Below are 72,089 nucleotides of genomic sequence, written 5' to 3'. Positions count from 1 at the left end.
GAATTTGAGTTTTGAGAGTCGATTTAGACTCGAATTTTGGAAAAAATACATATACTGACGCACCGACTGTGTCCATGAAATACTGTTAAATTATTATCAAAAACATCTGAATCTTAACCCACCGACTGTGTCCATGAAGCCTTTACTGATAAACTGACGCACTGCTCAGGACATGAGATTTCCTGGCCAGTTCTCTAAGTGAACAAAGAAATAGCTAAATAAAGATGACTCTAAGGAGTACTCCACGAACAAAAGCGGAGCTCACCAATAGCACTGGAAGTGAGGGAAGTCCTAACCCGTAGCCTGCTCGCCTGCAAAACCGGTTCCTACGTTGTACCACAGACCAACGTAGGTTCTCAAAAGAGAATGTCAGTACCATCCATTGTACTCAGTGAGTCTCAACGACAGGGGACGAAACTTTAATAACATATACATTACAGGCAAAGATTCTAAATGCATGTAAAACATAAAGCTTATAAGAACATTTCTAAAATAATTGCATAATAGCAGTTTATGAATATTCTAAAAGAAATTCTTTTCCTTTTCTTTTTAAAAAAAATACATCACTTTATACTTTGGGAGTTTTAACTATCCTGACTTAATTATGTCTCAGTCACCATGTGATCGGCACGGGTTCGATCCCAACCTGGTCGAATAGGCCCAATCCACAAGGTGCCACTCGCTTCATGGTTCTCAACGCTCATGTGCTATACCTTAGCTTGGCTAGGCCAATTCTCAGCAACTAGACCCTCGGCTCGTGTGCTCCCTACTTTGGCACAAGTAGTTTCAGGAAGTCAACGCCTTGGTCAGGACCCTCGGCCTGGACGATGACCCCTTCTCAGAATAGCGGATACTCCCAAAAATCTTTTCTTTCTAAAACTTCTTCTTGTGACTTTTCAAGTCTAAATATTTTCTGAAACATCCTATGCATACTCATACCGGTATCCTTAATTGTAAAGCATAGCATAAGAATAAAATAAATATTTAAAAGTATTTCTAAAGATCCTTGCTTTTTCATGAATTTTCAACATGAAAATGGCATATAAGAATAACACAAAAATCTGAAAATTTATGCACATATATCATAATAAATCATCTAAACTTTAGCTAGAACAATTCTAAGTTAATAGGTACTCAATAGCTCCAATTAAGTACATATTAACTCTTTTAAGCAATTCATCAAACATCTTGTACGCGTTCTTTTGTGAGTTAAACCACTTTAGTAAAGGGTTATATCAACTCATCTCAAAACTTCTCGAGCCAATACGTAGGCCCCAGTCCAATTGACATCAGTCAAACAATCGATTCTACAACAACTAGTACATTTTAATCAATTTTAAAGTTTCTCACCTAAACATGAAATTTACTGTTGATACAGAGAAAGAAGAGAATTAACTATTCAATTCTTACTTATTACTACTATAGGATAATTAACAATAGGGAATTTATATACCTGAGTTCAAAAATTAGTGGTTTGTAAAGAACCCTAGAATTTTCGTGTTGTCTGCGTGAAATAATTCGCTGGATTTGCTGCCTCCGTTTCTGGGTTCTCTGTTCATGAGAATGAATAAAAGGCTCTTCTGTTTTCGTATAAAGGATTTTTCAATCCTTTTTGGTTCCAACAGCCCTTTATGGGCTTGTAGGTTTGTCCCCCTATTGTTTTGTTTTATTTCTTTTATTTATTTATTTTTGTTTTATTTTGTTTTCACTTAACTAATAATTAATGATACCCACTTTTAATAATTAATAATATTAAAATTATTAATATTCCTCTAATTGTATATTCAATTATTTATAAATAGAAAAATAACTTAAAAATCAATCACAAGGGTTTAAATCCGTAATAGAAGTATAATTTAATATTATGAAAAAATAAAATAAATTCTATATTTAGCGTATCTTGAAACTTTTATAGATTTGAGGTGTGTTACAGTCTTCCTTCCTTAAAAACATTCGTCCTCGAATGTTGCTAGGGCCTTATGCTTAAGCTAACAATCATTCCTTAGGTCCTTAAACCTTTCTTAGCACTACTCACTCTTCCAAGGGATTCAAAATTTTGGCTAACTCCCTAAATTTTTAAACATTTCGGCAGAGTTTCCCATGTAAATTGGACTATCCAAAAAAAAAAAGATATCTATGTTACCAATACTACAACTACACCAACAACAATCAAATATACCATAACAGGCCATTCATAGGCACCATACACAACTCATAAACTAATTACTCACACTCCGGCAAGGAGGTACCACAATAACCAACCAAAACCTAAACATAACACTTCAGCAAAAAGTAAATAACTTTAATGAATTAAATATACTCTGGCATGGCACTAAATTATTAAATAACTAAATATACTCTGATAGAAACTAAATTACTTCAACAACTAAGTGTAATCTAGCAAGGACATAAACACATGCTAACTTATATTTAATAAATAAAATATATATGCCAAGCCAAACTTAGGTTCACATACCTTTTTCCTCAAATAAATATGGATATTTCTTCCTCATATCTTCCTCGACCTCCCACGTAGCCTCTTTTGAATCATGATTACTCCACAAAACTTTTACCGATGCTATATCTTTTGTTCTCAACTTTCTTACTTGCCTATCGAGAATTTCTATAGGTACCTCTTCATAAGTCAAGCCTTCTTTAATTTCTATGGTATCGGCATGTATTATATGCGACTCATCATGAATGTACTTTCTAAGCATAGACACATGAAAAACAGGATGAACAGAGGACAACTCAACGGGCAACGCTAGCTCATAAGCCACGTTTCCCTTCTTTTCTATAATCTCATAAGGTCCAATAAATCTAGGACTAAGTTTTCCCTTCTTACCAAACCTCATAACTCCTTTCATTGGTGAAACTTTCAAAAATACCTTGTCACCAACCATGAACTCTAAGTCACGATGCCTCTTGTCAGAATAGGACTTTTGACAATTCTGAGCCGCTTTCAGTCTTTGTCTGATTAGCTGGACTTTCTCTAAGGCCTCACAAACAAACTTTGGACCAATCAATGGAACCTCTGCTGGTTCAAACCAACCCACTGGAGACCTACATCTTCGCCCATACAATGCTTCATAAGGAGCCATACCAATGCTGGCCTGATAGCTGTTATTGTAAGCAAATTCTATAAGTGGCAAGTGATCATCCCAATTACCTCCAAAATCTATAACACATGCCCGCAATATATCTTCGAGTGTCTGAATGGTCTTTTCTTCCTGGCCATCGGTCTGTGGATGGAAAGGGGTGCTCAAATTGACCTTGGTACCTAATCTTTTCTGAAATGCCTTCTAAAAATGCGTCGTGAACTGAGGGCCTCTGTCAGATATGATTGAAACTGGAGTACCATGCAATCGGACTATTTCTTTGACGTACAACTGTGCATACTGCTCTGCGAAATCTGTCGTCTTTACTGGTAGGAAATGCGCGAACTTTGTCAGTCGGTCTACAATAACCCAAATTGAATTATGCTTACGGTATGTGCGAGGTAGACCTATATGAAATCCATATTAATCATCTCCCATTTCCAGAGTGGTATTTCTATATCTTGAGCTAGGCCACCAGGCCTCTGATGCTCGGCTTTGACTTGCTGGCAATTCAAACATTTAGCCACTTGATCTGCTACTTGCTTCTTCATGCCTTTCCACCAATACAACCCTTTCAAGTCCAGATACATTTTGGTAGCACCTGGGTGGATAGAGTACCTCGAGCTGTGAGCTTCTTCCATTATGGACTTTCTAAGACCATCTACATCAGGCACACATAACCGATCATTCAACTTTAAAACTCCGTCACTTCCTAGAGTGAAAACAGTGATTTCTTTGTTTCTGACTCCTTCTTTTAACTTCCCTAAGTACGGATCTTCGTCTTGCTTAGCCTTAACATGTGCAACAAGGGAGGATTGCGCTAAGGCATAAGCAGTTATACATCCTTCTTCAGTCTCATCCAACCTAATCCCATCATTTTCTAGTTTTTGAATTTCTCGACCCAAAGATCACCTTTGTACTGCAGGATGGGCCAAGACACCCATTGACTTCCTGCTAAGTGCATCTGCTACCACATTAGCTTTGCTCGGGTGATAAAGGATATTGATGTCATAATCTTTCAATAGCTCGAGCCACCTTCTTTGTCTAAAATTTAATTCTTTTTGCTTGAAAATGTACTGGAGGCTTTTGTGATCTGTAAACACTTCAGAATGCTCGCCATAAAGGTAGTGTCGCCATATCTTTAATGCAAAAACCACTATTGTAAGTTCCAAGTCATGAGTGGGGTAGTTATTTTCATGATTCTTTAACTGCCTGGAAGCATAATCAATAACTTTTCCATCTTGCATATGAACATAACCAAGACCCACTCTAGAGGCATCACAATACACTATGAATCCACCCGAACTTGTCGGCAAGTTTAACACAGGTGCAGTGGTCAACCTCTTCTTTAACTCTTGAAAACTCTGCTCATAAGCGTCTGACCACTGGAACTTAACTGTTTCTGAGTCAACTTAGTTAATGGAGCTGCAAGTGAGGAAAATCCCTCTACAAACCTTCTATAGTATCCAGCTAACCCCAAGAAACTCCTGATTTCGTTTGGCGTTGTCAGCCTAGGCCAGTTCTTGACTGCTTCTGTCTTCTGAGGATCTACTTTTATGCCTTTACTAGATACCACATGGCCTAAGAATGCTACGGACTGCAACCAGAACTCACATTTTGAAAACTTGGCATAAAGCTCATTCTCTTTCAAGGTCTGCAAGGCTATCCTGAAGTGTTCGGCATGTTCATCCTTGCTCTTAGTGTATACCAAAATATCGTCTATAAACACGATAATAAAGGTATCAAGGAATGGCTTGAAAACTATGTTCATGAGGTCCATGAATGCAGCTGGAGCATTTGTCAACCCGAAGGACATTACTAGAAATTCATAGTGCCCGTAGCGAGTTCTAAAAGCTGATTTAGACATATCCTCTTCTCTGATTCTCAACTGGTGGTACCCCGACCTCAAGTCTATCTTTGAAAAGTACTTTGCACCCTGAAGTTGATCAAATAAATCATCAATTCTTGGAAGTGGGTACTTGTTCTTAATGGTAACTTTATTCAACTACCGATAGTCAATGCACATTCTGAAATACCCATCTTTCTTCTTGACAAAGAGGACCGGGGCACCCCACGGTGAAACACTGGGCCTGATGAAGCCCTTGTCAAGAAGGTCTTTCAACTGTTTTCTCAACTCATTAAGTTCTGCTGGAGCCATCCTATAAGGAGGTATAGATATGGGTTGAGTGCCTGGCATGAGATCAATGCCAAAGTCTATGATTCTTTCAAGAGGAAGTCCGGGAAGGTCATCTAGGAAAACTTCTGGAAATTCTCTAACAACTGGCACAGAGTGAAGAGCTGGTGGTTCTGATTCTGGATTAATGATGTGAGACAAATAGGCGAGACACCCCTTACCGATCATTCATTGTGCCTTAAGGTAAGAAATAAACTTACCTACCAGCGATGCTGAACTACCCTTCCACTCTAAGACTTCTTCATTTGGAAATTGGAACCTGATTATCTTGGCACGACAATCTAACATGGCATAACAAGAAGACAACCAATCCATACCCATGATCACATCGAAATCCACCATTTCTAACTCTATGAGATCGGCCTCGGTGCTGCGACCATGGACTGAAACTATACAACTTCTATAATCTCTTGTGACTTTCACTGACTCGCCAACTGGAGTAGATACTAAGAATGGCTCACTAAGCTGTTCAGGTTCTAGCCCGAGGTTAATTGCAAAGTATGGAGTCACGTACAGAAACATTGAACCTGGATCAATTATGGCATAAGCATTATGTGATCAGACTAGAAGTATACCTATAATAACCTCTGCACTCTGACGATCAAGTGTAGCAAAACAAACGGGGTTGTCCCGCTCCTTGAGTAACTCGATTTGCACCTCTGCCTGCTCCATGCCCTGCCTAATTATAAGAACCACGAGCCTGTGGTGGTGCAACAGTAGTAGCTGAGGAACTAGAAGGACGAGTTGATCCACTACTGAAATTACGTCGTAACTTTGGGAAGTTGGCCTTTATATGACCAATGTCTCAGCAATGATACCAACCATGAAACCCGAGCTTGCACTGACCTGAATGTTGACGCTTACATGTTCCACAAAGACCTTGTTGTTGTGAATGTTTCTCAGCATGACTCTAGCTCTGTGAGGATGTTGTCCTAAAATTCTGATTCTGGTGAGACTGATTTTCATAACTCTGAGTACGTCTGAAGGAAGACCCATCACCTGACTGATGATTGGACTGAGCTGGTGCTAATGACTCCTTATTAGAGGAACCACTTCCACCTCCGCTGGATGTACCATTAAACCTGCCCGCTATCCAGGCTTTCTTGTTTTTCTCTTTTTCTTCTCTCCTTTATTATCTGTCTTTTTCTAAGTGCTTGGCGAATCCCACAACAGAGGAGAATGTTGTCATTCCTACCGCTGCAGCTGATGTCGTATACTTAATGTGGTAAGCCAAACCGCCAACAAACCTGCGAATCTTTGCTTTTTCTGTCTTAAACATGTGAGGAGCATGCGTAACTAACCTTATGAATTCCATATAGTACTCTTGCACACTTTTATTCCCTTGCTTGAGCTGTTCGAACTCTGTATCCTTAGCTTCCCTATCCTCTTCCGGGATAAAGTTAGCCATGAAGGCCTCTTCAAATTCTTCCCAAGTAGGTGAACCATCATCTTCATCTCTTTCCTTTTCCCACATCTCAAACCAAGCGTCGGCCACATCTCTAAGCTGGTAAGCAGCTAGCTCCACAGCTTCATCATCAAATGCCTTCATCGCTCGGAGGGCTTTCTTGACACCCTCCAGCCACAACATTGGATCTTCATCAGCTATAGAACCATGTAACAATGGAGGACTCAACTTTAAAAATTCATTCACTCTTGAGGACTCGAAATTGTTCTGTGTATTTGATTGAGGTGGAATCTCATCTCTTCTCTCGTTCTGGTTAGCCATGAAGGCTTTAAGCATCTCCATAGCACTTTTGACAGCATTAAACATCTGACCCACCTCTGGAGATATAGCAGTCTGAGTCGGAGCTGCTATTGGGGGCGACACTGAATCCTGAGATACTAGATCATCATGCTCCACCCCTTCTTCATATTCAACCCGGGGTACTTGAACCCCCTTTGTGGATTTACCCTTTCTTTTTTGAGTTGAAGCCTTCTTAGTTCTACCTCGAACCTCAATAGTAGCAATAGTTTCTTGAGCAGCATCCTGAGTGTCGGTGTCAGAGTTGCGAGTACGAGCCATTTCTACAAGTTTTGGAGAAACGAATACATTAAATAATTTTTTAGAGGTAGGCTCTACTGCACGATCTAAAGTATGAAAAAAAAATGAGACTTTTCCTAAATATTTGTAGCCTCCTATTTATAAGTATGGCGCGCTTCATACCCATAAACAAGACTCTACTAACACGGCTTCATAGACCCCTAGGACTCCATAAACCTGAGGCTCTGAGACCAAGTTTGTTACGACCCATTTTCTAAACAAGCCGTGACCGGCACCCGATCACTAAACATTACCGAGCGAACCGTCCGTGCTTATCAAATCTATTATAACTTCAAACTTTATATGCAACAAGGCAATACTTTAACCAAATTCTTTTGATTAATTTAAATATTTAAAATAAATCAACTCCAAAACATTATTCGTAATAACTAATAAAATACTACTAAATTATTATCAAAAACATCTGAATCTTAACCCACCGACTGTGTCTATGAAGCCTCTAATGATAAACGGACGCACTGCTCAGGACATGAGATTTCCTGGCCAGTTCTCTAAGTGAACAAATAAATATCTAAATAAAGATGACTCTAAGGAGTACTCCACGAACAAAAGCAGAGCTCACCAATAGCACTGGAAGTGAGGGAAGTCCTAACCCGTAGCCTGCTCGCCTGCAAAATCGGTTCCTACGTTGTACCGCAGACCAACGTAGGTTCCCAAAAGAGAACGTCAGTACCATCCATTGTACTTAGTGAGTCTCAACGACAGGGGACAAAACTTTAATAACATATACATTATAAGCAAAGATTATAAATGCATGTAAAACATAAAACTTATAAGAAAAATTCTAAAATAATTGCATAATAGCAGTTTATGAATATTCTAAAAAAAAATTCTTTTCTTTTTCTTTAAAAAAAAATACATCACTTTATACTTTGGGAGTTCCAACTATCCTGACTTAATTCTGTCTCAGTCACCGTATGATCGGCACAGGTTCGATCCCAACCTAATCAAATAGGCCCAATCCACAAGGTGCCACTCGCTTCATAGTTCTCAGCGCTCAAGTGCTATACCTTAGCTTGGCTAGGCAAATTCTCAGCAACTAGACCCTCGGCTCGTGTACTCCCTACTTTGGCACAAGTAGTTTCAGAAAGTCAACGCCTTGGTTAGGACCCTCGGCCCGGACGATGACCCCTTCTTAGAATAGAGGATACTCCCAAAAATCTTTTCTTTCTAAAACTTTTTCTTGTGATTTTTCAAGTCTAAATCTTTTCTGAAACATCCTATGCATACTTATACCGGTATCCTTAATTGTAAAGCATGGCATAAGAATGAAATAAATATTTAAAAGTATTTCTAAAGATTCTTGCTTTTTCATGAATTTTCAACATGAAAATGGCATATAAGAATAACACAAAAATCTGAAAATTTATGCACATATATCATAATAAATCATCTAAACTTTAGCTAGAACAATTCTAAGTTAATAGGTACTCAATAGCTCCAATTAAGTACATATTAACTCTTTTAAGCAATTCATCAAATATTTTGTATGCATTCTTTTGTGAGTTAAACCACTTTAGTAAAGGGTTATATCAACTCACCTCAAAACTTCTCGAGCCAATACGTAGGCCCAAGTCCAATTGACACCAGTCAAACAATCGATTCTACAACAACCAGTGCATTTTAATCAATTTTAAAGTTTCTCACCTAAACATGAAATTTACTGTTGATACAGAGAAAGAAGATAATTAACTATTCAATTCTTACTTATTACCACTGTAGGATAATTAACAATAGGGAATTTATATACCTAAGTTCAAGAATTAGTGGTTTGTAAAGAACCCTAGAATTTTCGTGTTGTCTGCGTGAAATAATTCGCTAGATTTGCTGCCTCCATTTCTGGGTTCTCTATTTGTGAGAATGAACAGAAGGCTCTTCTGTTTTCGTATAAAAGATTTTTCAATCCTTTTTGGTTCCAACAGCCCTTTATGGGCTTGTAGGTTTGTCCCCCTATTGTTTTGTTTTATTGATTTTATTTATTTATTTTTGTTTTATTTTATTTTCACTTAACTAATAATTAATGATACCCACTTTTAATAATTAATAATATTAAAATTATTAATATTCCTCTAAGTGTATATTCAATTATTTATAAATAAAAAAGTAACTCAAAAATCAATCACAAGGGTTTAAATCCATAATAGAAGTATAATTTAATATTATGAAAAAATAAAATAAATTCTATATTTAGCGTATCTTGAAACTTTTATAGATTTGAGGTGTGTTACATATATCTTATTTGAAGTTGATTGATTCATGTTCTACCCTTGTTGCCAAATATACTCTTATATGATTGAAGTTGTTGCCTCTTTTACTACCATGTTATCTCTTTCGTAATTGCTTATCCTGAATTGAAGTTATTGTTATCTCTTCCATTGTTGACTTATACTTGTTTGAGGTCGTGGTACATGTTATCTCTCTTATTGTTGAGTTATTCTTATTTGAAATCATTGTTACATGTTATCTCTCCTATTATTGAATTACTCTTATTTGATATCGATGTTACACACTATCTCTCTTATTGTTGAGTTATTCTTATTTGAAATCAGTGTTACATGTTATCTCTCCAATTGTTGAGTTACTCTTATTTGATATCGTTGTTACACACTATCTCTCTCATTGTCGAGTTATTTTTATTTGAAACCAATAAAACTTGTTGTGTCTTTCATTGTGAACTCATTCTTCCATTCTTTGTGTTTAGAAATTCTTGTACTGATTTATTTGCCGTACTCCCGTGTTATTGTTGTTGTTGCACTTAGAGTTGTTGAGCCGAGGGCTATGTGTGGCTGTGGTATTGGAATTGTTTTGAGGGAATGTTGTGGCATATGGGCACATGTGGTGCGAGTTATTATATTGTGTTGTTATGTTCTTGGCACACGTGATATTGTTGAGAGGATTGTCGGGGTGTTCGCAGGTGACTTGTCCGTGCTATTATTATTACTCATATTTGCACATGTGACGTGACAAGGCGGGATATCTATCTCTCTCTCTCTCTCTCTCTCTCTCTCTCTCTATCTATCTATCTATCTATCTATATATATATATATATATATATATATATATATATATATATATATATATATATGTGTGTGTGTGTGTGTGTGTGTGTATATGTGTATATGTGCGTGTGTGTGTGTGTGCGCGTAGGGGGAGGGGGGTTTGCACATGTGACGAGATAAGACGGGAATACTATTATGCGCGTGCGGTGAGACAAGGCGCGCATTTACTTTATTGTTGCGCACGTGGCGAGACAAGGGGGGCTATGTCGGGGATGATTTGTGATGGCCGGGGGGCATTGTTATTGATGATATTTGTGTGGTGGTATGCCTACCTTGTGTGAGTCATGCATTTTACATTTTGTTGTGTTGTCCCTATGTGCCATTCGTTGTCTCTACTCTTACTTGTTGAATCGAGTTATGATAGAACACTTGCACAAGCATCCACGTAATTAGCCACTCATATAGGCTTAAGAAGATGAACCCTGATGTTTATTGATCATTTACATGTATTCTCGTATACTTGCCTTCTGTGTGAGAGTTGTACTATTGGCACGTGAGTTGTCCGTGCAGTTATGAGATATTTTTATTGCTGGCATCTGAATTGTCCGTGCGGATATGAGATATTGTCACTCCCTTAGCACGTGAGTTGTCCTTGTAGATATGAGGTATTAATGGTATTGGCACGTGAGTTGTCCATACCTACGTGAGTTGTTCGTGCGGCTATGATTTTTAATGTGGGCACAAGATGCCAAGTGATTAGGGTTCGTTATTTGTGACCCGTGATTTGTGATTATAAGGTGTGGTACCTCGGGAAAATTCTTGTATAAATCTTGTGTGAAAGTGGTTGTTTATTAGGTTGTTACCTATTTTTCCTTACTTGGTTTCACCAAACGTTAACTATATTTAGCTTACTCTACGGCGTTATTACCTATTTGTTCTTTATTGCTAATTGTTGCTTCTAGGTTTCTATTGTAAGTATTGTTTGTCGTTTCTACCTTACTTAGCTTTATATTGATATTGTTCCATGTTAGTTTCACATTCATACTTGTACAGGTTATTATGTTTTAGTAGGTGTCTTGACTGTTCCTCGTCACTACTCCACCGAGGTTAGCCTTGATACTTACTGGGTACCGATGTGGTGTACTCAAGCTACGCTTGCTGCACATTTTTTTGCAGATCCATGTACTTCGGAGCTTGTCGATCATTAGATAGTGGATCGGGTATTGCTGTGGATACTTCAAGGTATACCTACCATCGCATTCGCAGGCCTCGTAGTCACCCTTTGAAACATGCTTGTACTGTTTATTTCTATTTGTTGTATATCATGTTGGGATTGTTGGCTTTATATAGAGAAATCTAGTTCATGTTTAATAGTTGTTTGGTTAAAATCGATTATTAATTCAGTAAGTGTTAGGTTTACCTAGTCTTAGAGACTTGGTGCCATCACAACTCCTAAGGAGGGATTTTGGGCCGTGACGAGTTGGTATAAGAGCTATATGTTCATAGGTGCTACGAGTCATAAGCAAGTTTAGTAGAGTCTTGCAGCTCGGTATAGAGATGTTTGAACTTATCTTCAAGAGGCTACAGAACTATTAGGAAACTTCATTTCTTTCATTCCTATCGTGCGAATTTATTGATTTTGAAGTTTGAGCCTTTGTCATTCTATTCTCTCATAGATGGTGAGAACACGAGTTGCAGTTATTGATGACGCTACACCAGAATCGATATTGCTAGGGGTCGGGGCAGAGGCCGAGGAGGAGCACGTGCTACAGATAGAGATACTGCCAGGGCAGTAGCTTAGGAGCCACCAGTAGATCTGGTTAGCGGACAGGCACCGGAGGTGCCTATTGCTACCCCGAGACTTCAGGAGACATTAGCACAGTTCCTAAGCATGTTTGGTACATTGGCTCAGGTAGGATTGATTCCGGTTGCACCAGCTACTTCACAGACCGGGGGAGGAGCTCAAACTCCCACCGCCCGTACTTCATAGTAGTAGGTACGCATTGGTCAGGTTCTAGGTGTTATGCCAGCACAACCTGTTATTTTGGTTCAGCTTGAGATCGGGTCAGGGGCATCTAAGGAGGAGCAGCTGAGACTTGAGAGATTCAAGAAGTATCTCCCTCCTACTTTCAGTGGCTTAGCTTTAGAGGATGCGGATGATTTTCTAGAGAAATGCCATCGTATTCTCCGCACCATGGGTATTGTGGAGAGGCGGGGTTGCTTTTACTACATTTCAGTTGTCGGGAGCAACATATAAGTGGTGGCGGGCTTACGAGGTGGGTAGCCCAGCCGATGGAACTTAACTTTCATAGACTCGATTTTTAGAGATGTTCTTGAGAGAGTTTGTTCCTCAGACCCTTCGGGATGCATAGCGCGAAGAGTTCAAGCAGTTGCGCCAGGGTACTATGTGAATGTCAAAGTATGCTGTTAGATTCAGTGATTTGTCCGGGCATGCACATGCTTTGGTTTCTACAGTTAGAGAGCGAGTTCGAAGGTTCATTGAGGGACTCAATTATAGTATCTGATTTAGCATGGATCAGGAGTTGGAGATGGATGTTTCATTTCAGCAGGTGGTAGAAATCGCTCGCTGATTAGAGGGCATACGGGGCCAGGAGAGAGAGGGAAGGGAGGCTAAGAGGCCTCGGGGACCGGGAGGATCTACTAATCCCTATTTTAGAGGCAGGGCACATCATGGTAGAAGTTTTGTGGGTCAGCTAGTTCAGTTTGCACTTCATGCTTCACGTGGTTCTTCAGAAAACCATGGGTCCCAGAGTACCCGTACTGGACAGCTTTCACAAGCACGTCAGCAGAGAGGTTGCTTTGAGTGTGGGGATACCAGCCACATGGTGAGAGATTGTCTCAAACTCTGGATAGATGTGTCACAGTGGGGTATTCAGGCTATGAGTTCTTCTCCAGTTGCTGCTATACATGCACCGCCAGCTAGGGGTGGAGGTCAAGCGGGTAAAGGTCATCATAAAGGGGGAGGCCAGGCCCATTATTATGCTCTTCCTGGTTGGGCGGAGGCCGATGCACCAGATGATATCATTACAGGTATGATTTCGGTTGAGTATAGAGATTCATTTGTGTTGTTTCGATCCGGTCCCATTGATTGGTAAGATTCATCGTACTTTGCTTCATATATGGTTTTGTTTTGCGATTCTTGTGCTATGTTCATGTATCCATTCCATTTGGGGAATTCTATTGTGATAGCCCGTGTCTATCGTTCTGGTTTGGTTGCTATTGTAGGTCATGAGACTTGGGTGGATTCTCTGTTAGTTAATACAGTAGGATTTGATGTGATCTCCGGATGATTTGGCCCGACTTGTGGTTTGGGTGCTCTACAGGTATGGGAAGTTGTTACATGTTGTGGTTCTGGTTCTACGAGGTTGAGTTAGTAGAATGGTTTAGTTGCTGAGATGTTACCTTACTCCTGATTCTGAGTGGAGGATGGGGACCTGGTTTTCTTTATGAATAGGTGTGTTAGTGCCGAGCTATGCGTCGCAGTGAGGTCATATTAAGCTAAGACTTGTTGTTGTTGTTGCGTATGTCTTGCTTTTTCCTTGTGGATTTGATCCACAGTATGGTATCGATGGGGAGTTGTGTATGTTTGGCTTGTTTGACAGCCCTCTCATGTGTTCCTCTTTTCATATTCAGTCATATTTGAGTTGTGCTTGTTGGGTTTTGATTGCGATGTATGTGCCCAGGTGGCGTTTGAGGTGGCTTGTTGATTGGATGAGTAGTTATGAGCTTCGCATGTTTCTTGAATTATTTTTAGCTTTGTGAAGGTTTGGAACAAGGTTCTAGTCGATATGAGTCTTTTTTCCGGTACCCGGCTTAGTAATGGGCAACTATTATGGTCGAAGTTGTTACTATGTGGCATATGGATGATGTGTTAGGTCATGTGGTTATACCTTGTCGGTGTATATATGAGCTGTTGTAGCTAGTTGAGGATTTTACGGTGTGTTTGTGTGATAATAGGGCACTTGGTAGTTGTGAAAATTTGATTTTAAGGCTTTTTGGCATGAGTAGAAGGAATAATCTTCGGTTGAGATGATGTTGTCGATTTTATGTGCTTTTGGGGTAATGTGGGATCACTCGTGTGTATGTTCATGGTGAGTTCATATAGTGATTTGATTGTTAGGGAAAGACTTTTGGCATGTTCGAGGATGAGCGTTTGTTTAAGAGGGGGAGGATATAACGACCCGACCAGTCGTTTTGAGCTTTACTGATTCGTTCAGTGGTGTGGGGTCTTTAATGACTTCATATGGTGTATTATGACTTGCGTGCATGATCGTATTTGAATTTCGGATGTTTCGGGATGAATTTGGATAAGTGATTCTCACTTTAGAAGATTAAGTTAAAAATGTTGACAGAGGTTTGACTTTTGAGAAAAATGACCCCAGAACGGTGTTTTGATGGCTCCAATAGGTTCATATCGTTATTTTGGTCTTGAGCGTATGCCTAGAATCGATTTTGGATGTCTGTAGGTTGATTTGTGTTGTTTTGTCGAAAGTTGGCAATTTAAAGGCTTAGAATTTTTAAACGTTTGACCGTAGGTTGACTTCATTGGTATCGTGTTTGGATTTTTGTTTCGGGACTTGAAATAGGTCTGTTTCGTCATTTGGAACTTGTCCGCAAAATTTGGCGTCATTCTGAGTTGATTTGATAGGAATCAGACGCGCGGTTGTGTTTTTAGAAGTTTTTTGAGTTTCATGTTGATTTCATATGTTTTGGAGGTTCGATTCGTGCTTTCGGATGTTATTTTGATGATTTAATCGCATGAGCGAGTTTGTGTTATATTTTTAGACTTGTGTTTATGTTTTGTTTGGATCCCCGAGGGCTCGGGTGAGTTTCAGACGTGTTGCGTAGTGTTTGATAGACTTTAAGCATTACTGATTTTGCATCTATGCCTCAGATCTCGTATTTGCGAGATATGGATCACAATTGCAACATTAGCTGTAGTCTGCAAGGTTCGCATTTGCGAACCTAGAGTTTGCATTTGTGATGGTGGGGCTGGGTAAACTTTCTCGCATTTGTGAGGTGTCTATGGTTTGCATTTGCGAACATAATGTCTCATTTGCGACAGTAGCAAGGATATGAGGTTCTTCGCTTTTGCGATTGTTTCTTCGCATTTGCAAACCCCAGGTCACATTTGTGACTAGACAAAAAGCTGAGGAACACGATTTCTATTTTCATTTTCATATTTTGGAACACTTGACTCAGTAGGAGGCGATTTTGGAGAGAGATTTTCATCTACAACCATTGGGTAAGTGATTTTGTTCAATTTTCAACTATTTTACATGATTATATGTGAGTTTTAACATCAAAGTCTTGAGAATCAAAATGAAAATTTGGGAAACTTTGCTTATATTTTAAAAAATAAGAATTTGAGTTTTGAGAGTCGATTTGGACTCAGATTTTGGAACAAAACACATATATGAACTCGTGGGATTATGGGTAGTCGGAATCTACCCTTAGACCTGGGTTGGGTTTTGTTGACTTTTGAGGAATTATATAAAGATCATAGCTTTATTTATTGGAATTGATTTCTCTTGCATTATTTGATATTATTAAGTCGATTTTGGTTAGATTTGTGCAGAGCGGAGGTGAATTGTAAAGGAGAAGCTATTTTTGAGAATTGATTGAGGGCGTTTGAGGTAAGTATCTTGCCTAACGTTGTGTGGGGGTAACTACCCCATAGGGATTGGTTTGTTTGCACTATTTGAACTGCGTGAAAGACATGTACATAAAGTGACGGGTGTGTACACTGCTTATATGTGGAGATTTGACCGACTTAGACCCTTAGGTTCTCATGTACATTAAAAAATGAAGTTGTCTCATCATGTTATATCCTCCATTGCTAAGTTTACCCTTATATGTCTTATTTGAAGTTGGTTGGTTCATGTTCTACCCTTTTTGCCAAATATACTCTTATATGCCTTAATTGAAGTTGTTGCCTCTTTTACTGCCATGTTATCTCTTCCGTAATTGCTTATCCTTAATTGAAGTTATTATTATCTCTTCAATTGTTGACTTATCTTTATTTGAGGTTGATGTACATATTATCTCTCTTATTGTTGATTTATTCTTATTTGAAATCATTGTTACATGTTATCTATCCTATTGTTAAGTTACTCTTATTTGATATCGTTGTTACACACTATCTCTCTTATTGTTGAGTTATTCTTATTTGAAATTAGTGTTACATGTTATCTCTCCTATTGTTGAGTTACTCTTATTTGATATTGTTGTTACACACTATCTCTCTCATTGTTGAGTTATTCTTGTTTGAAATCATTATTACTTGTTATATCTTTCATTGTGATCTCGTTCTTCCTTTCTTTATGTTTAGAAATTCTTGTGTTGATTTACTTATCGTACTCCTATGTTATTATTATTGTTGCACTTAGTGTTGTTGAGCCTAGGGCTATGTGTGGTTTTGGTTGTGGTTGTGGTGCGAATTGTTATATTGTGTTGTTATGTTCTTCGCACATGTGATATTGTTGAGAGGATTGTCGGGGTATTCGCACGTGAGTTGTCCGTGCTATTATTATTATTATTCATATTTGCACATGCGGCGTGACAAGGCGGGATATTATATATATATATATATATATATATATATATATATATATATATATATATATATATATGAGGAGCGTTGCACATGTGATGAGACAAGGCGAAAATATTATTATGCGCATGTAGCGAGACAAGGTGGGCATTTACTTTATTGTTGCGCACGTGGCGGGACAAGGGGTGATATGTCAGGGATGATTTGTGATGACTTGTGATGGATAGAGAGCATTGTTATTGATGATATTTGTGTAGTGGTGTACCTACCTAATGTGAATCATGCATTTTACATTTTGTTGTGTTGTCCCTATGTGCCAATTCGTTGTCTCTGTTCTTACTTGTTGAATCGAGCTCTGATAGAACACTTGCACAAGCATACACATAATTAATCACTCATATAGGCTTAAGAAGATGAACCCTAATGTTTATTGATCATTTACATGTATTCTCGTATACTTGCCTTCTGTGTGAGAGTTGTACTATTGGCACGTGAGTTGTCCGTGCAGTTATGAGATATTTTTATTGCTGGCATCTGAATTGTCCGTGCGGATATGAGATATTGTCACTCCCTTAGCACGTGAGTTGTCCTTGCAGATATGAGGTATTAATGGTATTGGCATGCGAGTTGTCCATACATACATGAGTTGTCCGTGCAACTGTGATTTGTAATGTGGGCACAAGATGCCAAGTGATTAGGGTTCATGATTTGTGACCCGTGATTTGTGATTATGAGATGTGGTACCTCGGAAAATTTCTTGTATAAATCTTGTATGAAAGCATTTGTTTATTGGGTTGTTACCTATTTTTCCTTACTTGGTTTCACCCGACTTTAACTTTATTCAGCTTACTCTATGACGTTATTACATGTTTGTTCCTTGTTGCTAATTGTTGCTTCTAGTTTTCTATTGCAAGTATTGTTTGTCATTTCTACCTTGCTTAAATGTATATCGATATAGTTCCCTGTTAGTTTCACATTCATACTTATACAGGTTATTATGTCTAATTGGTGTCTTGACTATTCCTCGCTACTACTCCATCGAGGTTAGTCTTAATACTTACTGGTTATTATTGTTGTGTACTCATGCTACACTTGCTGCACATTTTTGGGCAGATCCAGGTACGTCGGAGCTTGTCGATAATTACATAGAGGATGGGGTATTGCTGTGGATACTTCAAGGTATACTTGTCGTCACGTTCGCAGGCCTCATAGTCGCCCTTTGAAACTTATTTGTACTGTTTATTTCTATTCCAGAGCAGCTGTACTTAGATATTTTCTAGCAAACTCAGCAGAGCTTATGAGTTGTACTATCTCCATGTGAAGACCCTATCAATTTTAAGTTTTATTTGGGTCATAGAAGGAGGGAACCATCTAGTTGGGACAGTTAGAGGTCTGTCTAGGTTGGTAGAAGTGATGCTACTACAGTGGAGGTATTCAAGACTTCTTATAATTACATGGTTACGATTAAATGGTTGGCAAAGTCGATGGAAAGTATTCATATTCCTATTCAACCACAAGTGCCAGATTGCAAAGGAAAATAGGCAGTCTTAGGTTATGGAGAAGTATGTTACTTGTGGGTTGCTTTGTGGACATTTTAGAGATTTAGTGACTGGTGTTAATACCCAACTCGTGCCATAAGGAAATGGCAATGGGGCAGAAGAGGAAGATATGTTGGGGTATTTCTTCTACTAGGTTGCAAATGGAACAAGAGATTGGTAAATCAATACCAGTGTGGTGTAGGTAACTCTTACAAAGCAAGCGGTTGTGATAGAATTGCCATAGGAAATATTTAATCTTATTCTAATTTTTAAGCTTCCAAATCCATTTGAACTCGCTATTGGAGGCCGTTTTGGTATAGGATGATATTAGGGGGTATACTGATTTGGTAGTAAATATACCATTTGTGGTATGAGACCACATTGGCAGATCAACATTGTTAAAACTATTGGTTAGGTGCATATAGAGAATTTGGTTGGAGATATGAGTTGGGAGTTAACAAAGGAGAGTTTTTACAAGTCCTAATTATCATTTTTCCGTACATTACAAACTTGGAGATGTAGATCATTATTAGAAAGGGGGCCTTGGATCATGCTACATGGGGACTTTGTGCATGGTAACCAATTTGTGTGCCAAAAGTTTATGTTCCTTCCATCCCCGATGTTCCAAATTATTTCTTTCTCACAAATGCACCAACCAATTAGAATGTTTCTCCAAATAAAAGAATTATTTTTACTAGAGTATCTACCTACATATTTTGTTGTTAGGACATTTGCCCAGAGTGTGGATGTGTGGGTAAATAGTCTCCATGTGAGGCCTGTAATGAGAGCGATATTTATTTTCTTGATTTTTCGTAGACCTAGGCCCCCTACATTCTTGGGCATGGTAATAGTGTCCCAATTTAGATAGTGGAGTTTTCTGGAATTTTGGTTACAGCCCCATAGGAAGTCCCTTTGTTTTTTATCAATTTGTTTATGAATCACTCTGGAAAGGAGAGTGTATTTCATTACATGGTTTGGGAGAGCATTGAGTGTAGTTTTAATAGGAGCTTCTCTTCCTGCAAGTGAGAGGAATTGGGTTTTCCAATTTGAGAGTCTTTTGTTCAAATTATCAACAATGAATTAAAAGTCAATTGGTCAATGTTTGTGATTAAGAATTAGAAAGCCTAGATATTTTTTAAAGGTGTCATTGACCTTGATATTAAGAATGCTTGAGATTGAATTTTTTAGAGTGATAGAGCAATCTTTTGAGAAGATGATCTTGAATTTTTTTATGTTGATATTTTGTCCTAAGAGGGTACTGAAATAATCTAAAAAACTATTAATTGTAATGGCTGATTTTTCATTTGCATTTTCCACTAGGGTTAAGTCATCCGCAAAAAATAAGTGGGAGAAGGGAGGTCCTCTTGGGGTTATTTTAATGGGGTCCCATAGTGTTAAATCCACTTGGTAGTTTATGAGGATAGATAGGCGTTCAATACGAAGAATAAAAATATACGAGGACAAATGACCACCTTGTCTTATACCTCTTGATGGATTAAAGAAGTCAGTTTAAGAGCCATTGACAATGAGGGCAATACGGAAGGTGGTAATGCATGCCATGATAAGCTTAGTGATACAGGGTAAAAATTTGAAATTGTTCAGGGCTCTAAGTATGAAGGACCATTCAAGTCGATTGAAAGCTTTTTCTAAATCAATTTTTAAAAGAAACTGTCCATTGGCTCCCTTTAATTTGTTGTAATGGTGAATAATTTTCTGGACTATAATAGCACTATTAGAAGCTCATCATCCTTTGAGGAAACTGGACTGAAATGGGACAATTAAGCTATCAAGGAATGGTTTGATTCGACTTACAATGATTTTTGTGATGGTTTTATAGACTGTGTTACAAAGTCTAATGGGGCGAAAATTTCTGAGGTTATTGGCATTTAGAAATTTGGGAATTAAACAAAGGTAATTAGTATTAAGATCATCTGCAATGGTGAGGGATTCAAATATGGAATGGCAATAGTCAAAATTGAGTTTTTAATGATGTGCCAATATATTTCATAAAAGAAAGGATGTAGACCATCTGGACCCGACGCTTTAAATGGTTTGAAAGAAAAAATGGTTCTAGTGATTTCATAATTTTGTAAGGGTATTTCCAGGGTTGCAAGGTCTGTATTGAATGAGGAACTAGGAAAGATTTTCATGTCAGCTCAATTAGAGGTTTCATGGTTTGTTTGGTAAATGTCGTGAAAGTACGTCAAAGTGTGTTCTAGAATTTTATTATGGTCATTAATCCAATTATTCTGGTCGTCTTTGAAGAAATATATATGGTTCTTACGTCGTCTATTGAGCACACTAATATAGAAGAATTTAGTTTTGGTATCACCCTCGCTTAGCCAAGGGACACGTGATCTAAGTTTCCAATAGTCTTTCTAAATTTTGAGAATGTTGTTATAGTCAGATGTAAGAGTGTGCTCTAATTCTTGTAAGAAATTACTAGTAGGGTAGTGGGGAAATTTTTGTGTGCCACTAAGTCTAGCTAGGATTTCTGTCACGACCCGAAATTTCCACCTGCGGACCGTGATGGCGCCTAACATTTCACTTGCTAGGCAAGCCAACGTTAGAATAACATTATCTATTTTTAAAATAATTTTAAATTTATTAATAACAAGAAAGCAAATGCGGAAGCAATTTTGAAATAATCCATAATAATAACGGTATCTAAATACCATCTCAGAATTGATGTCACAAGTGCACGAGCTTCTAGAATAAATACAAATAAGGTCTGAATAAAATAAAGCTGTCTGAAAATAAACACACAGCTAAAGTATAATAGACTAGGACTTCAGAACTGCGGACGCCATGCAGTTATACCTCAAGTCTCCTCTAATAGCTGAAACCCGAGCAAGTCTATGATACGCCGCTGGGACTAACTTCAAAATCTGCACAAGAAGTCCACAGTGTAGTATCAGTACAACCGACCCCATATACTGGTAAGTGCTGAGCCTAACCTCGACGAAGTAGTGACGAGGCTAAGGCGGTTCACTTACATTATCATGTACGCAATATTAGTGACAACAACAATAATAGAACTAAATCAGGTAATTCATTTATAATAATTGAAGGCAACTCAGCAGTCATAACCAATTATCATTTCCATTAATTCTGTTGCAGCGTGCAACCCGCTCTCACAATATATTCACATTCAATTCTGTTGCAGCGTGCAACTTGCTCTCACAATATATTCACCTTCTATTCTGTTGCGGCGTGCAACCCGCTCCTCCAATATATTCATTTTAATTAAGTCTGTTGTGCCGTGCAACCCGATTCTCCAATATTAACTTTTTAACAAGTATATTGCGGCGTGCAACCCGATCCTCCAATGCGGCGTGCAACCCGATCCTCCAATATTGACTTTTAATATGTTTGTTGCGGCATGCAACCCGATCCTCCAATATAGACTTTTAATAAGTCTGTTGCGGCGTGCAACCCGATCCTCCAATATAGACTTTTAATAAGTCTGTTGTGGCGTGCAACCCGATCCTCCAATATATTCATTATAATCAATAATGTTGCGGCGTGCAACCCGCTCCTCCAACATTTTTATTTACCAATTCTTATAGAAGAAATTTTCCCAATAAATATAACAATTAATATAAAATTACAAGACAACAAGCATACAATAATTATAGTTTAATTATGTAGCAAACAGTGACAAATAGAAAATTATTATGGCAATCAGGGAGCAAATAGGCAGTTTAATATTTAATATGCTAAATGTCAAATAACAATTAAGGCACATAATTCAAATAGCATGTACCAATTAATGCAGGAATTCAAGAATTTATATTTGCAAAGAATAAGAGAGAAACAATTATTATAATAACTAATTTATGAATAAAAATAATTTATAATTTTTTAAGTAAGCAGGCAAACAATTAATTTGACGACGTATAGACACTCGTCACCTCGCCTATACGTCGTTTACATGCAATTCACATAACAAACAATTTAAGGGTTCTATTCCTTCAAGTCAAGGTTAATCCCGACATTTAACTCGCTTTGCAAATTCCAATCAATTATTCAACTACAACTTTTCCTTTTAAATTTTCTTCCGAAAGTTTCAAATCTATTCACAAACAATTCAATATATTCAATACTAATCATAGGAATTAATTCCATATGAATTTACAAATTTTCCGGATAAAAATTCAAAATTCATTAAAATATTCGGCAGTGGAAACCACGTCTCAAATCCCCGAAAAAACTCGCGAAATCCTTACACCCATTCCAATACGAGATCAACCATACCAAATTTGTCCAATTTCGATATCAAATGGAAATTCAAATCTTAATTTTTTATTTTTGGAAGATTTTAGAAAAATCTAATTTTTCTTCCATAAATTCACGGATTCATGATATAAACGAGTATGCAATCATGAAGTATAATCAATATAGGATAAGGAACACTTACCCCAATATTTCCCGTGAAAATCGCCCAAATATTCGATATATACACCCAGTCATTTCCGACCAAAATGTAAAAATAATTTCGGACTCTTCGATATATACACTACCCAGTCATTTCCGCACCTGCGGTGCCTGGGCTCGCGCATGTGAGTTCGCATTTGCGAGAAACTCTCGCATCTGCAGAAAAGGGGCTGCCAGCATATGTACGCATCTGTGTGATTTGGTGCGCATCTGCGGCCACGCTTCTGCAAACGCGCGGGTGCGTGCAGACTTCCGCACCTGCGGACTTTTGCCCAGCCACGCCCGAGCGCATCTGCGATCGAAGGCTCGCTTCTGTGAGCTCGCACCTACGGTCAAAAATCCGCAGGTGCGATTATAATAGAAGGGAAAAATTCAGTTTTTGCTTAAGTCCAATTCTTTATCCGATTTCAATCTGTATCACTCTCGGGGTACTCGGGACCCCGTACGAATATACCAACAAGTCCAATAACATAATACGGACTTACTCGGGGTCTCGTATCACGTCAAACAATGCTGAAATTATAATTCACACCCTGATTCAAACTTTGAGTTTTAAACTTTCAATTTGCAAATCTCGTGCCAAAACATATTAAATGAATCCGGAATGACTTTAAATTTGGCACACAAGTCATAAATGACATAACGGAGCTGTTCAAATTTCCAGAATCGGATTCTGGCTCCGATATCATTAAGTCAACCCCGTGGTCAAACTTGAAATATTTAGCCTTTAAATTGCTAGTTCCGTTAAATGGTCATAACTTAAGTTAGGGACCTCCAAATTAAATTCCGGGCATACGCCCAACTCCCAAATCACGATACGGACCTACCGGAATTTTCAAAATACTGATCCGGATCCGATTGCTCAAAATGTTGACAAAAGTCAATTTAGTTGAGTTTCAAAGCTCTATTCCTCATTTTAATCAATTTTTCACATAAAAACTTTCCGAAAAAATGTACGGACTGTGCACGCAAGTCGAAGAATGATAAATGGTGCTTTTCGAGTCTTAGAACACAGAATTACTTATTAAATTTAAATATGACATTTTGGGTCATCATATTCTCCACCTCTAAAACAAACGTTCGTCCTCGAACGGAGTTAGAAAAAGTACCTGAGCTGGAGAAAAGGTGTGGATATTTACTCCGCATGTCCAACTCGGACTCCCAGGTAGATGCCTCTACTGGTTGACCTCTCCATTGCACCCGAACTGAAGGATAACTCTTAGACCTCAATTGTCGGACCTGCCGGGCTAGAATAGCCACCGGCTCTTCCTCGTAAGTCAAATATTTGTCCAATTGGACTGAGCTGAAATCTAACACATGGGACAGATCACCATGATATTTCCGGAGCATAGACACATGGAACACCGAATGAACCGCTGAAAAACTAGGTGGTAATGCAAGCCTGTAGGCTACTTCACCCACCCTTTCAAGAATTTCAAAGGGTCCGATATACCTAGGGCTCAATTTGCCCTTCTTTCCGAACCTCATTACACCTTTCATAGGTGAAACCCGGAGCAATATTCGTTCTCCAACCATGAATGCAATATCACAAACTTTACGGTCGGCATAACTCTTTTATCTAGACTGAGCTGTGCGAAGTCGATCCTGAATAATCTTGACCTTATCCAAGGTATCCTGTACCAAATCGGTACCCAACAACCGAGCCTCTCCCGGTTCAAACCAACCAACAGGCGATCGGCATCGCCTTCCGTATAATGCCTCATATGGAGCCATCTGAATGCTCGACTAGTAGCTATTATTATAAGAAAACTCCGCAAGTGGCAAGAAATGATCCCAAGAACCTCCAAAGTCTATAACAAAAGCGCGGAGCATATCTTCCAATATCTAAATAGTGCGCTCTGATTGTCCGTCTGTCTGTGGATGAAATGATGTACTCAACTCCACCCGTGTGCCTAACTTACGCTGTACAACCCTCCAAAAATATGAGGTAAACTGCGTACCTCGATCTGAAATAATAGACACGGGCACACCGTGAAGGCGGACAATCTCACGAATGTAAATTTCAGCTAACCTCTCTGAAGAATAGGTAACTTTTACTGGAATGAAATGGTCTGACTTGGTCAACCTGTCCACAGTGACCCAAACTGCATCAAATTTTCTGAGTCCGTGGGAGCCCAACAACAAAATCCATAGTGATACACTCCCACTTCCTCTCAGGAATTTCTAACTTCTGAAGCAAACCACTAGGTCTTTGATGCTCATACTTAACTTGCTAACAATTCAGACACCGAGCTATATGTGCAACTATATCCTTTTTCATTCTCCTCCACCAATAATGTTGCCGCAAATCTTGATACATTTTAGCAGTACCTGGATGAATACAATACCTGGAACTGTGTGCCTCTTCAAGAATTAATTCACGAAGCCCATCCACATTAGGCACACAAATACGGCCCTGTATTCGCAGAACCCCATCTTCTCCCCTAGCAACTTGTTTTGCCGCACCGTGTCCTTAAGGACTAGTAAATGAGGATCATCATACTGCCTCTCTCTGATGCACTCATATAAAGAAGAGCGAGCTACTGTGCAAGCTAGAACCCGACTGGGTTCTGAAATATTTAACCTCACGAACTGTTTAGCCAAAGTCTGAACATATGCAGCTAATGGCCTCTCACCAACCAGAATATACGCATGACTGCCCATACTCACAGCCTTTCTACTCAAGGCATCGGCCACCATATTGGCCTTTTTGGGGTGATACAAATGGTGATATCATAGTCTTTCAACAACTCCAACCATCTTCTCTGCCTCAAATTAAGATCTTTTTGTTTGAGTAGATACTGAAGGCTACGATGATTAGTATATACCTCACACGAGACACCGTAGAGGTAATGCCTCCAAATCTTCAGTGCATGAACGATGGCTGCCAATTCTAAGTCATGAACATGATAATTCTTCTCGTGAACTTTCAACTGCCGTGACGCATATGCAATTACCTTGCCATTTTGCATTAATACTGCACCAAGACCAATGTGAGATGCGTCACAATATACCGTATACGATCCTGCACCTGTGGGTAATACCAATACTGGCGCCGTAGTCAAAGCGGTCTTGAGCTTCTGAAAGCTTAACTCACACTCGTCTGACCATCTGAATGGAACACCCTTCTGGGTTAGTCTGGTCAATGTGCTTGCTATAGATGAAAACCCTTCCACGAACCGACGATAATAACCTGCAAAACCTAGGACACTCCAGATCTATGTAACCGAAGTAGGTCTAGGCCAATTCTAAATAGCCTTAATCCTCTTAGGATCCACCTTTATGCCTTCTGCTGATACAACATGTCCCAAAAAGGCAACTGAGTCTAACCAAAACTCACATTTTGAAAATTTGGCATATAACTGATTATTCTTCAAGGTGTGAAGCACACTTCGAAGATGCTGCTCATGCTCCTCTCGACTGCTGGAGTAAATCAAGATATCATCAATGAATACAATAACAAAAGAATCCAAATAAGGCTTGAACACCCCCCCACATCAGAGGTCCCCATGGACCGGGCATCCCGAAACTGCCCCTCATAGAACGTGGGGACGGGCGGCGAATCATCGATGTTAATTGCCCCGAGCGAGTCACTTGGGGCATTCTCTTCTCTTTGAAGGGCCTCAAAACTAGATCTATCGGGCACACCCACCGGTTGCTCATCACGGCAGGAGGCATCATCAACACCCGATGACTCGGGGACCCTACTCAAACATTCCCCTAAGACCACCTCGATCTACGGCTGAAACTCCTCGACCGTCACCGGCTCAGCAGTTCTCGAAGCTTTGGTGACTTCCCTCTTTCGAGCCACCAGCAGGCAGTCGATATCTTCTCCCTCCTCGTCTTTATCTCGTAGCGTTTGGACTATATCGGGAGATAGAACGGAGGAATCAGTCTTCGACTTTCGAGCCCTGCTTTTCTTGGGCTTTGGAGTATTTGGAATCGAGGCCCTTCTCCTTTTCTTATCTTTGGTCGGCTTCAGGGCTTCCCCTTCCCCGAGGGGAGGTGGCCTCATGACGACATTATCTCCAAGGCCTGTATGAGAAGAAATCAAGTTAAAAAGAAGTATTTCACAGGAAAGCATCAAACACGGACAGGGAAACTTACCATGATTTTTGGCCTCCCATCGACCCTTGGCCAAATCGCGCCACGAGCGCTCAGCATAGAAGAAGTTGAAACCAGTTTTCGAACCCATCCTGCAAGGTCTGGTACTGCACCAGGAAACCAGGGGGAAGCTACACCATAAAGAAGAATATAGATGAGAAGAGGTAAAGGAAACATAACAAGTAATCAAACGTTATCGGTGAGGTTCTACTTATGCTTCATTTTCCATTCTTCGGGGAATGGCATCTTCTCGGAGGGGATTAAGTCAGAGGTCCTGAATCAGACAAACCGGCCCATCCACCCTCGGTCCTTGTCCTCATCTATGCTTGAGAATAGCACCTTCGTGGCCCGACATTGAAGCCTTATCAGTTCGCCTCGATAAAGATGGTTGTATAGCCTAATGAGATGATCGAGGGTGAAAGACATACCCTTGACCTTGCTTGAGAAGAATTTGAGCAAAATGAAAATGCACCAAAAAAAAAAGGGGTAGATCTGGCCTAGGGTTACCCGGTATTGGCGGCAGAAGTCGATTATGACAGGATCGACGGAACCCAGTGTGAAAGGGTAAGTATACACACTTAAGAACCCTTTCACATGAGTGGTGATGTCCTCCTCGGGGGAAGGAATCACCACCTCTTTATTCTCCCAGTGGAAGTCCTTTTTCACCTATTCGAGATCGCCTTCGGATATTGAACAGATGTATCTAGACATGGGCTCGCATCAGCCAGGAACCGAAGAAGGTTTTTCGACTTTAAAGTCGGAAGTGAGTTCACATGGCCCGGGAATGCACTCTTCGATACATGGCTCCACCGGTGTTTTATCACCAGCCGGTCGCGATGAGTAGGCCTTTTCCTCTTGAGGAATGGTCTTTGATGTTTTTGCCATTGCTATATGAGGTTTAAGGAAGAAGAGGGCAGAATTTGTGTTTTAATAAGAGATTGGCAAATGAAAACCGACAAAGTTGATGAACTTGAAGAGAGTAGAAGAGCTTTTGAAGATTAGAAGAAGTTTGAAAGTAAAGTTTGAAAAGATTATGAAGGCGGTCTATTTATAATAGCCAATTTGATGGTCTGAAAGCACTGGTGGCCGACCATCAACTAGAGTTAATTAATGACCTTGAAAACTGTGCAGACACGACGCTTCAATCATTATTTTTGCTTATGTCACGATGTTGACATCATAACTGATCGAGGTATTAAATTGAAGTCTCAAAATTTGTTTCTTCTTATTACACTCCAAAAAACGAGGGAACTATCTGCATACGGTCGAAATCGGGCATACCCGATTTAGTTGGCAGGGGAGTTGCCCCGAGGGTAACCTCATAATAGATCGGGCTCAAGCTCGAAGATAGAACATTGAGCCTAGAGATCAAAGTGTTCTATGAAATCGAGGCCAGCAACAATCGAGATCAAGCATGACTGACGTTGAGTAAGGCGTAATAACAGAATGACGAGATATCAGTAACCAGTCGAAGATCATACCAAAAATCCTGGAACGGATCAAATCAAGGCGTTGTTAGTGCCAATCATGGGATCTACTTCCGTTATTAGAGTTGTACCTTATTTAGGATTCCTCTATTATATAAAGATGGATCCCATTCACTTGTGAGACAATTATTATTCACTGAGAAGAATATACATATATGCTATTTTCTTTGTTCATCACTGTTCATCGCTATTTGTTCTATCCTCTATTGTTCTTATTTACTAGCCTCGAGACTGTCTCGAGTCGAGGTCGAGGTGTTATTTGCAGACCGGTTTGATTCATTTCATTGTCCAATTTATTTATTCAATTCGTTGTTTTTCAATTGATACTGGATTAAATCACATATCCTTAAAACTACAGTATAAGTTTAATTGTTACTCAATTTTTAGGATAAACAATTAGTTTTGTTATTTGGAATATACGGGGTGGTTATAACGATGAATTTAAGCGTAACTTTAGAGACCTACTTAATACCCATAATCCATGCATGGTAGCACTTCTAGAAACCAGGTGACCAACCATATCACCGTTAGAGATGAGTGTTGTCTTTCTAACATGGTGGAAGTTCCAGCACAAGGTCAATCTAGAGGTATAGCTATTCTTTGGCAAGCTAACAATGTCCATCTCAACCATATTCGTTTGAATTGTCAAGATATCCATGCAATGCTCCAGGTACTCCCAAACCACCAACCTTGGCTCTTTAGCACTATTTACGCTAGTATTGATGTTAATACTCGACAGCTTCTGTGGCAAAGCTTGGAAAATATGGCCAATGAGTTTAAAGTCATGTGGTTTTTAGGAGGGAATTTTAATGATGTTTTGAGTCAATATAAAAAATGGGGAGGGAGGCCAATCAATAGAAATAGAGCTTCTCATTTTCTATCCTATGTTAACCAATGTAATCTTATAGATCTTGGCTTTAAAGGAGAAAAATACACCTGATCTAATCACAAACATAGTCGTAATGACCTGATCCTTGAACGAATCGACATATGCTTTGCTAATGAAAGTTGGTTAGAGTACTACCCTAACGCTAGTGTTACCCACCTACCTAAAGGTACTCTGATCATAACCCCCTTCTAATTTACCTCTTCCGGCGTAATCGAATTCCTAATCAACATATTTTTCGCCTTGAAACATACTAGTGCCATCACCCAAATGCCACTAATCTCTTCATTGAAAATATTAAAAGCTGGGCGACTAACACATTTGGTAATGTCTTATAAAGGAAAAAAGAAATTATGATGACCCAAAATGTCATCTTTAAATTTAATAAGTAATTATGTGTTCTAAGACCTCAAAAATTACCATTTATTATTCCTCGACTTGCATGCACAGTCCGTACATTTTTCCGGAAAGTTTTTATGTGAAAAATGGATTAAAATGAGAAATAGAGCTTTAAAACACAACTAAGTTGACTTTGGTCAACATTTTGAGCAAACGGATCCAGATTAGTGTTTTAAAAATTCCGGTATGTCCGTATCTTGATTTGGGACTTGGGCGTATGCCCGGAATTTAATTTGAGGTCCCTAACTCAAGTTATGACCATTTAACGAAACTAGCAATTTAAAGGCTAAATATTCCAAGTTTGACCACGGGGTTGACTTTTTGATATCGGAGCCGGAATCCGATTCTAGAAATTTGAACAACTCCGTTATGTTATTTATGACTTGTGTGCCAAATTTGAAGTCATTCCGGATTCATTTAATATGTTTTGGCACGAGATTTGCAAATTGAAAGTTTAAAACTCAAAGTTTGAATCAGGTGTGAATTATAATTTCAGCATTGTTTGACGTGATACGAGACCCTGAGTAAGTCCGTATTATGTTATTGGACTTGTTGGTATATTCGTACAGAGTCCCGGGTACCCCGAGAGTGTTACGGATTGAAATCGGATGAAGAATTGAACTTAAGCAAAATCTGAAATTTTGCCTTCTGTTATAATCGCACCTGCGGATTTTTGACCGCAGGTGCGAGCTCGCAGAAGCGAGCCTTTGATCGCAGATGCGCTTGGGCGTGGCTGGGCAAAAGTTTGCAGGTGCGGAAGTCTGCACGCACCCGCGCGTTCGCAGAAGCGTGGCCGCAGATGCGCACCAAATCACGCAGATGCGGACATATGCTGGCAGCCCCTTTTCCGCAGATGCGAGAGTTTCTCGCAAATGCGAACTTGCATGCGCGAGCCCAGGCACTGCAGGTGCGGAAATGCCTGGGCAGTGTATATATCAAAGAGTCCAAAATTATTTTCACATTTTGGTCGTTTTGAGCTCGGTTAAGGCAAATTTTTGGGCGATTTTCACGGAAAATATTGGGGTAAGTGTTCCTTATCCTATATTGATTATATTTTATGATTCCATACTCGTTTATATCATGAATCTGTGAATTTATGGAAGAAAAATTAGATTTTTCTAAAATCTTCCAAAAACGAAAAATTAAGATTTGAAGGTCCATTTCATATCGGAATTGGACAAATTTGGTATGGTTGAACTCGTATCAGAACGGGAGTTCAGATTTCGCTAGTTTTTCCGGGATTTGAGATATGGGTCCCACTGCCAAATATTTTAATAAATTTCAGATTTTTATCCGGAAAATTTGTAAATTCATATGGAATTAATTCCTATGATTAGTATTGAATATATTGAATTGTTTGTGAAAAGATTTGAAGCTTTCAGAGGCAAGTTTAAAAGGAAAAGCTGTGGTTGAAAAATTGATTGGAATTTGCAAAGCGAGGTAAGTGTCGGGATTAACTTTGACTTGGGGAATAGAACCATTAAATTGTTTGTTATGTGAATTGCATGTAAACGATGTATAGGCGAGGTGACGAGTGTCTATACGTCGTCAAATTAATTGTTTGCCTGCTTACTTGAAAAATCATAAATTATTTTTAATCATAAATTAGTTATTATAATAATTATTTCTCTCTTATTCTTTGTAAATATAAATTCTTAAATTTATGCATTAATTGTTACATGCTATTTGAATTATGCGCCCTAATTGTTATTTGACATTTAGCATATTAAATATTAAACTGCCTATTTGTTCCCTGATTGCAATAATAATTTGCTATTTGTCACTGTTTGCTACATAATTAAACCATAGTTATTGTATGCTTTTGTCTTGTAATTTTATATTAATTGTTATATTTATTGAAAAAATTTCTTCTATAAGAATTGGTAAATGAAAATGTTGGAGGAGTAGGTTGCACGCCGCAACATGATTTATTATAATGAATATATTGGAGGATCGGGTTGCACGCCGCAACAGACTTATTAAAAGTCTATATTGTAGGATCGGGTAGCACGTCGCAACAGACTTATTAAAAGTCTATATTGGAGGATCGGGTTGCACGCCGCAACAGACTTATTAAAAGTCAATATTGGAGGATCGGGTTGCATGCCGCAACAGACTTATTAAAAGTCAATATTGGAGGATTGGGTTGCACGCCGTAACAGACTTGTTAAAAAGTTAATATTGGAGGATCGGTTTGCACGCCGCAACAGACTTGATTAAAATGAATATATTGGAGGAGCGGGTTGCACACTGCAACTAAACTGAAGGTGTATATATTGTGAGAGCGGATTGCACGCTGCAACAGAATTGAATGTGAATATATTGTGAGAGCGGGTTGCACGCTGCAACAGAATTAATGAAAATGATAATTGGTTATGACTGCTGAGTTGCCTTCAATTATTATTAATGAATTACTTGATTTATTTCTATTATTGTTGTTGTTACTAATATTGCGTACAAGATAATGTAAGTGAACCACCTTAGCCTCGTCACTACTTCGTCGAGGTTAGGCTCAGCACTTACCAGTACATGGGGTCAGTTGTACTGATACTACACTCTGCACTTCTTTTGCAGATTTTGGAGTTGGTTCTAGCGGCGTACCATAGACTTGCTCGGATTTCAGCTATCAGAGGAGACTTGAGGTATAACTGCACAGCGCCCGCAGTTTTGAAGTCCCCGTCTTTTGTACTTTAGCTGTGTGTTTATTTTCAGACAACTTTATTTTATTCAGACCTTTATTTGTATTTACTCTAGAAGCTCATGCATTTGTGACACAAATTTTGGGATGGTATTTAGACACCGTTATTATTACTGATTATTTCAAAATTGCTTCCGCATTTGCTTCCTTGTTATTAATAAATTTAAAAATTATTTTAAAAATGGATAATGTTATTCTAACGTTGGCTTGCCTAGCAAGTGAAATGTTAGGCGCCATCACGGTCCGGAGGTGGGAATTTCGGGTCGTGACAATTGGTATCAGAGCACTAGGTTACATAGGTTTCACGAGTCACGAGCAAGCTTAGTAGAGTCTGAAGGATCGGCACGGAGACGTCTGTAATTATCTCTCAGAGGCTATGAAGTTTAGGAACAATATCACTTCTTTCTTATTCTGTCGTGCGATTTTATTCTATCATCGATGATTGAACCATTCTACTCTTTTTCTCTCGTAGATGGTGAGAACACATAATATCTCTACCGATGGACAAGGACCAGAACCCCCAGTGGCAACTATGGCCAGGGGTAGAGGCCGAGGTCGAGGTCGTGCTAGAGGCTGAGGCAGAGGCCAAGGTAGAGCTCAGTCCAGAGCTCGAGCAGCTGCACCTATTGTAGAACCTCAGGTGGACCTTCAGGAGGAGGTCCCAGTTTAGAATGTACCAGTTGGACCAGTTCAAGTCTCGGAAGGATTCATAGCCACTCCAGTACTTCAGGACGCTCTAGTCTGATTGGTGAGTCTTATGGAGGGTGTGGCCCAGAATGGTACATTTCCAGTGGCACCAGCCGTCTCACAGGTTGGGGGAGGAGCACAAACTCCCACTACTCCCACCCCGGAGCAGATGGCTCCCCAGAATTAGGCTCCAGCAGCCCCGCCAGTTGGGGTAGTTCAGCCAGTTGTTACAGCACATATCGGTGATAGGCCAGCCATGTCTTTTGAGGCCTCATTGAGACTGGATAAGTTCACTAAGCTCTTTCCAGTTCACTTCAGTGGTACACCTTCTGAGGACCCACAGGATTATCTTGAACGCTGCCATGAGGTGCTGCGGAACATGGATATAGTTGAGACCAATGGGGTTAATTTTGCTGTATTCCAGATGACGGGTTCCGCCAAGAGGTGGTGGAGAGATTATGCATTGACCCGACCAGTCGGAAAAGTTCTCTGAGCTATTTCTGGAAAAGTTCCTCCCTATCACACTGAGAGAGGAATTCCGCAAGCAATTTGAGTGTCTACAGTAGGGCAGTATGACTGTTACTCAGTATGAGTGCCGTTATGTGGATTTGGCTCGACATGCTATCCTTTTACTACCTATAGAGGGAGAGAGAGTGAGGAGGTTTATTGAGGGACTCACTCACCCTATCAGACTTCAGATGGCCAAGGAGATCGGAAGTGAGATTTCTTTGCGGCTGCTAATGTCGCAAGGAGGATCGTGATGGTTCTTACGCAGGAAAGAGGGCAGAGGTCCGATAAGAGGCCTCGTCAGTTTGGTGGTTACAGTGGTGCCTCGTCTGGAGGCTGGGGTAATTTTGGTAGGGGTCATCGTCCCAGACCGTTTCATTCAACAGTTCATGTATCTCCCGGTACTTCAAGGAGTCACGGTCCTATTATGCCTTACTCTGGGCAGCTAGTATTTAGTGCATATTCAACTCCTATCAGTGCACCACCACTCCAGAGTTACTACAGTGGATATCCGACCATCTAGGTCAGCTTCAGCTTCAGCAGCCACGACATCAGGATGGCTGTTATGAGTGTGGGAACATTGGTCACATCAGGAGGTATTTCCCTAGATTGGCGAGTAACAGATCTCGACAAGATTCTCGTGCCATTATACTAGCACCGGTTGCTTCCCTTCCTGCTCAGCCAGCTAGAGGTAGGGGTCAGGCAGTTAGAGGTGGAGGTCATGCCATTAGAGGTGGAGGTCAGACCGTTAGAGGTGGAGGCCAGCCAGTTAGAGGTCGTCCCAGAGATGCAGTTCAGAGTGGTGGGGCCTAGCCTCAATTTTATGCTTTTCTAGCTAGGCCTGAGGCCGAGTCATCTGATTCTGTGATTACAGGTATTATTCCAGTTTGCCATAGAGATGCTTCAGTTCTATTTGATCCAGGATCTACTTATTCCTATGTGTCCTCCTATTTTGCTTCATATTTGGTTGTGCCTTGTGATTATCTGAGTGCTTCTGTGTGTGTATCTACATCGGTGGGAGACTCTGTGATAGTAGATCATGTCTTCCGTTCGTGTGTGGTTACAATTGGTAATCATGAAACTAGTGTGGATCTTCTACTTCTTGATATGGTAGATTTTGATGTCATCTTGGGTATGGATTGACTGTCTCCTTATCATGCTATATTGGACTGTCATGCCAAGACAGTGACCCTAGCTATGCCGGGGTTACCTCAGTTAGAGTGGAAAGGAACTCCTGGCCATTCTGCCAGCAAGGTTATTTATTATATGAAAGCTCGGCATGTGGTAGAGAAAGGGTGTCTAGCCTATTTGGCTTATATTCGCGATCCCAGTGCGGATGTCCCTTCTATGGACTCAGTACCAGTTGTTCATGAATTTTCAGAAGTATTTCCTGCAGATCTACCGGGGATGCCACCCGACAGAGATATTGACTTCTGTATTGATTTGGCTCCGGGCACTCAGCCCATTTCTATTCCACCATATTGTATGACCCCGCCAGAGTTGAAAGAATTAAAAGAGCAGTTACAAGACTTGCTTAATCAGGGATTTATTAGACCCAGTGTCTCGCCCTGGGGTGCTCCAGTATTATTTGTAAAGAAGAAAGATGGCTTGATGCGGATGTGTATAGACTATCGGCAGTTGAACAAGGCCACTATCAAAAACAAATATCCGCTGCCAAGAATTGATGACTTATTTGATCAGCTTCAGGGTGCCAAGGTATTTTCAAAAATTGATTTGAGATCTGGTTACCAGCAGTTGAAGATTGGGTTATCTGATGTCCCTAAGACAGCTTTTCGGACTCGGTATAGGCGATTCATCAAATCCATAAATGTTGCTGGAGGAGAACTTGGCCCGATCCCAGAAGGTTGAAGAGCTCGATATTCGGTTGGCCGCTGAGCTTGCTAGGGCCACATCCGAGGCAGAGGCGCTCGTGGCCTCCTACCGAACTGACGCTGAAGCCGCTAACACTCGGGCAAAGGAAATTTCTGACGCTGTTGAGGTTAGATTGTCCCATGTTGCCGAGCAGGCTAGGTGCCAGTCTCGAAGAGAGACTCTTAAGGAGGTACATGCTCGTGGCTTCGACCTCACGGATGATATCGAGAATGCGAAGGTTTTGCAGGACGAGGCTAGAGCTTTGCTTTCCGATGAAGAAGACTCTGCGAGTGGATCCGAGAGTGGAGGAGATGAAGATGAAGCTCCCGAAGCGAACTAGGCATTTAGGATTTTTTCTCCTTTTGTTTTTTGTGTAAGACCCTATGTGGTCTTTGTAAATACTTTGCATATATGAAAGATTCCTTTTCTTTCCGTTTCGTCTTCGATTTTTGATTTATGATAAATTCTGTTTTGCCTTTGCCTTGTGAAAACTTTGTTGCAATCGAGTTGTTGTAGCCTCTACAATCGAGTGAGCAATAGATCGAACTCAGAGTAGAACAAACCCTTAAATTTTTTAGTTAAGCGAGGGCGAGTCCCCGAGCTTAACAATATGTTCGGGATTTTGATTTCAGGCGGCTTGATCAAAGTCGTAATTATACTATTTTTATAGACGAGTTCGAGTAAGTTTCGAACTCACAGTAACAGACCCCTTAAGATTTTATATCAAATAATGATGAATCCTCAAGCTATATTCAAGTCAGTTCTATTTGAGCTCGGAATAGTGGAACCCCTAGGTCCGAATTGAGTGAGAACAAAATCTCAAACTCCAAGTGTATTGGCCCTTAGGCTCTTTATATTGGGCCGATATAGCCTCTAAAGGATGGCTATTTTTCCCTTTTTCGGCTTAGAAGACTTAGTAAAAAAAATTCTTTATTCCTTAACACGTATTCTTTACCCATTGGGTTTTTTGAGGGTTCGATGTCAATTGAAACTCGTTTGCTTTTTGTGCCTTAGCACGTTTGTATTAAGATAATTTGATACCTCTTAAGGTTTTTCAAGGGCTGATTTTATCGAAGCCCTTTTGATTACTTGCCGAGGGTAGCCTTATTTAACCGATTTTTCAAAGAATTCGAAGGCCTATTTTTATTGCGAAATTCGGACGTCTCCGAGCCGCCTTAATTTGGCCATAGCCTTTGGGTATGCCTCTTGGGCTTATTTTCCAATAACACTTCGAACTTGTTTGAAGTGTTAGTCCCCGAGAATGATGGCCTAGGCCTGTAGATTGAGGGGTACCACTTTGAGGTCTTATTAATTTGAATTTAGATTACTTGAATATGTCGATCGTCAACGACAGTCCCCGGGTGTACGAGGTATATTTGCACTTGGCCCTTGAGCCATTTCTCACAAAATCATAAGTATTGAGCTTGTATAGATAATTTTCTTTGAGACACAAGATGTTTGATATAAAAACAATGTTTCTTTGTATAATTTATACATGCGTACATGTTTTGCCATCGGGGCTCGACTAATCTATACGGACACGGTTCATTCAACCGTTTGGCCCATTACAATGTTTCTCTATCGAGACTCTTTGACACGAAGTATTTTCCTCGAAAGTGCAACATCCGAGGGTGATGTCCCCCAGTATTCGAGGTTGATTGTAAAGAAGCCTTGGATACTGTTGAATGGTCCTCATGCAGCACATAATTGTTGCCTCGTTAAAAACCTCGTCGGAAAAACCCACTTGGGACAAAAATCGATCTAAGGGAAAAAGAATGCAACGCGTGCTTTAAAACCTAAGGTCTCGATGTCTTCGATCGATCACCTGCAGTGAGTTAGTGTCGAATATATAAATGAAAAAAGGGAATAAAGTCATACCTTAGCAATAATACCATTTGAGAAGCGATATGTTCCAATTATTTGGCAGTTGTTCGCCGTCCATCATGCCGAGCTTATAAGATCCCTTTCCGATAATGTCGAGGACTTGGTAGGGTCCTTCCCAATTTGGGTCGAGCTTCCCTTCATTAGGATCTCGAGTGTTGATGGTGACTTTCCTCGGGACTAAGTCCCCGACTTTGAAGAGGCGAAGGTTGGTTCTCTTATTGTAGTATCTTTCGATTCGTTACTTTTGTACAGCCATTCGAACGAGTGCGGCTTCTCATTTTTCATCCAATAATTCGAGGCTAGTATTCATAGCCTCGTGATTTGACTCTTCTGTTGTATGTCGAAACCTGACACTAGGTTCCCCGACTTCGACTGGAATCAAGGCTTCGGAGCCATATACTAAGGAGAACGGGGTTGCCCCCGTACTGGATTTTGACGTTGTTCGATATGCCCAAAGGACTTCAGGTAGAATTTCTCTACATTTCCCCTTAGTGTCGTTCAACCTTTTCTTTAGGTGTTGAATGATAGTCTTGTTCGTCGATTCGGCATGTCCGTTTCTACTAGGGTGATACGGTGTTGATAATATCCTTTTTATTTTATGGTCTTCGAGAAATTTTGTCACTTTGCTGCCGATAAATTGTTTTCCATTGTCACACACTATTTCGGCAGGTATCCCAAATGGACATACGATGTGATCCCAGATGAAGTCTATAACCTCTTTCTCTCTCACTTTCTCGAACGCATGTGCTTCAACCCATTTAGAGAAATAGTCAGTCATAAATAAAATGAACTTGGCTTTACTTGGGGCCGATGGTAGAGGGCCGACGATATCCATCCCCCTATTTCATGAATGTCCATGGGGATAGGACTGAATGAAGTTATTCTCCGGGCTGATGGATCATCGGTGCAAACCTTTGACATTTATCATATTTTCGAACAAACTCCTTAGTGTCTTTTTCCATGCTATCCCAGTAGTATCCTGCTCTAATGATTTTGTGAGTCAGTGATTTGGCGCCGGAGCAGTTCCCACAAGTGCCTTCATGGACCTATCGTAGAACATAATCGGTATCTCCTGGCCCTAAGCATACTGCCAATGGTCCATTGAATGTCCTTCTGTATAATGTTCCATCTTCAGCCAATGTGAATCGAGCATCTCTAGTTCATAGGGCCATCGACTCTTTAGGGTCCGATGAGAGCTTTCCGTTCTTCAAGTATTCAATATATTTGTTCCTCCAATCCCAGGTTAATCTTGTAGAGTTTATTTCAGCATGACCTTCCTCGATAACGGATCTCGAGAGTTGGATGACAGTCCCCAAGCTGATCTCATCTTTCTTGACCGATGACCCCAAATTTGCAAGTGCATCAGCCTCACTATTTTGTTCTCGAGATACATGCTGTAAAGTCCATTCCTTAAAATGGTGCAAAGTTACATGCAGTTTGTTCAAATACCTTTGCATTCTATCCTCTCGAACTTTGAAGGTTTTGTTTACTTGGTTCACCACCAGTAAAGAGTCACACTTGGCTTCAATGACTTCTGCTCCCAAGCTTTTAGCTAGCTCAAGACCTGCAATCATGGCCTTGTACTCGGCCTCATTATTAGTCAACCTAAAAGTTTTGATAGATTGCCTAATAGTGCTACCCGTGGGCGGCTTCAAAACGATGCCTAGCCCGGACCCCTTTGCATTTGAAGCACCGTCTATGAAGAGGGTCCATACCCCCGATGATGTACCTGATTTTAACAAGAGTTCCCTTTCAACTTTGGGTACGAGGGTTGGCATGAAATCGGCCACGAAGTCCGCTAAAATTTGAGACTTGATGGCCGTCCGGGGTTGATATTCGATATCGTACCTACTGAGTTCAGTGGCCTATTTGGACAATCGGCTCGATAGTTCGGGTTTGTGCAAAATATTACGAAGTGGGTAAGTGGTTAATACGCATATGGGGTGACATTGAAAGTATGGTCTTAACTTTCTAGAGGCGCTTATCAGTGCAAGTGCCAATTTCTCCAAGTGTGGATATCTAGTTTCTGCTTCTCCTAAGGTTCGACTTACATAATAAATGGGAAATTGCGTACCTTGCTCTTCTCGGACTAGAACACCACTTACTGCGATTTCTGATACTGCCAAGTATAAGTAAAGTTTCTCATCTGCCTCTGGAGTGTGAAGCAGTGGTGGGCTTGATAGGTATTGCTTCAATTCCTCTAATGCCTGGTGGCATTCCGGGGTCCAGGCGAAATCGTTCTTCTTTTTGAGTAGAGAGAAAAATATGTGGCTTCGATCTGATGACCTCGAAATGAATCGGCCTAAGGTAGCTATCCGTCCAGTTAGCCTCTGCACAGCTTTTATTCTGTCCACGACGGTGATGTCTTCGATGGCCTTGATTTTATCGGGGTTGAACTCGATCCCCCGATTCGATACCATAAAGCCAAGGAACTTTCCCAAACCGACCCCGAAAGCATATTTCTTGGGGTTGAGCTTCATATTATATTTCCTTAAAATCTCGAACGTTTCCTACAAATGAGCCAAATGGTCCTCTGCGCGCAGGGACTTAACTAGCATGTCATCAATATAAACTTTCATTGATTTACCTATTTGTTCTTCGAACATTTTATTTACTAGGCGTTGGAAAGTAGCTCCTGCATTTTTTAGACCGAAGGGCATTACATTATAACAATATGTTCCATACTTAGTAATATATGAAGTCTTTTCTTGGTCTTCCGGGTTCATTTGGATTTGATTGTACCCGGAATAGGCATCAAGAAAAGTAAGGAACTTGTGCCATGGCATCGATCATGCGATCGATGTTAGGCAGTGGAAAAGAATCTTTGGGGCACGCCTTGTTTAAATCCTTATAATCTACACACATCCTAAGTTTGTTCCATTTTTTAGGGACTACAACTACATTGGCTAACCATTCGGGATATTTCACCTCCTGAATGGACCTTATTTTGAGAAGTTTAGTTACCTCGTCCCTTATGAATGTGTGCTTTACCTCGGACTGGGGTCTCCTATTTTGCTTCACCGGTTTGAACCTAGGGTCCAGGCTTAGCCGATGCATCGTTATCTCCGGTGGGATCCCTGTCATGTCTAAATGGGACCAAGTAAAATAATCTATGTTATCAATAAGAAATTAAATAAGCTTTTTCCTGAGTTCGGGGGTTAATCTCATTCCTGGGTATACCTTTCGCTCGGGCTGGTACTCGATCAATATAACCTGTTCCAACTCTTCGACCGTTGATTTGGTAGCGTCAGAATCTTCGGGAACAATAAAAGTTTGAGGGGTCAGAAAATCATCCTCTTCTTCTTCTATCTCTTGCTTCCCTGATTCAGTCAAGGCTGGTGGCTGTGATTGCTATTTGACTTCCTATTTATCTTTGATGCTCGACCTTTCTGAGGTTGATAGTGTCGATATCGGTGTTACCTCATCGACCGCAAATATTTTCTTTGCAACATGCTGCTCCCCGTATATTATTTTTACACCGGCCGACGTCGGGAATTTTATCATTTGGTGGAGAGTCGAAGGCACTGCCCTCATATTGTGGATCCAAGGCCTTCCGAGTAGGGAATTGTACCTCATACCACCCTCGATTACATGGAACTTGGTATCTTGAATGGTTCCAGCCACGTTCACCGGTAGAATAATCTCCCCTTTAGTTGTTTCATTGGCCATATTGAAGCCGTTTAAGACCCGAGATGCAGGTTTGATTTGATTTTTTAGGCCGAGCTGCTCCACGACCCTCGATCTAATTATATATGCCGAGCTACCTGGATCCACTAAAACACACTTAACTTGAACTTTATTTTATAAGACAGAAATTACCAAAGCGTCATTGTGGGGCTGAGAAATACCTTCTGCTTCTTCGTCGTTAAATGATAAAGTGCCTTCGGGCACATAATCTCGGGTTTGTTTTTCCCTAGTAATTGACACCTTAGTGCGTTTGAATATAGGTCCATGTGGGACGTCGACCCCACCGACGATCATATGAATGACATGTTGGGGTTCCTCCTGTTCATTTTTCCTATTGGCGTCCCTTTCTATGAAATGATTCTTAGCTCGATCGCTGAGGAAATCTCGAAGGTGGACCTCATTGAATAGATGGGCTACCTCCTCCCTTAATTGCCTGCAATCCTCGGTCTTGTGACCATGCGTGTCATGATACTTGCACATCAAATTTGGGTTTCTTTGGGAAGGATCGGTTTGTATGGGTCTGGGCAACCTAGTATCTTTGATCCTTCCGATTGCTGATACAATGCCCGATGCATCGATACTAAAGTTATATTCTGATAACCCAGGTGCCTCTGTGGGACCGACATACTTGTCAAAACCACTTTTGCTCATAAGTCCCCGAGAATTCTGTCCTCGATCACTTCTTCGATCATTCCGGGCGGTATTGCATTTCTGAACCATTGTTCCTTTGATTAGCGGTTTATGGTTGATATCGGTCTCTATTCGATCTTGGCTCCCTGTCAACATCTCTTTGATTTTTACTGCCGACATGCTTGGATGTAGTCAACTGGAAGGGGCTCCTAATTGGTCGTCATCTACCCTGATCTTCGATTGATATCGATTGTGCACATCTTCCCAAGTTACAGCTGGATACTCGATCAAATTTTGTTTCAACTAATGTGATGCTATCAAACTCCGCTCGTTCAAACCTTGGGTGAAAGCTTGAATGGCCCAATCATCTGTGACCGGTGGCAACTCCATGCGTTCCATTTGAAATCGGGACACGAACTCCCTCAGTATTTCATTATCCCTTTGTCTTACCTTTAAAAGGTCTGATTTCCTCGTTGCAACCTTTATGGCCCCGGCGTGTGCCTTTATGAAAGAATCTGCTAACATGGCAAATGAGTCAATGGAATTTGGTGGCAGGTTCTAATACCAAATCATTGCTCCCTTCGAAAGGGTCTCTCCGAATTTTTTCAATAGCAAAGATTTGATTTCATCATCTTCTAAATTGTTACCCTTGATGGTGCATGTATATGAAGTAACATGCTCGTTGGGATCGGTGGTCCCATTATATTTGGGTATGTCTGGCATACAAAACTTCTTGGGAATAGGCTTCGGAGCCGCACTTGGAGGAAATGGCTTTTGTACAAAGTTTTTCGAATCCATCCCTTTCAAGATTGGTAGTGGCCCCGGTATCTAGTCAACTCGAGAGTTGTATGTCTCCACTTTTTTATCGTTGGCTTCGATTCTCTTCTCCCCTGATTCAATTCTTTTAGTGAGCTCCTCGATTATTTTCATTACCGCAGGATCAGTCCCTGATTCGTTACCATTCGACCTTTTCGGTACTAGCTCAGTACGGCGAGCAATTTCCGGCTCGACCCTATTCGGAGCTCTATGTTGATTTTGTAACTGAGCAATAGCGGCTTGCTGAGCCTGAAGCATCTCGAATATCACTTGGAGACTGACCCCTTCGTCTCCTCTGCCTTGTGTTCCTTGGTCACTAGATCGGCCTTCTCTGCGTACGCTCCCATCGAGACTTGCGCCTAGGTCCGCATTTAGAGTAACGTGCGAACTGACATTGATTGGGTTGACAACCGGTGCTTCCCCGAGATTAGCCTGGGGCACCTCAACTCCTGGAGCAATCACATTTTCGTTTTTACCGTGGAATCCGAGGCCATTGTCATCGTGTACGGATGCATTTTGTGAGTTTGACATGTTTTAACCTGAAAGTAAAGATGCTTGACAAGAACAATCATAAAATAGTGTGTTTTACCAGAATCAGTACTGAACAATCACTATTATCCTCAGCCCCACGGTGGGCGCCAAACTGTTTACCCTAAAAATTGAGTAACACTTAAACTTATACTGTGATTTTAAGGATATGTGATTTAATCCAGTATCAATTGATAAATAACGAATTGAATAAATAAATTAGACAATGAAATGAATCAAACCAGTCTACAAATAACACCTCGACCTCGACTCGAGACAGTCTCGAGGCTAGTTAATAAGAACAATAGAGGATGGAACAAACAACGATGAATAGTGATGAACAAAGAAAACAGCAACAACAACAACAACAACAACAACGTCAACCCAGTATTAATCCCACTAGTGGGGTCTGGGGAGGGTAGAGTGTACGCAGACCTTACCCCTACCCGGGGGTAAAGAGGCTGTTTTCGGGAGACCCTTAGCTTAGAGACAAAAGATCTGTAACAACACAGAAACTAGACAAATAGAATTAACACCGTAAGAGACAACAAATAAATGGAAGTGGAATAAGTATGTCAATAATAAAATTAAAAAATAAATTATGGAAATAAAAATCGTGTGATGAATAATAACCGCTAGCAGACCCAGACCAAACTCTATCAGACTAGCTGGAAAAATGCTCAACTACCCTCTAGCCTACAACCCTAATGCTCGACCTCCACACCTCCCTATCTAGGGTCATGTCCTCGGAACAAAGAAAACAGTGTATATGTATATTTTTCTCAGTGAATAATAATTGCCTCACAAGTGAATGGGATCTCTCTTTATATAATAGAGGAATCCTAAATAAGATACAACTCTAATAACGGAAGTAGATCCTATGATTGGCACTAACAACCGCTTTGATTTGATCCGTTCCAGGATTTTTGGTATGATCTTCGACTGGTTACTGATATCTCGTCATTCTGTTATTACGCCTTACTCGACGTCAGTCATGCTTGATCTAGATTGTTGCTGGCCTCGATCTCATAGAACACTTCGATCTCTAGGCTCGATGCTCAATCTTCGAGCTCGAGCCCGATCTATATGAGGTTACCCTCGGGGAAACTCCCCTGCCAACGAAATCAGGTATGCCCGATTTCGACCGTATACACTAATAGTTCTATTCATTGATTGATGGAATAGGGTGGGGTTGGTAGTGAATTGGCTCATCGGAGGGGGTGTAGTGTTTCCCCTTACTGATGGGCTCAAAACCACAGCAAAGTTTCCCACTGCCTTGTTTAGTGGATGCCTGATGTCGAGGGAGCACTTGTATAGTTTTATTAGACACATGCAAACATATTTCTTGTCCTTCATCGCGTGGAATAACATAATTTTGACTTCGTGAAGACTTGCAATTTCTGTGAACGATGTTATGGCTAGGGGCTGGATGTTCTGTCCTTGCTCCACCATCCCTTGCTCTCCTTGTTCTGGTGCATTGGGATGGGGTTGTTGTGGTCCCTGGTGAATGTACATGGGGGTTGGAAAGTGTTGGGGGATGGGTTGTCATGCATGGAATAGTGTGGGGTTGGTCATTTATTGTGGGACAAAGAAGGGGAGCTGGTACAGAAACTGCATGTTCTGTAGAGTGTATAAGTGATATGGGAGATTCCAATGAGCTTGTATATTGTGGAAAAGGACTAGTGCTATGGGGTCTAGAACATTTGTTAGCCATAGGTGATTGATGTAGTTCGGCATTGCTAGACTCATTCCCTTTGAGATCAGCTCTGCTAGAATCTGTGGGTTTTGAAGTACAAAGATAACCTCCTAATTTTGAATATTCAGTGTGAAAAATACTGCTTGTCCTTGTAGGCCTTTCTCCAGCCACATCGCTGGTTGGTGTCCCTGTGGGAGGGCATTGGTTACATAGATCGAAAGATTTAGATTTGGTATTTGATTCTCCATTATGGAGAGCAGTGATTGACGATAAGGTTGGAAAAGTAGTGTTAGTTATATTTTCCTTTGTTGGTTCCTTAGTGATGGAGGCATAGTGTTTAGGAGAAGATATAATAGATGGAGGTACTTGGGGGCAGATTCTAATGATTGCAGATCTCTTGAAAAGGATTTAGTTTGCATGTCCTTGTCTTTGCCTTGTATGGGTGATTTACCCATTATTGGTGGGATGTTTTGCATTGCCACTTGGCAGGAAGTTGCTGCCAAGCGCTCTAAAGGAGTGCTAGTAGTTTTAGGGAGTGTTTGAGGTAAAAAGAATCTGTATTTTTTTAATAATTATCTTATATGTGTCAGTTGTGGCATTAGGGTTAGGGTCCTTGCATGGCTTGCTTTTGCCATGTGTGAATGTGAGGGCAGTGGGGCTTGATGGGGTTCTCAAAACTATCGACAAATCCAACTCATGAGTAGCTTGAATGGAGTTTTGAACGTATAATTCCTTATCATTGAGATTATTATGCTGAACTAATTCATTATCTTCTAGGATAGGAAGAGCAGAGAATTTGTTAGAAGTGTTGATGGGGTTACCTTGATTCTAAAGACTTTCAGCGTTGATGGTAACATTTTTTTATGGCTATGTAGGTGAAGGTTGAGTTTACCAAAGGAGTAGCTTTATCAGAGTGTCTTGATTTAAAGACTAGCTTTTGTGTATTAAGATACTTACGTGACGCCGTATCGAATATCTTGACACTTATACATGGGCTTGTCGTTTATGGTACATCTTGAGAGAAACTAGTTGTTTGCCTCTATTCTTTTGTGTTGTGCCTGTTACTTTTGGGAAAGGAAACAGTCTGCCATTGTTCCTCTATGTGTAGTTGTGAATTTGTGGAAGAATTTGCGAAAGTGATCGATGGCCCATGGTCCTTCCCGTTTATGACTAATTGTCTCAACTGAGGAGTAACTGTAGGTTGGGGCTATGACCAAGTCTGCCACATCTTTTACAGAGAAAATTTTTACCTTCGTAAACTAGCTTGTTGTTGGATGTGATTGCCAATCTGGATAGCTGGTTGGGTGGTATTTGTACACATAGTCTTGCATACCTTCCTCTGAGTGTAGAACTAGTACAGGTGTCTACACGAATTGAAGTTAACCTATAGAGTTTCCAAGTCTGCTAAGTATAATCCCGTCATAGAACTCTGTGGGCAGCTGGGGAAGGCGTACCCAATCTGCTGAGTTGACTTCCCTGGCTTTGCTGGCTACAAAGTTTGGCTCCCATCGGCGTACAAAGAGGTAGTATCCATTGATGAACCAAGGGGCATTTTGTAATACCTTGGCCATGTTTTCTTCCTTAGTAAATTTAACCACATAAAAATCTGATCCAAGATTAATTAATTGGAAGAGTTCGGATGGCTTCCAAAGGTCTTGGACAATTTAGCTTTTAGCTAGGTATTGATGAAGGACACGCTTGCCCAGTAGTTTAATAATGAGGGAATATTTCCAAGGGGAATACATTCTATCTTTATCCTCTTCTGTTAGCGCAATACTTTTTAGCTTAGTCGAGATTGAGTTGGGGTGTATTCAACAGTCATTGGTTGGGTATAATCAAATGCGTGTGTGGTGGTATTAATTTGGGTATCTAATATGTTTTCATGGGAAAGGAGTTTATCTTTGAAGGAGTAAATGTTTTTAGTTGTAGATGTAGTAGTAATGCAAAAGTTGGTGCGGCAGTATTTCAAAGCTTCTTTGGACAAATGTCTCATTTTGTCCATGTGTCCTTCAAACAACAAAATAGTGGCAATTGATGGCATCTGCTGGCAAGATGCATGTAAGTTTTTGACAATTAAACTTGACAAATGGCAAGAAAAGCCTTAAGCTTTTTGCCTATAAAAGGGACTTCCCTTCAGCCAATTTGATACAACAGAAACGTCAATTCTTTCATTTCCTTTCACGCCTCTCTTCTTCCTTTGTTGTCCAATATTAAATATTAGTTGTTTCCTTTCTTATTTAATTTTCTTACTAGCTAGCTGGGCTTATATTTTAATTTTGCTGATTCTTGTATCCTCTTAAATAGAGGTAGGCTTGTTTAATCCTGGAAAGACATTTCACACTGCTGAAATAGTTTCTTAGGATAGTGCCTAGCACGACTCAAGTCAATCTGTATATCCGCTTACAAATAAAATTAAAGCAGTGTTGTTATTGAAATTTTTTCTCTCACTTTCTATAATCTAAGAAACTATGGCAAACAATACTGATGCTGAAAATACTAATGATACCACCAATATTGGTGCTTCCTCCGCTGCTCCTGCCCCAGTTGCACAGCCATATGCCAGGCCATTTCCAGATATGTCAAATATTGAAATTTTCACCAATGAAAATTTCAAGTGTTGGCAAAAACGTATTTTCTCACTTCTTGATGTCCATGGTGTTGCATATGCACAGCTGCATCCACAAACTAGTTCAGACACTGATAATAAATAGTGAAATCATGGCAACATGCCAACAAGGTATGCCGTCATACCATATTGCAAACTATATCTAATAAACTATTTGACATGTATTGCAGTTATAAGGAAGAAAAACCTATCTGGGAAGCCTTAATTAAAAAAACTCACTGCTGAAGATGCAACAAAATAAAAAAATTTAGTAGAAAAATTTTATCAATGGCAGATGAAAGATGATAAAGAGATGAACATTCAAATCAACGAATATCAAAAATTGCTAGAAGACTTGAAGGCTGAATGAATGTTATTACCAAAAAAGTTTGATGTTGGAGTGCTAATTGAGAAGCTGCCTGACTCATTGAGTGACTACAAAAATAACTTAAAGCACAAACAAAAAAATTTCACTATTGAAGAAATTGTGACCCACATCCTAATTGAAGATTCCAACAGAAAAAAATCTGCCAAAGTTAGGATGACAGCTCTTAAAGCCAACTCAGTACAAAGCAACAACAACAACCGCAAAAGGTACGAGAATAAGTCTCAAGGTTACAAGCCTAAAAATCCTAACCTTTAAAGGAAAAATGGCTCTTGTTTTGTTTGTGGAAAACTAGAACATCATGCTTTATAGTGCAGGTACAGAGCAGAAAATGACAAAGAAAAAACTAATACTCCTAAGGCTAACTTAGCTGAAGGAGGTGATATTATTGCAGCTGTCATTTCTCAAGTAAATATTGTAGCACATGCAAAAGAATGGGTGGTAGACTCTGGGGCTACTCGACATATTTGTGCAAATCGAGAAGCATTTTTCTCTTATACTCCTGTAGAGGATGATATAGAAGAGGTCTACCTCGGAGATTCAAGTACTACAAAAGTCTTGGGTAAGGGTAAAGTTCTCCTGAAACTCAATTCGGAAAAAACTTTAGCCCTTATTGATGTACAGCATGTTCCTACTATGAGGGCAAACTTGATCTCTGTAACCTTATTAGGAAGAGCCGGAATAAAAGTGTCATTTGAATCTGATAAGATCATAATGACCAAAAATAATGTGTTTGTGGGAAAGGGATATTGTAACCAAGGACTCTTTGTACTTAATGTTTCTGATATTATCAATGGAAATGTATCTGCTTCTGCTTATATAGTTGAGTCTATATCTTTATGGCATGCTAGATTAGGACACATTAATATTGCATATATAAAGAAAATGCAATCACTAAGATTAATATCTGGTTTAGACTCAAATAATATTGACAAGTGTGAAATATGTGCTGAAGCTAAAAGTACTAAAAAGACTTATTTTTTCGTAAATAGAGAAATCGAATTGTTATCTTTAATTCACACTGATTTAGGCAACTTGAAGTAGACTATGACTTGAGGTAGTAAAAGATATTATGTGACTTTTATTGATGATTTTTCTAGATATACTAAGTTGTATTTGCTTAGAAATAAAGATGATGCTTTTAATATTTTTATTTCTTATAAAACTGAGGTTGAAAATTAACTTAGTAAAAGAATCAAGAGAATTAAATCTGATAGAGGTAGAGAATATTTTTCTTTAAATGATTTTTGTGAAAAAAATGGAATTATTCATGAATTAACTCCGCCTTATTCACCCGAGTCAAATGGAGTAGCTGAAAGAAAAAATAAAACATTAAAAGAGATGATGAACTCTATGTTAGTTAGTTCTTATGATCCTAATAATTTGTGGGGTGAAGCTATATTATCTTCTTGTCACTTAAAAAATAGAATACCACATAGAAGAACTGGCAAAACTCCTTATGAATTGAGGAGGGGTTATAAACCTAACTTGAAATATTTAAAAGTGTGGGGGTATCTTGCTAAAGTTCTTTTGCCTGAACCTAAAAAGAGAAAAATAGGTTCCAAAACTGCTGATTGCATGCTTATTGGATATGCTGAACATAGTGCTGTATATAGATTTCTTGTTTTAAAAGTGATGTGCTTGATTACAATACTATAATTGAGACAAAGAATGCTGAGTTCTTTGAATATATTTATCCATTGTCTGATGAACTGAGAAGGAGCAAAAGGCCTAGGAAAGAATATTTTTCTTATGAAAATGATTTTCAAACTTTTTTTGCCGATAATGAACTATCAAATTATTTTGAAGTTATATCTTCTTCAGATACTAAATATTGGAAAGAGGCAATAAAAGTTGAATCGATGCTATTTTGAAAAATAACACATGGATTTTAACTGATTTACCTCATGGTGCAAAGCCTATTGGTTGTAAATTATTTTGAGGCTATATCTTCTTCAGATACTAAATATTGGAAAGAGGCAATAAAAGTTGAGTCGATGCTATTTTGAAAAATAACACATGGATTTTAACTGATTTACCTCCTGGTGCAAAGCCTATTGGTTGTAAATGGATTTTTAAAAGAAAATTTAAGCCTGGTGGATCTTTAGATAAATATAAAGCTCAGTTAGTAGCAAAAGAATTTTCTCAAAAATAAAATATAGATTATTTTGATACGTTTGCACCAGTGACTAGAATTCTTTCTATTCGAGTTTTAATTGCCTTAGCTTCTATCCATAAGCTTTTTATCCATCAAATGGATGTCAAAACAACTTTTTTAAATGGTGATTTAGAAGAAGAAATTTATATGGTTCAACCTGAAGGCTGTGTCATTCCTGGACAAGAAAATAAAATTTGTAAATTAATTAAATCTCTTTATGGCCTTAAACAAGCTCCTAAGCAGTGGTATGAGAAATTTAAACAAGTCTTACTAAGAGACGGTTTTTCTTCAGTGGAGGTGGATAAATGTGTTTATACTAAAGTGGTAGACAATAATTATGTGATAATATGCATATATGTTGATGATATGTTTATATTTGGTACAAGTTTAAATATTGTGCAAAGTACTAAATTATTTATGTCTGCTAATTTTGATATGAAAGATCTGGGTGAAGTAAATAAAATATTGGGAGTTAAAGTTATAAGGAGTGAAGATGGAATAATGTTGTCACTAGAACATTATGTTGATAGATTTCTTAAGAAGTTTGAATATTTTAATGTCACACTTGTGGGCACTCCTTTTGATGCTAATTCTCAATTGTAAAAGAATAATGGTGACCCAATTGCTTTGTCTAAATATGCTCAGATTATTAGGAGTCTGATGCATTTAATAAATTTTACAAGGCCTGATATAGCCTATGCTGTGTGTAGACTGAGTAGATATACTCATAATCCCAACAGAGAGCATTGGTGTGCATTAGCTAGACTAATAAAATATTTGAGAGAAATCATGAATTATGGTATCCTATATAGTAGATTTCCGGTACAGTGATGCAAACTGGATCTCTCATTCAGATGAGACAAAATCCACTAGTGGTTATGTATTCACCCTTTGTGGTGGTGCAATATCGTGAAAATCAGCTAAACAGACGATCATTGCTAGATCGACTATGGAATCAGAGTTTGTAGCTCTAGAGTTAGCTGGTTCTAAGGTTGATTGGCTAAGAAACTTCTTAACTAATATCCCTTTAATAAAGAATGTATTGCCTCATGTGTCTATACATTGTGATTGCCAAGCGGCAATAGCTATAGCAAAGAATAAATCTTATAATTGTAAAAGTAGACACATGAAATTGAGACATGATGTCATAAAGCAGCTGCTGAGAGATGGAATAATTTTTATTGATTATGTGAAGTCAGAAGTTAATTTGGCCGATCCTCTGACTAAACCCGTGGGAAGAAAATTAATTCTTCAAACCTCAAAAGAGATGAGGTTAAGGCCGACATGTTGTTAATAGAGATGGTAACCCAACCTATGTGATTGAAGATCCCATGAAGTAGGTTCATATGGGTAATAACAAGTTGATATTGACACTGAAGCACTAAAAGAGAGTGCTTGACTGCTACTAGTTGAGAGGTTGAGTTATAACTCTTAATGAAATTCATATTCCTTATGGATTGTGTGTTTAAAAGCAGTATATACTTGATGAATTCACCTATATGAGAGTGGAGTGGGGCCGCTCCTATGAGATTTTGGCCTAGTCTCTAGAGCTCTAATGAATAACCAGGCACGCGCATGGCCAAGTGGCGCAAAACCGCATTGAACAGCAAAATTGTGATGGTCAAAATATGATTGATAAAATCACTGACTTACAATAAGAATTATTAATTCATAAAAATATTATATTTCACCAGTAATTCTGTAAGTTAAGCTTTATCAGTCTAAATTTGGTTCATAGTCCAAAAGATACCAAACCTATTGCATTTGAACCATACAAATCCAGCAAGTCATACTCCATTTGTTATAAACCTTTGAAATAGTGGGGGAGTGTATCAGTATTTCAAAGCTTCTTTGGACAAATGTCTCATTTTGTCCATGTGTCCTTCTAACAACAAAATAGTGGCAATTGATGGCATGTGATGGCTAGATACATGTAAATGTTTGACAATTAAACTTGACAAATGGCAAGAAAAGCCTTAAGCTTTTTGCCTATAAAAGGGACTTCCCTTTAGCCAATTTGATATAACTGAAACATCAATTCTTTCATTTCCTTTCACGCCTCTCTTCTTCCTTTGTTGTCCAATATTAAATATTAGTTGTTTCCTTTCTTATTTACTTTTCCTACTAGCTAGTTGGGTTTGTAATTTAATTTTGTTAATTCATGTATCCTCTTAAATAAAAGTAGTCTTGTTTAATCTTGGAAAGATATTTTACACCGCTAAAATAATTTCTTAGGACAGTGTCTAGCACGACTCAAGTCAATCCATATATCCGCTTACAAATAATATTGAAGCAGTGTTGTTATTGAAATTTTTGCTCACTTTCTACAGTTGGAAGATCCTTTTCTATGTCTGGTGGTTTGGGTGGAATAATTGGAACCGATGAGTGTTTGAGTTCATGGTTGAAGTGCCTTGAATAAGTGGAGTGTGAATGTGTGTGTGGACTTGTTTCTAGAGAGGAACCACTTCTAGAGAGAGAAAAATATTTAGTTGTTGTCTCATCTTTTACTGACTCCACCATTACTTATAAGTAATTGCATTCTATTAGTTAAAATATTTTATTTTAAATTTAATTTGGGAAATTATAATAAAGAACTTTAAAACTTTAAAAAAAAATCTACTGCTTTTCAAACATCACCACCAACAATAATAACATAAAATCTACTGCTTTTAAAAGAAAGGGTACATTAATTTGAAACTTAAGGCAAATTCATGGCATAAAGTTTTTATAAACAACCAAAATGAAAGATTCGTGTCCTACTTGAAATTAAATAAACTTGATACTTTCCAACAAGAAATTGAATTGTGCTAGAAAGAAAAACGTTCCTAAAATTTCTATCATAACTAAAAATGGGGTTCTAGTTTCTCGAACTTAATACTTTTCAAAGATGGTTATTTCAATTTCAAATGCAATTAGCCTTAAAGTAATAATATATATATATATATATATAAACAAAACTTTAGAATCGTCGTTAAATAATTCGTCACTATTGTAACAATATATTTTTTGTGACGAAACATTTTCGTGTCCAAAATTTAATTAGTTTTAAGACAAATAATGTTTCGTCGCTAATTGGATAAATCATTAATGACAAAAAAATGTGTCGCTAATAACTTATTGTTTGCAATAAATTATTTGTGATACAAAATAAATTGTAACCACAATATAAATATGAAGAAATATAATTTTATTGATAATTAAAATGATGCGGGTACAATTCTATTTGTTCCCTTGATTCTTCTCTCTAGATCGTTCTCTATAATTCGAGGGCTTCACCAGCGTATTTCTCGAACGTAGGATGATGCGAACTTCCTTAGAATGTATTTGATCTCCATGAAAAGGAAGAAAATCTGTTGAATCACTTCGGCGACTTTGAGAAATACAATATTTGATATCTTTGATCTCTTTGTGAATATTTCATGTATTTTTATGGATTTTCGAGATGCTTTCAAAGGGAATATGTGGTCCATTTTTATAGGTGTAGCTAAGATTTTGGGTACAGTACCCTCCAAGTTAGGGTTTCAGGTAGAGTAACCTCCAAGTTAGGGTTTCAGATAGAGTAGCCTCCAAGAAAACCTCGATGACTCTACTTGTAGTATCTTAAATTTAGGATTTTGCCCAAATTTCATATGAATTTGATCCGATAAAATTTTAATATGTACACTTCGAATTCGTGACTAATATTTCTTAATAATTGGCGCCAACTCAATTTTAGAAGGAAAACTTTAGTAGACAAAACTTTGCTACAAAATTTTATGTTTTGTCAGTAAAAGTATAAGACTCGTATATTTAAAGACGAAATGTAATTTTTGTCACGAAATGTAAATAATTAGTGATGAATTTTGTATAGTGGCTAAATATCACTTTTGTTATAGTGATATTTGACAAAAGCGTGAACAAGAAGTTAGCTATTAGCAATTCGCACAACTTTATGAAGACGATGTATGTCCCTCTGCTTCTGTATACATTTTTTGTATCATTTACTCAGCAAACAAATCATAAAAATGCAATATCTCTTCCTCTATCATCACAACTAGTTTTAACAGTACAAAAATTGTTAGTATTACCGTGTTCAAAATCAGAAAATTAAAGAAGTAAGGAAATGTTAGTTCAACAAAACAAAACATAAAATATTTTTCAAGCCCACAAGTTGCTTGTGTGCCCTTAAGAAATTTAATCCCCTTATTATTGCCCAAGGTTATGGATTACTTCTTTCGAGGATAGAACGAAAAAACCATTCTGTAATACTGGCAATCAAAATTACAGAACTTCAGCGAACTCAAGAAACGGATCAAATCACACTTGACATTTATATATTTGTTTTGAAAAAATAGTGCAACAATGTAGATAAGAGAGGAGAAGTTTTCAAATTTTTCTGTGTATGAAAAATGAGGCAAAGCCTCTAAATTTATAGACAATGAAAGGGTGAGATGAATAAGTGCAATCCAAGAGGTGCCTCTTCCATTTCACATTCACACCATTTAGAAAAAACCCAACAATCCCTCACATGAATGGAGAATGGTCATAAAATATGCATGAAAACTCTGTGATTCGCAAAGAAGGATTAATCGTATCTGGATAAGTAGGTTTCCCTTTAAACTTTCCGTAGTGAACTTATGTCAGATATACTCGGTCAATCGGTAGATTTGATATTGTTGAACCGTCAAACTTAAGTGTATAACTAGACAACCATAAGTCACACAATCAACCCTTAACCGTCTTTGGCTCTCATTGTTGTGTTCGTTTCAGCCATGAACACCGCCTGGTTTAATAATTGCATAGAGAATTGGCCTTACAAAATTCTCCTTGAAGCGGCTTACACTTCACACTTACGTAGGTGATTCATAAACGTGTCATCCCGTAGATATACTATTTGATATACACCGTATCAAACTTAGAAACCATTAAAAAACCTTAACGCTTTATCCTTGGTACTGAATAATGTCTCATCACGAGAATGGACCAAAATTTTATTTGACAATGTTGAACCATCACTAATGACTTTGTTTGATCTCATGAACCTAGATCTTGGGATCTCCTAAGTATAAGATTCAGCTAGTTTAAAGAGTGCATTGGAGACTAAGCTTTTCCTACTGCTGTTTGAATTTAAGAAGGGTGGTTGGCATGGTTTCGGAATTGGTTGTCCAAATGTAGTTTAGCATTTGGACAACCTACCCCACTTTGAGGACTTTTAATGCCTCTTCTTGCGGAAAATCGCCTTTCAAGATAGGGTCTAATGCTTCAGTCACCTGATTTGTTGTATAGAGTTTCCACACCTGAAACCAAAATGACAAGTTCAAATATTTAATTTATTTACTGACAGGACTACTGTATTGAGAAATTTACAGCATTAATTCATACAGATTGCAGTAGAGAGCCAGTGTCATCCTCTGCCAAGGAAATGTTTGTTCTGCCACAAACAATTTCAAGAACAAGCACTCCATAGCTATTATACACATCACATCAGCCTTTTCTGTGAGCTGTCCTTTTACGAGGTACTCAGGAGCCATATATCCTCTGTATATACAACGTAAAAATCACCCATCAAGTAGTTAAAATAACACAATTGTGATGATAAGTATCTTACAATGTGCCAGCAATTCCAGTGCTAATATGAGTTTTATCGGCTGCAAGACACCGAGCAAGTCCAAAATCAGCAATTTTGGCATTAAAATTTTCATCGACAAGTACATTGGAGCTCTTGAGGAATGCAATGCCTTGTGCTGTTCCAACTATAATACGTAAACGTTCTTCCCAACTTAGAATCTTTATCTTGTTCTTATCTAGTACACCATAAATTCAAGAACTCAATCAGAAGATAATGCAGCATGTATTCCTAGTTGGATAAATAATAAATTACCAAGGACAATGAGGTATTGGTGTAGGCTCTTACTGGGCACAAACTCGTAAACGAGCAGGCTCTCGGGGCCTTCAATTCAATGCTGCAACCCAACAACTTGACAAGATTTTTGTGTTCAATTCCATGGATGAGGTTAACCTCATTGAAGAACTCATCAACCCATTGCCTTGTACTGAAAAACAGTCTCTTAACTGCAACAACCTTCCCATTAGGCAGAGTCCCCTTGTATACACAACCATTTCCTCCTTGCCCTAATTTTGTTGATGGATCAAAATAGTTTGTTGCTTTCTCAAGATTTTCATATTTAAAGTTAAAGCTGGACCTCTTGTAGGAACTCGATAGTTTTCCTAGATTAATGCCTTCTGCGAGAGTTGGAACCGGGAATTTAACTTTATGGGTTCAAGATTTAGACTCTAGGATATACCTCACGGTACTATACAATAATAACCGAACGAAATACGAACAATGATATTTAATATATTTGTAACAAGTACCGAACCATCTAACATAATATATATTCAATAAATATCGCCATTACAATTGTACCCGATGGGTTGTCATGTTTTGAAAATGATCAATAATCGCATCATTAGGTACACTTTTGAAATACTTCATCTTCTATATAACAAACTAAACAGTCATTCAAAAATTCATCACCAATTCTGCTACGCAAGTCATTTTTGATGTACTTCATTGAAGAAAAATCTCTTTCTACCGTTGCAATAGTGAGAAGCAATATCAGACTTAGCTTTACAAGCAAAAACACAAGTCTCCAAATCTTGTACAAATCTGTTTCAACTAGTGTTTCTGAAAGATCTCCAAGTCCTTTCAAGTTAGAGAAATCATTGTCTTCTTTCATAAAGAGAATATAGTTGTCAAGCTCGTAACTGAGATCTTCAAGTTTGAACCACTAAACTCAAGAGGATAAAGTGTACAAGTTTCATAATTCTGTCTTTATCATAATTTGCAAAAGAATTATCCGGACTCAAACTAGCCATACCAAGAAGTAGATTACTATTCACCGTATCAAAACGACTGTTAAGCTCCGAAAGTTGCAAATCAATAATAGTATTAAAAACTTCGACACGCAAATGATGAGAATATGTAACACTTGAACTCCTACGTTTTGACTTTCCAAGATGATAGTTCTTATCCATTTCAGGGATCACAATATCATGCTTGGCACAAAATGAAGAGGCGTCATCTATCAAAGATTTCCATTTAGATTCTCTTATCACTTGCAATTTCCCCTTGGCGAAACCAACAAGCTTCATAGAATTTACAATATCCTGATCTTCTCTTTGCAAAGCCATATTCAAATCATTTGTGATTGCTAATAATTTTAACATCAAATACATCATATGCACAAACTCAAAAGATCTTATGTCATTCACTAGACCTTTTTCCACTGATCTCTCAAGATAATTTGCACCCTCACTTGCAAGAAACTCAAGTACATTAATTGTAGCGACCCGGCCGGTTGTTTCGAGAGTTATAGCTCCATTTTTCTCATTTCTACTTTTTTTATGTTATTCAGCTATATTATGTTATATCGGATTAGTTAGTTCGGGACCGGAGTGGTTTCAGAGTGAATTGAGACACTTAGTCTCTTAAGTAGAAACTTAAGTTGGAAATGTCAACCGGATGTTGACCTATATATAAACTATCTCGGATTTGAATTTTGATGGTTCCGTTAGCTCCGTTAGCTATTTTTGGACTTAGGAGTGCGTCCGAAATATAATTTGGAGGTCCGTGATAGAATTAGGCTTGAATTGGCAAAATTGGAAATTTGGCAATTTCGATCGGCAGTGGAAAATTAGATATCGGGGTCAGAATAGAATTTTGGAAGTTGGAGTAGGTTCGTAGTGTTATTTGTGATGTGTGTGCAAAATTTGAGGTCATTCGGACGTGGTTTGGTTGGTTTCGGCATCGGTTGCCGAATTTAGAAATTTAGAAGTTCTTGGGCTTGAATCCGAGGGTAATTTGATGATTTGATGTTGTTTTGAGTGATTTGAAGGTTCGACTAAGTTGGTATGTTGATATATGCCTTGTTGGTATTTTTGATTGAGGTCCCGAGGGCCTCAGGGTAATTTCGGGTAGTTAACGGATTTGTCGAAGTTGGAAAATGCAGCTGAAGCTGCTGCTACTGCTATATTCGCACATGCGGAAGAAAGAGCCGTTGGCGTGCGTGGGGAGTTCGCAGGTGCAGACAGTTCTGGGCTAGGCAGGATGCGCATGTGCGAGAAGTCTGTCGCATTGAGAGACCTGGGGCGTAGATGCAGAAAATGGGAGGCCAAGGATTTGGCCGCACCTGCGAGCCCACAGGTGCGAGACCTGGGCGCAGGTGCGGAGGCTGAGAGTTTAAGTGAGTCTCGAAGGTGCGAGGATTTTCAACCGCATGTGTGGTCCCGCAGGCGCGTGGAATAGGCCGCGGGTGCGAAAATCTGGGCATAATGTATAGATAGCACTTCGCGAATTTTGGTTCATTTCCGCCATTTTTCTATTCGGTTTTGGAGCTTTTGGGAGAGATTTGAATATGGAATCAAGGATTTTTCATTGAGGTAAGTTACTTGAGCCCTAATACTTGTATATATGGTAATTTTCCGTTATTTAATCATTGTAATTAGTGAAAATGAGGGGTTAGGGCTTGGGATATTTGGAGAAGTAATTTAAAGATTTGAAAGACCAAACGATGTTGGATTTTAATGAATTTGGTATGGTTAGACTCGTGAGTGAATGAGCTTTCTAGTTTTGTAAATTTTGGCGGATTTTGAGATGTGGGCCCGGGGGCCGGGTTTGAGCCAATTTCGGGTTTTGATCTTATTTTATAGCTTTTCTTGTGGAATTCATTCCATTAGCATATATTGATGGTATTGTACTGATTGTGAATAGATTTGGAGCATTTGGAGGCCAAGTCAAGAGGCAAGAGCATTGCGGGGTAGAGATTTGACCGGTTTGAGATAAGTAACGATTGTAAATCTAGTCCTGAGGGTACGAAACCCCGGATTTTTGAATCATTCTACTATTTTTAGTGCCGCACATGCTAGGTGACGGGCGTGTGAGCGTGCACCATTGGGGATTGTGACTTGGTCCGTCCCATAACAACTGTAAAATTGCATACTCTGTTGAAACTATATGATACTTATATGTTTTCGAAAGAGTTTCTGTAAATTTGGCTGAATACCATGTTTGGGCCTTGTGCCAGTGTTGTTTGGACCCTTAGAGGCCTTTTCTTACTATCCTCTCATTGTTTTCGATTGAAAATCTATACTCAGTCATGGTTATACTTGTTTACTGCATAACTCAGTTTTATGACTCTATTTTGATGCATATAAATATTGTTTTGGGCCGAATGCCCTGTTTTTTACTGAAATGCCCGAGTGTCTTAAGAGGTTTTATGACTGAGTGAGGCTGAGGGCCTGATTTGTGAGGATATTTATGGGATCGGGCTGCACGCCGCAGCATGTTTGATATCGGTCGAGGGCCTGAGTGATTATGCCATTATTTGGCTTGATATAGCGCTTGGGCTGAAGGAGCCCCTCCGGAGTCTGTACACACCCCCAGTGAGCACAGGTACCTACTGAGTACGAGTGCTGAGTGACTGGGAGGCATGAGTGATTGTGAGGTATGCCCGAGTGTCAAGAGTGATTGTGAGGTATGCCCAAGTGGCACGAGTGACTGTGAGGTTTGCCCGAGGGGCTGTATGTGAGTGATGTTTTGCCCGAGGGGTTGTTTATGATTTCATTATTTTTGCTGACCTTTGCATTTTTTCTCTGTTTGAAAACTGTTGAAAAATATCTTTAAATGATTTTTTTTTACTGGAACTGGGTTTAAACGAGATGTTTTGTTTCAAATCCTGATTTTGAAAGCATGTGGTATTTTACTGAGATTTCCTTATATGAACGTTATATGCTTTATTGCTCGTCACTACTGCTCAGGCTTTATTTATTGTTGTTACATACTGAGTTGGCGTACTCACGTTACTCCCTGCACCTTATGTACAAATTCAGGTGTAGCTGGACACTGTAGTGATTGTTGATTGTTCTGATTGCAGATTTTCCCGGGGATAACAAGGTAGCTGCCTGGCGATCACAGCCCTGCTCTTCTCCCTCTTATCTTCCTCTAGTTGTATTTAGCTATTTTCCAGACTGACTTAGCCTTGATATTGTTAGATAGATTGTAGTAGATGCTCATGACTAGTGACATACCGATGTCGGACTTTTCCTTCCGCACTTTTATTTTGATTGGAACTCCCTTACGAAGGTTTTTGTGTTAAATAACATTAAAATTATCTTTGAAATGAAAATATCGGTTTGTTTTGGAAATGAGTCGGCTTGCGTAGTTCCACGATAGGCTCCATCACGACAGGGGTTAGTTTGGGTCGTGACATTAATGATTGACGTGAATAACGCAATAAAGTTACGCACCGTCTTAAAATGAGAACCCCATCGGGTATCACCTGGCCTTTGGAGTCCAAGTTCTTGATTTAGTTCACTTCCTGTATGAACTTCACCAAGCACTTATAGCTCCTCTAGTTTCTTTGCCTGATCCTCTCGTAGTATATCCCTACGCTTAAAAGAACTCCCAACAATATTCAAGAACTTCCAACATTTCTCCTTGCATGTTACTAGCTCCATCATAACCTTATCCCCGTATTTGAGATGGACTCAATGAGTGATCTAAAAGCAAATCATAGATTGCTTTTTTTTTTTAATGAAAATGAAGTTGTTTTTTTAACATGAACAATACTAAGGAATCGCTCAATAAGTTTTTCCTCTTTCAATATTTTTTCTTTGCTTGATCCTGCCGAAAGATTGATATTGTCATGAATAATTGGACTTGGAGAAGAACTCGGCGTAGGAGGACTAGAACCAGAACCAAAACCAGAACTTTAAGGAGTTGGAATAGCCTTGAAAATTTCATGATCATATCCACCCTCACTAAAAAGATCCTAAAAATCACAAAAAATAAATTACACTTCAAGGTGTAATTGAAACTTAATCTAACCAAATCGAGATATCAACAATTTAAGTACTTATGAAGTTGAAGTTAATACGATACAATATCTAATTTCTTCAGCACAACAAGAATGGAGTTATTCCCTAGGCCTAACTGTCATAACATATGTACTCATGAACTTTCTATTTCAAATTCTTAGAGAGTCGTCCAAAAGAAAATAAAATAAAAGAAAAGTAAGATTAGTTTAGGAAAGGATTGACTAGTAATTAATATGATATAAAAAGTTAAATTTATCCTTAAAACTCAAATGTTGAAGTACATAAAAAATCATAACTTATAATTAATAAATATTATTGCATTATTATTGAGAAAGAGCAATAGAGGCATACCAGCAAAACTAAAGAAGAAGATTGATTGCAATTTATGTCCAAGAAGAAGAGCCTTTGCTTTGATTCTTTTGAAACCCTAACTTTAAAAATTTGGGAGCCGATGAATCTTCTGAAAAGTGGAAGGTTTTGATCTCTTAAAGCTTTGTGAAGACCAACTTTTATATAATTATTAAAAAGCCTCACAAATTAATGAAGAACACATTAAAGAATAAAATTAATTAGGTGGGTCCTTATCTTTTAAGGATAAGAAACGGACCTCTTAAAATTGCAATCAAAATTGTGGACATAGAGATTCGAACTCCAGCTTTCCCTGCAATAAGCAAAACTTCGCCCATCAATTTTATCACTGAACCCATAGCTTCATTTTATCTATGGGTTCAAACACTAATATATAATTATATTTCAGTAATTTTGCACAGTATATTCTCGGATTTTGTCAAAAGATAGAGGTTCAATTGAACCCATATCTATAGCGCTAGATCCGCCCTTGGTTAGGATCTTAGTTTCACTGATTTGAAGAATTGTTGAATTTCCATCTCAATGGCACCCGATGAACAGATTTCATACTGGGGCAAATATAGCCAAAAAATCAAAGTACAAGGAAAAGAAGAAATTCTCCCATTACCCTACATATTCTAATAAATACTATACTAATTACATACTGTTATAAAATAAAAGCAACTTAGTAAAACATGAACAAGACATGTTGTTATGAAATAAAAGCAATTTAGTAAAACATGAACAAGAAATGGAGATAGAGAGAAGGAAGAGATTTTCTTCTTCAATTGTGTGTATTTTCCTATCTATTACAAGGCCTTTATATAGGCATGAAAAGTGAAGAACAATATGTCATTGAATATGTCATTAAGCATAGAAATATGTCATTGAATATGTCATTAAGCATAGAAGAAGATCATGGAGGAAGAGTAGACATCCACCATAATTTGATTTTTCTTATAACACTCCCCCTTGGATGTCCATAGATAATGTTCCTCGTTAAAACCTTATTAGAAAAAAAAAATCCTATGGGAAAAAAATCCTAGTGAAGGAAAAAGAGTACACATGTTTAGAAATACGCCTTTTGGTTGCCTCATTAAAAACCTTGCAAGGAAAATCCAGTGGGACAAAGCCTTGTAAGGAAAAAAGAGTACAACGCATATTAACTCCCCCTGATGAGAGCATCAATTCACATCCTTGAGCCTTCGCATCCCAATCTTGTACACTAGTTTCTTGAAGGTTGACGTCGGTAGAAATTTGGTGAACAAATCAGTCATATTATCACTTGAACGGATCTGTTGCACATTGATATCACCATTCTTTTGAAGATCATGTGTGAAAAATAACTTTGGTGAAATGTGCTTTATCCTATCCCCTTTTATGAATCCTCCCTTCAACTGAGCTATGCATGCTGCATTGTCTTCATACAAAATTATGGGTAGTTTGTCACACTTCAAACCACATTTGTCTCGAATAAGGTGTATTATAGACCTCAACCATACACATTCTCGACTTGCTTCATGAATAGCAATTATCTCAGCATGATTAGATGAAGTAGCCACGATTGATTGCTTAGTCGATCGCCAAGATATGACAGTGCCTCCATATGTAAACACATAGCTTGTTTGAGATCGAACCTTTTGTGGGTCATATAAATACCCAGCATCGGCATAACCAACAAGATCAGGACTGCAATCATTGCCATAAAATAATCACATACCGGTAGTCCCTTTTAGATACCGCAATATGTGTTTGATTCCATTCCAATGTCTCCTTGTAGGAGCAGAGCAATATCTTTTTAAGACATTAACTGAAAAAGTTATGTCAGACCTTGTAATATTAGAAAGATACATTAGTGCACCAATTGCACTAAGATATGGTACGTCGGGACCAAGAAGCTCTTCATTATTTTCATAAGGTCGGAATGGATGTGCTTTATCCATATAAAATCGCTTTAAAATCATTTTAGTGTATGTTGATTGATGGACAAAAATTCTATCTTTCATATACTCAATTTGTAGACCAAGACAAAATTTTGTCTTTCCAAGATTTCATTACAAATTCTTTCTTTAGATAGTCTACTACTTTAGGAAGCTCGACTGCTTTAGGAACCTCCCTAGGAGTTCCAATGATATTTAAATCATCAACATACATGGTGATTATAACAAATTTAGATCCAAATCATTTTATAAAGACACAAGGACAAATTGAATCATTCTTGTACCCTTCTTTCAACAGGTACTCACTCGGGCGATTATACCACATGTGCCCTAATTGTTTCAATCCGTATAAGGATTTTTTTTTTTGAAGCTTTATTTAATAAATTACTTGGAAACCTTAATATGCTTCAGAATAATTTAAATCCTTCAATGATTTTCATTATACGCATATCACATTTTTCTTGTATTGCCAGATTAAAACCTGAAATGGCGACATCCACCACAGGAGAACATGTCTCTATATAATCAATGCCAGGATATTTTCAAATCTTCTTGTGACACAAGTCGTCTTTATGTCTATCGACTTGACCTTCTTTTTTTTTCCGCACAAGAACACATTTATACCTCAACTGGCTTTATACTTTCAGGTGTTGAGACTATCCGTCCAACTTCATATTTTTCATGTGAAATCAATTTTCATTGCGTATTTTTTATTTGGCCAATTATTTATCTGTCCAAATTTTATGACAGATTTGAGCTCAAGATCCTCGTTAATATTAATAATATTGAGCGCTACATTATATTAACAATATCGTCGACGATCATTTTATATCGGTTCTACTATTATTCAATAAAGACATAACTTATTGAGATCTCTTTATCTTATTATTTTCAGGTACCTGAGCCTCTCCCATGAGGTTTTATGAAGTGTTATGTCGTGGTGCTCTTCTAGAGCACTTGCCTCCTTATTATGACCATCTTGAACATTTACTCCTCTCCTTCTTCAAGGAGTTTTATCTTTGGAACCGATTAGTCTATTATGCTTTATGCATGCCATGGACTCTATTCATTATGGACTTTATTTTATTTGGAACATTAGCAGCTGAATATGACATTTAGCTTTGGGTCAGCAAATACGCCCGGCAATATTTTGCAAATGAATTATCACTTGAACTTCAAGTTCACATTTTCTCGTACGAGGATCTCGATGTACTCATAATAATTCATTACATGCATTACTTTTTCAGCTGCCCATTTTCTCCCCCTATTGTTGGGATCACCAACACATATCCCTAGCCTTATTTGGGGATCCATCTTTGTGCACTGTGGTGGAACAATTAAATTATATAGCACATTCATATTTCTAGATGGAAATTATTTGGTTCGTGACCCTGAACCGATTATGATAGGGAGAACTTATCATAACTTGGCTAGATGCTTACAAGTGCTGTTGTATATTAAATAATACATCAAATACCAAATTTTATTTTGGCAATTTTGTTCTCATAACCAATGGTTTAGATATAATTGGAGGCATACAATTTTTACTAAACCAACTTGGATTTAAACCAGTATTATCAAGATAAATCATCATAATTTATATTCTGGAACTGTGCTCTAATAATTTGAGCAATCATTCTTGCAAAAGCCAAACTACAAGTTGATAACAAATGCACATGTGACCATAAAATAGATGCATCTATGAAAATCATATAATAGTAAACGGTCCACATAGAAGGTGACTGGGCCCATATATTTATCACCTTTTATTCGTTCCAGAAATCAAGGGACTCAATCCCTAACCTTAACTGGTATATCATGAGAATAAGCAGCACAAGAGAATTCTTGAAGAATCTTATATTTCTTCAATATATGCCAATGTAATTCTCAATTAATTTTTTCGCATCATAATTGAACCGAGATGGTCAACCGGTCATGCCAATTAATATTTATTTCAGTAAACCTCTAGTTTACTTGTGGCTTGTGATTGCATCATCATGCTTATACTTGTGTAGTACAAATAAAAGAAAACTCAGGTAACCTTTCATATTTACCCGGTATGATTATAGTAATATAAAGATATTCAATCTTCTTTTCATTTATAGTCTCAATATGCCAACCACTTTGGCTGATATATTTGTAAATCAAAATATTTCTTTTGAGACTTACTACAATATTAATATTATGAACAATTTCATTCATCCGGGTAGTAACAAATTAGTTCTTTCAGAACTCTTAACTGTTTTTGTACTACAAGATCTTTTGTCACACCATCCATATAATGAATGTCTCCTTCATAAAGAGAATCATATCATAATAATTGTAATGTTCAAAATCATCACAAGCAAAATAATTTTTTTTTTTTTGCTTTAATTTTGCTTTTAATAACTTTCATAAGGCATGACAAAATATATTTTGGCGTATCATATGCATGCAACCAATGATATATTTATGTAACTACACAATAATATTCATTATAACTACACAATAATATTCATTATCTTTTTTTGTCTCAAACCTCCCTTAGAGGTGAGTTGCAGTATTTATCCAACTATGCACAAGTACATTATTATGCATAATCTTTATCATATATATATTTTCACATTTACTTTCAGGAATGAGTATGCAATCTCAATATTTATCACAAGTCACATTCTCTTCAAAAAATTTCTCCCTTTTTATAATTACGATAGTGATAACTATTATTATTTTGGCCTTTCGCACGCCCATATTCATTGGTCAACCACTTGTCTTTATTTAGACTTATCATGCACTGCTATCACATTTACTTCAAGAATGGAGCAAATCAAATGGGACAAGCTTCATGCTTTTTCATGAAAATTACATTATTTTTTCTTTAGTTATTATTATTATCAATATGGTGCTTTAGGACTCAAACCCAATGCCTTACCCATATAAAGGCATGCTAGGCCATAATGCGTTGGAACTTGAATCCAACGTCTTTTCATCAACATAGTGCGTTGGGACATGAACCCATTGTCTTACCCTCAAACTTTGGCATAATGGGCCAAAATTCACTAGGACTCGCACTCGAGCCTTTAAAATATTATTACTTCATAATTATAGGCATAAGTAAATTAACTTTCAAGAAGACATATATAACTATTTCAATCTTGAAACAATTCCTCTGCAACAAAAATGCTAGTTAGGATATATGCCATTTTATTTTCAAATGATACAATCACTTTTATATTTTAATAAATTAATTAGGGGAAAGGTGCAGATAACCTATAACCACTTATATTTTAAAGACTATAAGAACTTCACCAAACAAATCCAATATGGAGGAATGAGCCTTATGTTTCCAGCAAAAATATTTAAGGCTTAATGCATAACTGTGACTATTATAAATTATAACTATATTGAGTTTATATTGATTGTGTATTTGAATGCCAAATTTGCAAGGTACTGTAAAATCGCCTACATATTTGATAATTTTGCTTTCAATGAAATACGTCATGTGATGATAAAAATATTATTACTAAATTACCTTAATAATTATCTATCATAGTATGTAAAAGGTCAGAACATATATATACGTTAGAATATTATCTTTATCCTATAAGAGATGTAGCAAATAAAGACATACCTTTCTAGTTCTTTATTTCACTGGATACAATTGAAAAAAATATTTTTACTAAACACTGCACATAAAGTTAATGCAAAGATATGAAAATATGAATGGGTTTAGATGGATGTAAAACTTATCTTTGTATTATCATCCAAGACATTTTTCATTGTACTTGATCTCATTGCCCGCTTATAACTTACATAGTTTTGACATAGAAGATTATGAAATGAGCAATTCGTACTGATAACGTGTTATAAAATAAAAGCAACTTAGTAAAACATGAACAAGACATGTTGTTATGAAATAAAAGCAATTTAGTAAAACATGAACAAGAAATGGAGATAGAGAGAAGGAAGAGATTTTCTTCTTCAATTGTTTGTATTTTCCTATCTATTACAAGGCCTTTATATAGGCATGAAAAGTGAAGAACAATATGTCATTGAATATGTCATTAAGCATAGAAATATGTCATTGAATATGTCATTAAGCATAGAAGAAGATCATGGAGGAAGAGTAGACATCCACCATAATTTGATTTTTCTTATAACACATACAACGTCCCTTTACCATCATTATACTTTTAAACTCAACATCAAATTATTAAAGTATTTATAAAAAGAACACTTAACAATTGTATGTCAAAAATCTAGTTTTATGTAGTATTTATAATTAGAATATGTAGGGTAATGATTCTCCTAACTTTAGGCAATGTCAGAAATCATAATAAGGCATTGAAAACTTATGTAGAGCGGGATTTCGCCCTCTATTACAATTAACATTCATTATTTTTAGTAACTTATATTTTTAATTTTCTTTATTTTATTACTCAAGCATATTGTTTGAATCATAATATTTATTTGATTTATAAGAATTGTGTACTCATGAGTACACACGCAAAACGCGCGCCCAAAACTAGTTTGTGAAAAAGCTTGAAGATTGTCTCTTGATTCCAACCAAAAGAGTAAAGAAAACGGTAGCTGCCTCTGAGTTTTGTCTCACTCATTACCTAAAGCTTTTATGTACTATTAGGGTTTTGACCTAGCTGTTTAATTTTTAGTTAACTAGGCGTAAACAAAATTTTAGTACTTTAACATTCTCAAACTATAAAATCTTCACTTTATTTGTTTCGCTATATTCTAAGAATATATAAGCAATTTCCATGCTATTGTTGAGTATTCGCGTATTGTCCCTAAACATACTCGCAACTTTATCCATCACTCTGTTTAATGGGTCAAGAAGCTTTTGCTAGGGTTTAGCCTGCAAGGGCTGATATAAGATTTGGCTGGAATGCAGTCTGTAACTGGAAATGTCACTAGGTAGCGATTTTTAAGCATATTGTTTAAAATATATCCACAGTTTATAATGTATTTAAAGAATAGACAATTTCGCTCAAACTTTAGGACATGACGTCATAGAGTTTAAACCTCAAAACCTCAGAACTTTAGGCATTAATCTAGGAAAACTATCGAGTTCCTACAAGAGGTCCAGCTTTAACTTTAAATATGAAAATCTTGAGAAAGCAACAAACTATTTTGATCCATCAACAAAATTAGGGCAAGGAGGAAATTGTTGTGTATACAAGGGGACTCTGCCTAATGGGAAGGTTGTTGCAGTTAAGAGACTATTTTTCAGTACAAGGCAATGGGTTGATGAGTTCTTCAATGAGGTTAACCTCATCCATGGAATTGAACACAAAAATCTTGTCAAGTTGTTGGGTTGCAGCATTGAATTGAAGGCCCCGAGAGCCTGCTCGTTTACGAGTTTGTGCCCAATAAGAGCCTACACCAATACCTCATTGTCCTTGGTAATTTATTATTTATCCAACTAGGAATACATGCTGCATTATCTTCTGATTGAGTTCTTGAATTTATGGTGTACTAGATAAGAACAAGATAAAGATTCTAAGTTGGGAAGAACGTTTACGTATTATAGTTGGAACAGCACAAGGCATTGCATTCCTCAAGAGCTCCAATGTACTTGTCGATGAAAATTTTAATGCCAAAATTGCTGATTTTGGACTTGCTCGGTGTCTTGCAGCCGATAAAACTCATATTAGCACTGGAATTGCTGGCACATTGTAAGATACTTATCATCACAATTGTGTTATTTTAACTACTTGATGGGTGATTTTTACGTTGTATATACAGAGGATATATGGCTCCTGAGTACCTCGTAAAAGGACAGCTCACAGAAAAGGCTGATGTGATGTGTATAATAGCTATGGAGTGCTTGTTCTTGAAATTGTTTGTGGCAGAACAAACATTTCCTTGGCAGAGGATGACACTGGCTCTCTACTGCAATCTGTATGAATTAATGCTGTAAATTTCTCAATACAGTAGTCCTGTCAGTAAATAAATTAAATATTTGAACTTGTCATTTTGGTTTCAGGTGTGGAAACTCTATACAACAAATCAGGTGACTGAAGCATTAGACCCTATCTTGAAAGGCGATTTTCCGCAAGAAGAGGCATTAAAAGTCCTCAAAGTGGGGTAGGTTGTCCAAATGCTAAACTACATTTGGACAACCAATTCCGAAACCATGCCAACCACCCTTCTTAAATTCAAACAGCAGTAGGAAAAGCTTAGTCTCCAATGCACTCTTTAAACTAGCTGAATCTTATACTTAGGAGATCCCAAGATCTAGGTTCATGAGATCAAACAAAGTCATTAGTGATGGTTCAACATTGTCAAATAAAATTTTGGTCAATTCTCGTGATGAGACAATATTCAGTACCAAGGATAAAGCGTTAAGGTTTTTTAATGATTTCTAAGTTTGATACGATGTATATCAAATAGTATATCTACGGGATGACACGTTTATGAATCACCTACGTAAGTGTGAAGTGTAAGCCGCTTCAAGGAGAATTTTGTAAGGCCAATTCTCTATGCACTTATTAAACCAGGCGGTGTTTATGGTTGAAACGAACACAACAATGAGAGCCAAAGATGGTTAAGGGTTGATTGTGTGACTTATGGTTGTCTAGTTATACACTTAAGTTTGACGGTGTTTCTTTCTAAAAAAATAAAATTCTTAGAGAAAATAGAATTTCTAAACACCGTCAAACTTATTTTTTTATACCATCAAAGTATTTTATGGTTGTCTAGTTATACACTTAAGTTTCTTTTCATGATGTAGAAAAATTATTTTCTTTCATTTCAACAAAATGAGTACTTCTTTTCAACAATTAAAAAAGTATTTTGTTTAGTTATGGAGCTCAAATTTCAATGATGTTCTTGTGTAAAAAAGTAAAGCATCACATTAGTTCATTTGGGTTTAAAATTTTTAAAAGAATAATCAAATTCTTATAGAAAATAGAATCCTAAAAACGTTCGGTATTTGGGGGATTGGGTGAGCACATGAAACATAGGGAAACATAAGGATTTGGGGGAAGGGGAAGGGGTGAGGAGAGTAGCATAAAAAATATTTTCCTAAAAAATATTTCCTACTCTCTAGCCAAACACTAGAAAATATTTTTAAAAAATATTTTTCACTCACCAACCAAACAATGAAAAATAAGTAATAAAACCACTCATTTTCCAGAAAAATATTTTTCATGACAAACATTTTTGTTCGTGGATGGTTATTGAGGCTGGGAATGCTCTCGGCGCACGTTTAGCTGAGCTTGCTAACGTACACCCGGAACAATACCCCGGCACCGGAAAAATGCTTTTTCGGCTCAGATACAACCAGAGGTTTTGGCTACACTAGAAGTGGAGATTCAAACTCAATGAACATCGATAACATTTGGAAGTTTTCTTCCCCCCTAATGTTAACAATTGTGGAAGAAATTAGGAACCCGATATCCCCCCAACAGAAAACGAGGTGAACAAACAAAAGGGATTGCTAAAAGCATAAAAGAGGAATTAGCAGCACGCCGACTCCAATTCTCTATTGCGGTATCTTCTGAACGGTAGGAACAATCGAAACGCTCAAATGGGTAAGTCTCTTACCTATATTCCACCAATTACTAGGGATGGGAAAATCAATGTCAAAATTGAGGAAATTGACATTAAAGCTTAGGAGAGCTACTGGAAATCTGCCCTAATTGGGTACATGATTGGCGATAATCCGTACATGAACTCAATGGACAATTATGTGACCAATGTATGGGGGTTTGTCTCTAAACCACGGTATATGTTGCACGATGAAGGATATTACATCTTCAAGTTCAATACTATTGAGGAATGTGATCTTGTGTTGAAATCTGGACCTTATACCTATCACAATAAATCATTCATCCTTTAGAATTGGAAAATTTACTTCATCTTTAACCCGGAATGCATTACAGTAACCCCCCTATGGGTTACTTTTCCTGGTCTCCCCGTAGGTTATTGGTCAACTGAAGCACTTAGCAAGGTGGCTAGTGTTGTGGGTAAACCTTTGCATACTGATAATTACATAGCAAGCATGGAGAAATATCATGCGCAAGGGTTTTGGTCGAGGTGGTTGTCTCCCAACCTTTGTTAGACTGTCTGGACGTTGATACACCGACCTGAGTGTTTTATCAGCCTATGCGATATGATTGAAGGCCAAAGTTTTGCACTGACTGTATGCGATTTAGTCGCGTTGCAGACAATTGTTGGAAGCATGAGCACCAAGAGAAGGAGAAGTTCCAAGAGCCTAAACTGAGGAGGAAAAGAAGCAATAAAAGGAATTTGCAGAAAATGGAATGGCAAGTAAAAGCAGTTGCTGAAACAACAAACAAGGCTCAAATTGACATTGCCAAACAACCTTCTGCTGTCACAACCTTCTGAAGAGGATAATGAGGTTACTGCCACAAATCAGATGCTATCCAAGGCTGATCAAAGTAAGCGACCACCTGAGGCAAGTAATTCATCTGATAGGAATGGAAGAAGCAATAATGAGATTAGAGTAGCCACCACTAACAGGTACTCTGCTCTGGAGGCTGTAGCTTCTACTTCTGAGGAGAATGGGCGTAAGCCCCCATGATTATAGCAACTTGGAATATTAGAGGGTTTACTTGTGCTTGTAAGTAGCATATAATAGATTGTTTTGACTAGTTTTTTGTGGGATGGAGCACATATATATACTTTTTCACATATTTATAGTTTTCTTCAATTTTTATGTAATTTTACCTATTTATAAATATTTACTGTAATTATATTATTTTATGAAATATTATAAATTAAATATCCATGGGGCTTATGCCTCGCTGAGACATATGTAAAATGTCTCGCCTTACACTTACGCCTTTTACGCCTATGCCTTTTAAAATATATATACAATATATTGTATATATAAAATCTGTTATAGCATATTCATTGTATATATATATATATATAATGAGTATGCTATAACAGATTTTATATATACAATATATTGTATATTGTATAGATATACAAATATAATATAATAGTATAAGATAAATATTTCATACATCCGTTACATTGACTCCTATAT

At 38.2% G+C, this 72,089-nt stretch overlaps 2 protein-coding genes, 1 long non-coding RNA gene and 1 pseudogene across 3 annotated transcripts; 1 reads left to right on the top strand and 3 right to left on the bottom strand.

Annotated features, from left to right (window-relative positions):
• Window positions 1-6,424: 6,424 nt before the first annotated feature.
• LOC138892293 (uncharacterized) lies at window positions 6,425-7,315 on the bottom strand. Its single transcript, XM_070175999.1, has one exon. The coding sequence runs from the start codon at window positions 7,313-7,315 to the stop codon at window positions 6,425-6,427; it is 891 nt and encodes a 296-aa protein (XP_070032100.1).
• A 47,769-nt stretch (window positions 7,316-55,084) lies between these two features.
• LOC108945459 (uncharacterized) lies at window positions 55,085-55,645 on the bottom strand. Its single transcript, XR_011408114.1, has 3 exons — window positions 55,519-55,645; window positions 55,293-55,448; window positions 55,085-55,207 (listed from the first exon to the last, which is right to left on the bottom strand). It is a non-coding gene; the product is annotated as an uncharacterized lncRNA (long non-coding RNA).
• Window positions 55,646-56,380: 735 nt separating this feature from the next.
• LOC138892291 (uncharacterized) lies at window positions 56,381-57,104 on the bottom strand. Its single transcript, XM_070175998.1, has 2 exons — window positions 56,814-57,104; window positions 56,381-56,701 (listed from the first exon to the last, which is right to left on the bottom strand). Exons 1-2 carry the CDS (start codon window positions 57,102-57,104, stop codon window positions 56,381-56,383), a joined length of 612 nt encoding a protein of 203 aa, XP_070032099.1.
• A 10,870-nt stretch (window positions 57,105-67,974) lies between these two features.
• On the top strand, window positions 67,975-69,185 carry LOC108946377 (cysteine-rich receptor-like protein kinase 42; annotated as a pseudogene).
• Window positions 69,186-72,089: the final 2,904 nt, after the last annotated feature.

Source organism: Nicotiana tomentosiformis, chromosome 5, assembly GCF_000390325.3.
Source record: "Nicotiana tomentosiformis chromosome 5, ASM39032v3, whole genome shotgun sequence".
NCBI lineage: Eukaryota > Viridiplantae > Streptophyta > Magnoliopsida > Solanales > Solanaceae > Nicotiana > Nicotiana tomentosiformis.
The sequence above is the reverse complement of the archived record's forward strand: the minus strand, read 5'-3'. Positions and strand labels throughout refer to the sequence as shown.

Bases quoted from the DNA above. Each gene is read 5' to 3' on its own strand.
- LOC138892293 (XM_070175999.1), bottom strand. From the start codon at position 7,315: ATGGCTCGTACTCGCAACTCTGACACCGACACTCAGGATGCTGCTCAA.
- LOC138892291 (XM_070175998.1), bottom strand. From the start codon at position 57,104: ATGGCTTTGCAAAGAGAAGATCAGGATATTGTAAATTCTATGAAGCTT. The intron at 56,702-56,813 runs GTGAATAGTAAT...TCTTGAGTTTAG, and splicing joins TTAACAGTCGTTTTGATACG to TGGTTCAAACTTGAAGATCT.